This window comes from Mus musculus, chromosome 1 (assembly GCF_000001635.26).
Source record: "Mus musculus strain C57BL/6J chromosome 1, GRCm38.p6 C57BL/6J".
NCBI lineage: Eukaryota > Metazoa > Chordata > Mammalia > Rodentia > Muridae > Mus > Mus musculus.
In genome coordinates, this window is record NC_000067.6 from 142133227 (window position 1) to 142205315 (window position 72089).

The following is a 72089-nucleotide window of genomic DNA, read 5'->3' on the forward strand; positions in this document are numbered from 1 at the left end:
ACAAAGTTTTAATAGCACACTTTTTAACCCCAAGACTGGAAAGATATATGATGATCTACTCTCCCTAGTCCTCTGTCTGTACAATGGGAAGCCCTGTTTAGAGAAGAATGTCAGAAACAGGCTAGAAAAAAATGAAATACATAATCAATAAATAGGACCACATTAAGGGAAAAAATACCACTCAATAAATTGGAATTATTACCAATTACTCAGCCAGATTAATTTCTTCACAGGAATTCAGCAGCCTTCCTCCATGCTGGCAGCTTCGAACAGGTCCACTTATGTGCACTCCATGATTGGATTCATTTAGTTCCCTTGTCCACGGGACCTGGAGGGGTCTCTTCACTGACTTTCCTAAAACAGGAACCAACCCAGAATCTCCTGAACTTTATACAGATTCTGCAGCCAATTCAGTGCTCCTAAACAATCTTAATTGGTAAGGAATGACCCCAGAATACAGGCAGGCATGATGCCGGGGGGGGGGGGGGGGAGAGAAAGGGAAGAAAGAAAGAAAGAGAAAGAGAAAGAGGAAGAGGAAGAGAAAGAGAAAGAGAAGGAGGAGGAGGAGGAGGAGGAGGAGGAGGAGGAGGAGAAGGAGAAGGAGAAGGAGAAGGAGAAGGAGAAAGAGAAAGAGAAAGAGAAAGAGAAAGAGAAAGAGAAAGAGAAAGAGAAAGAGAAAGAGAAAGAGAAAGAGAAAGAGAAAGAGAAGGAGAAGGAGAAGGAGAAGGAAAAGAACAAGAAAAAGAAAAACAAAGGAAAAGAAAAGAAGAGAAAAGAAAGGAAAAGAAAAGAGAAAAGAAAAACGAAAAGAAAAGAGAAAAGAAAAGAAAAGAAAAGGGAAAAGAAAAGAAGAAAAGGAAAGAAAAGAAAAGAAAGGAAAAGAAAAGAAAAAAGAAAAGAAAAGAAAAGAAAAGAAAAGAAAAGAAAAGAATCTATCAATGGATGTATCGGTGGATCAGTGGATTGGTGGAAGATCATGACATTGATACAAACTCATACCTGTTTTCCTCTCTTGCCTTTGTGGCTGCAACTTGATCCAATTCTAAATGCTTTAAATCTGAAGAGACCAGACATTGAAAAGAGGTTGTCCACCAAATGTCTAAATTGCCTCAAAACATCCCACACTATCTTTCCTGTTACAGGAAGGCTTTCATTGGAAAAATAACTGCAAATTCAGATATGACAAATATGAAAAACACCTGACAGTTTTAATCTCTTTGTGGTGCAACACTCATGCCATCAGTAATAGGGAAAATACACAAGTCTACTGGATCACTAACATACCAGAAAAATCTCACCCTAAATTTTCAATAAAAATTGACAATAGAAGTTTTAAGTGAATAATAGACATAGAGTCAGATAAAAACATTCTAAGATGATTATAAGTTCCTCCATAAAGGATTCTTGTGAAGGAGCTTAAATGGTATGAGTAAGTTGTCTTTCTTGAGCATTTACTATTCAAGAATTTTAGAAATGGGAAAAATGGATGTTTCCAGATGGAACAAATGGGACCATTAGACCCCTGTTGGCCAATATGGCCACAAATTTTCTGTACAGGGATATTATAGAAGATTTAAATATGGTCCTTGTTAGAGAAGAGGAAGGAGAATGTCTCCAAAGACATTTTTACCAGAAATATCAAGATCAATAGAACTCCCCAATTCTAAGTTCTGTTGTTGAATACATTACTCCCTGCCCAAAATGGATCACAGAAGAACCTGTATGGGTAGAACAATGATAGAAATTAGCAACTTTACAATAGTCATTTAAGTACCACTTAGATGTGTCACATTCATCCCCCAGGAGACTCTGGAGTACCCTGACTTTTGTAATTAAAAAGAAGACCAGGACCTGGAGGCCCCTACAGGATCTAAGAGCTTTTACTAAAACCATGAAAATTTGGAGCTCAGCACAATGTGGCCGTCCCCTTGTTTCTGCCATACCTGGAAATACCTCACTATTAATCTGAGGTATCAAAGATTGCTTTGTTTCAATACCACTCCATGAACAATTTGGCAATACTTTGCCTTCAAAATACTTAAAGTCAAACCTCAGGAACAGGGAATAGGTTTTGAGTAAAGAGGACTCCCTTAATGTGTGGGTAACAGCCATACAGTTTTTCAGGATATTATAGCCCACATATTAAAACCCCTTATTTAATCTCCATATGTATCATTGCATGACCTATTGTGGCAAGACAATAGACAAGATCAAAACAAAACCTTAGAGAATATGAAACAAGCTATAAAAGCTCTAACAGAAAGAGGCTTTACAATGGCAGAAGATGAGATCCGAAACTTCCCTCCCATCACATTTCTAGAAACAAATCAATCTAAATTTAGTCCACCCTGCTAAACCTGTCATTGACCTCTCCAAATCATTAACACTAAATAACCTTCAAATCTTCTGAGGCAATATTAATTGGCTTAGACCTTGGCTCCTCAAACCAAGCAACTAATTATAGCCTGTATTTGACTTACTTAAGGGTAACAAAGACAATTCCTCTCTTAATTTCCAGATGGCAAGGAGACCCTTCATTCTATTAACAACTCATTCGCTCTATTAAAAACCACATTAGAAACATCTCCCTGACTTACAGGGATCCACAACAGCTAATCCAGGTCCTTATATTCAATTTCCCCCTATGGTTTTTTGAGCCGAATATCAACCTTAGAGTATCCTAGACTCGATCCATATTTCAATAGGTGCAATGCTTTGGCTACTAAACTGAGGTCAACAACTTATCTACCAAGATAAGGACAGAGAGAAAACATACCTTACAAATTATAGGAAAAAAAATTATGTAATTGTTTCACCTTTCTAAGTCCTGGACATTCAATGGATCCTGAGAAACTATGACTCATTCGCTAATAGCCTCATTAATTTCCCAGGACAGAGAGACAACTACTACTCCTAGAAGAAACTGCTGGCAACCATACTGCTCTTTAGATGTCTCACTCTTTGACTATTCTCTCAGCCCCCCATCCCACAGTCCCCCTATAGTTTTTATGGATGGGAGAAAGGCAACTGGGAGCCATCTACACAATATACTGAGGAGACCCTGGCTATGGCTCATATTTTTTCACTTTAACTGATAAGTCTCCCAAATTTAAAGAACTGGTTAAGATAAAGAAAAAAAAGTTAAAGAAATTGTAAGCCAGGTCCTGTTAAATATTTTCATATGAATTGTCTTGATCATGGTGTTTCTTCACAGCAATAAAACCATAACCATCTTCCTAGTCTTGACATTCCAAAAAGAACCATTTAGTCTATGTCTAGACATTCAGTCCAAACTACTCCTCTGTCAACCTTCTACTATGTCAGATTGATGGTAACCCTCTTTTCCCACTGTGCTGGTTTCAATATTCCTAAGTAATGGAAAGAGGCACTATTAGGAGCTGTGGTTTGTTGCAATAGTTGGGCTTTGAGGGCTACTAGTGTTCAAACTCTGTCCAGTGCAGAAGAGACATTCTCTTCCTGGTTGTCTTTGGATCAAGATGTAGAGCTTTGGCTCCTTCAACACCATGTTTGCTGACAATTGCCATGATTTCCTCTAGGATGATAAAGGACTGAACATCTAAAACTATAAGTCACCTCCAGCTATATGTTTTCCTTTATGTTGCCTTGATCATGGTGTCTCTTCATAGCAATGAAACCCTAACAAAGACATAAGTTGATACCAGGGACTCAGTTATTGCTGTGATAGGCCTGACCGTGTTTTCATTTGGAGCATTATGAATTTGGAGATTTTTTTAAAGCAATGGAATGCTATAAATGGGGTTTAATGGGACAGAGTCTTAAAAGTATGGAAGACACTGTTGCTGTGGGTGATTTGAATTCTGAGGACTTCATTCAAGAGGTTTCAGAGGAGAAGAATTTTAGTTTGTTTCCTAGATCATTCCTATGATATTTTGGTGAATAATGTATCTGGCTTTTACCCTTGTCTGAAGAGGCTAAGCTAAAGAGATTTAGATTAATTAAATTGGCAAAGAGACTCTCAAGTCCTAGTTTAGACTTTGGCCTATGCTTCATTATTATGAGGAGTGTTTTGATCAAACATACCTAGCTTAGAAGGAAAATACATAAAAAGCATGGTTTAAGTAATAAAGGGGCATTAGGAATTGAAATGAAGCTAAATCCCATGTTCATGGGTATTTCATGGAATTATAGGAGTAGTGACTTCAGGAGTAGAGCTCACCCAGTTAAGCTTATTATTTTTGCTTGCAGTTTCACAAAGAATATACATCATTTTAGGTGTTATGACCTGGTTATTGTTTCATTTTGGACTTTTAATCTGGAATGAACTACAATCCAGAAATGGAAGTCATATCTGTGGTCCTAATCTTGAGGGTAGAACACACAGATTTTTTTTTTTTTACTTGAATCTTGAGAAATAGTGGCCATGAAAAAGTTAAGTTCACATGGTGGTATATTTCTTTACTCCCAGGAGACAGAGGCAAGGAGATATCTGAGTTCAAGGCCAGGCTGGTCTGCAGAGCAAATTACAGAACAGCCAAGCTTAGGCAGTGAAGGAAGCCATTGTAAAACAGAAAGTTGGTGAATATGTCATAGAATAAGCAGATCATATTCCAGACTCAGCAAGCAGCAGAATCTGCAGCTTTGGCTATTTAGATCTGACTTTAGAATTAAGAGTAGAAGGGATTACTGGCACAATTGATACTGGTTAGCTGCAACTAAGAAATTAGCCATGATTAAGAAGAGATCAGCATCACTGAGGTGGGACCTACTGAGAAGTATTTTCTTAGAGTCTGATGTTCTCCCTGCCAGTTCCAAAGCCTACTACGGTTGTACCTTATGCTAGCAGCTGGACTTGGCAATGTGTAAAAATCACCAAGATTGTACAGGTTTTGAAGGTATGAAGTCATAGTGAACAGCTTAGGCTTGGTACTGTTAGAGGCCTTGAAAATCCATTACAGAAGGTGTAGCTGAAATTACAGTTGGTGACCAGGACTGAAAGGACCATGCAAAGAAGTTAAGGCTTAGTGCTATGAAAGGAGTCTATGCAAGGCTGTTGCTGAATCCTAGTTGCAATAGCAGACCCTGGCATATTAAAGATACCAGTACAATAGGATGGCCACCAAGAAAATCAACAGCAGTAGAGTACAGTCAAGCAGGGCATAGAGTTCTAGAGATTGCAGGCAGAGCTGGAGAAGTGGCCCAAACCCTTTGAAGAAGCCCAGAAGATTATCTGTATATCCCAGACACTGGAACAAGAAGCTGTGAAGTTGATATTTCCTTGAAGATCACAAGATGTTAGAGATGCCAGAACTGTAGGAGACCTGTTGAGGAAAGCTGCTAACAGGGAATGAATCCGAAGAATTGTGTTGCAGTCAACAAAACTGAAAGGAGTTAGACATTAGACATGGATATGCAGAGTTTGAAGTTTGTCCAGCTGGGTTTGGTCTTGTGTTGGTTAAGTATTTCCTTACTATAACTCTTTGGATCGGTAATGTATATCCTGTTATGTTTGACCTATCTGATCTGCTTTTTTATTTTGATTTTATAGGGAATTACAGTTAAGAGATTATATGAATCTCAGAAGAGAATGTTAACTTTGAACATTTAACATTGTTAGGTCTGCCACAGAGTATGGGGACTTTTGTAGTTGTATTAAATGTATTTTTCATTATGTTATGTCTTTATATGCCCCCCCCCCCCCCCATATACTCAAGAGTTTGAATAAGTCTAAGGGGAACAGGGGATGTAATGTGGTGGTTTGAATATCCTTGGCTCATGGTAAGTGACACTATTAGCAGTTGTGGATTTGTTGTAATAGGTGTGGCCTTGTTAGAAGAAATGTGACACTCTTGGCTTTGAGGGCTATTAATGTTCAATCTCCACTCAATTCAGGAGATAAAATCTTTCCCTGGTTGCCTGGGGATCAAGATGTAGAACTCTTGGTTCCTCCAACGCCATGTCTTTCTTCAGGCTGCCATGCTCTTCCTATCATGATCATAAAGGTCTGAACCTCTGAAATTGTAAGTAAGCATCAATGAAATGTTTTTCTTTATACAAGTTGTTTTGGTCATGGTGTCTCATCCTCGCAATGAAACACTAAGTGAGAGACCTACTATTAATAAAAATTACAAAAATAGTTCAAACCAGATGATTTTCCATTCTTATCAGCAATATAAGGGTCACACTCATCAAAACCCTAACCTCTGTTTGATGGTAACACCTTAGCCAATAAGATTGCCACAACTGGGGACTTGACTATGTGAACCCTCCATCAGCTGACCCATATGAAAAGTCTTCAGGGCAAATCCCCTAATACCCAGATAAAGCACATTTGCCTTAATCTTAAAACTTTCAATTTTTGTGCATCCCTAATTCATATCCCTGCTTTACAACAATTGGACACCAACCCCAGAGGCCATGAAGCAATGCCCTCTGGCAGATTGATGTAACCCATATTGAATCATTTGGTAAAAAAGTTTGTGTTTGTTACCACTAGATAACTATTTCCATTCTATCTGGACCAGAGCAAAATGTAATGAATACTCAAAGAAGCTAAGTGACTACATTCTTCTGCTTTTATGGGGCTACCTCTCCAAATAAAAACTAATAATGAATCAGCTTTCAAAAGCCACCAACTCCAAATTTTCTGCAAGACATAGACTGTTGTCTACACTACTGGTATCCCTCAGAATGCTCAAGGCCAGTCTATCATTGAAACACTGTATCAAACAATTAAAAACAATTAATTAAACAAATACAAGGCTCCATACTATCAAACATTCAATTAAACCTGGCATTATTCACATTCAGTGTGCTAAATGTCTATGCTACCCAAGACAAATCTCCCATTGTCTGTCACGAGGATCAGCTACCACATATACCTCCTATTCTGGTCAGGTGGAAGGACCTACTTGACAGGACTCAAGGGGGCCTGAGTCCTGTTATAGCAGCAAGAAGGGGATTTGTTTGTTTCTGGCTATAGTATCAACTTTGCTCTGTCTGGATATCAGCCTCCAATGTCCAGCATGACCTCTCCAGTCAAAAATGATGTCAGGACTAGTAATCACAGAAAAGACAAAGAGGAATCAATGAAGGTAATGCCTTGGTTAATCCCAACTCTCTAACACTATGCTCAGGTGATTTTCTGTCAGGGATATATACCAAGGGAAAAATGAAATAATCAGTACCACAGATTGCTCAATATCACATACTTAAGTCACTGGACATGAAAGAAAGAAGCTAGGGGTGACTTGGAAGCTTCATCTCTAATGTCAAATTTCCACAATGCTGGAACATTTTGTGCAAGATTTTAGAAAGAAAAGTAATCTTAATAACTGTGAATTAAGTGAGAAAGAAAAAGATCTCGTTCATTAAAATATAAAACTCCGATTTAATAGTGGCATAATGTTATAATTTACTCTCAACTCTTTCTAATAGGATTTAAGGACCACTGCATAAGATGACATACCACCTATGACTGGCAGAAAAAAATCTGAGGCCCGTCAGGACTGTCCAGAGTTAACTGGGATCTCCCACATGAATTTCAATTAGGAAATTCTTTATAATCATGATCATAGCCCAGTCTCAGGGAAGCAATTTCTCAGATAGGGTTATCTATTTCTGAATCTTGTGTCAAGTTGACAAAAAGCTTACCAGCACATTAAGAAACTAATTCAACTATTCTGATAAATGGACATAGAATTCTGCTAAGTTACAAGTTCTTAAGTTTATTCCATTTGTTGCATTTCTCAAACTTCACCAGATAAGTTTCTTTTTTTACAGTAGATGCCAATTAATACAAAGATTCATGTTTATTCAGTATGCAGAGGATTTACAGACTGAGGAGAAGGTGGAAAATTTTCAGCAGCTGAAGGCTGCAGAGAACTGAAGCAAATAGTTTTTGCAGGATATGGGTGTGACACAGATGAATTCACAGTGACTGTGGCTTCATACATAAGGCCAGCACCAGATCAAGCCAGTCACAACATCCCAACCAGAATTGTGAAGGGGCTTGGGAAGTATTTCCCCTAGCTGAGAAGCATGTAGTATTGCTGGGAGAGAGAGAATGAATTATCTTCAGGGATACTGCCCCTGAGAATCTACTCATAGTTCAATAGATGGCCCCACACCTATGTCCATACAGGCAGCACCAAGTGGCATCACTGCCATCTAGTCACCTGAGACATGGAGGGAAAAGTTTATGAGGAGTGTAGGAGATGAATTGGAAGGGAGAGAATAGGAGCATATGTTATAAAAACATATTATAAGCATGTATGAAATTCTCAATAAAATGACTGCTTATCAGATGTAGGACTTGCAAATCTTTTTCTTATTCATAAGCCTCTTATTTCACTTTCCTCATAACTATTTTTGCCATGCAGTCACTTTCCAGTTTGTACTCATTCCACTGTATGCTTTGCTTCATTGTCCAAACACTTACTGCTTTATTAATAAACTCATCACTGAATGTAATGGTTCCACACCTATGTATATACAGCCAGCACTTAATGGACTCATGAAGACCTTCCATCATCCTCTCTTGTAAGATCCTTATTCCTTTATCTTTTGTATTTAATCCTCAAATCCATTTTAAATTGATTTTTGAGATTAGAATAACATATGGGTCTGAATTGATAATTCTGCTCACTAATATCCCATTTATCCAAAGGCAGTGTACAAATATCCAACAGATATGTAAAAATATGCTTAGATATCAAAGATGTGGAAGTCAAAAACAAAATTACTCTTTCATATTACTTAGGATATCTAAAATCAAATATCAGAGGTATATGTATTTATGTATATGTATATGTATATAATATATTCATACTTCATATGCCTATATATAAATAGTGCACAGGTTAACAATATATATTCATACATACAGATATCTTCATTTAAAAATGTAGATTTCTAAGAATATACATTTTATTTCCATTTCAAATATTTCAATATTAGTGAAATGACAGCAAGGTTAGGAACTGCTTTTTTTCTATTCTCATATGTTTCTCAGCATATATTTCTCTATAACTGTCCAAACACCCTGACTCACTCAGGTTTAAAATATTTTTGAAATTAATTTTATTCCATTCCAGTGTCTATCATCAGCTAAGATTTTCTGACTGGAGATATGTAACACAGCTGTGAGAGTTTGATTGGCAGGAGCAAGGGAGTCAGGGCATATTTGGCTGGAGGCTAATCGTTCCACCTTGACTTTCACTTGCCCCCTGCCTGACGTGTGCTCTAGAGTGACATTTGCCTTTCCTCTTGGCATGCAACATTCAGAGCACTTATATTACTGGCTAACTGAAGGCTTGTAAACAATACTTCAGAGTACCACAAAATACTTTAAATTCCTTTAATGACTTAGTATTAAAAAAAAAAACAAAAAACAAACAAACAAAAAAAACAGACCTCCCTTCAATTTAATGTTTTTGTCTAATACATGAAGACTTTATTCATGACAACAAACTTAGATTCTATCTCTTCATTACATAGTTTTGAGAATCATGTCATGTTTTGATAATTTTTAATATTTTGAAATTTTTTATCTGTTTTCTTGAATAAAAGTTTGATATAAAATTACATGTTCTTATAATTTTGTTCATTTAAATATTTTTAAATTTTATTATATTTTATTTATTTATATATGTACATACTCATGTATAAATGCTTGTGTATGTCTGTGGTCCAGGCATATGCCAAGATGTATATATATATATCACATGACCAATTGCTGGAACAGCTCTCTACAGCAAAAAGATAGAATTAGAGATAAAATTCAGATCCTCAAACTCACCAGTGTGAGACCTCACCCACTGAACAATCTTAAAAGCTCTGATTATTTTCTTTTATTGAAAATAGGTGTTTTTTATATAATATATCTAGATTAACATTTCTTCAATTCCTCCCCACCATTCTTTCAATCTGGATCTAACTCCTTTCTGTCTCTTGCTGGAGAGGTGGGGTGGGAGAGTGTGGATAAGTGGGGTAGCACTCTCATACAGACAAAGGGTAGGGGGATGGAAGGTGTAGGATGGGGGTGTTGGTGGAGAGTGATATCATTTGAGATGTAAAGGAATGGAATGATTATTAAAAATGAAAACAAAGAGGCATCTAAGAAATAAAATATAATCAGGCGAAATGAAAGCAAGCAAATTAGAATAGGACAAAGCAAATGGAAGGAAAAAAAGCCCAACAAAAGGCACAAAAACATATACAGTTCTTTTTTTTTTTTTCCCAAGGTCTTACTATGTAGACTTGTTTGTCCAGAACTCACTATGCACAACTGAATGGTCTTAAAGTCAAAGATCCTCTTGACTTTGCCTCTTCAGTGTTGACACAAAAGATGTTGGGCACCACACCTTACTAAACTTGAATATTTGTATTTCCCTAAATTAAGATTTTTTTAATCTCTTATTTTTAATCCCCTGTTTTTTGCTAGACTCTAGCAAGCCAATGATTTTCTTTCATTCAAAAAAATGCACTAGTTTTGATACTGTGTCAGACTCTGTGATGCATCCTCCCTCAATTCTAACTGGTATGATGTGGAATCTCAGTCTTGTTTTGAATTTCATTTTTCCTGATGAGTCAGGATGTTGAACATTTCTTTTTGTGCTTCCATACCATTTGAGTTTCTTCATTTGAGAATTCTTTGTTTAGCTCTGTACCCCATTTTCATAGAGTTGTTTGATTGCCTACAGTCTAATTTTTTGAGTTCTTTGTATATATTGGATATTAGCCTATTAGCACATATAGGATTGGTAAAGATCTTTTCCCAATCTGTTGGTTGCCATTTTCTCCTATTGACAATGTGTATTGTCTTACAGAAGATTTACAAGTTTTTGAGGTCCAATTTGTAAATTCTTGATGTTAGAGCTTATTGGTGCTCTGTTTAGAAACATTTCCCCTGTGCCCATGTATTTGAGGCTCTTCCCCACTCTCTCTTCGATATGTTTCAGTGTATCTGGTTTATGTGAAGGTCCTTGATTCATTTGGACTTGAGCTTAGGCAAATAAATATAACTAGAAAATATCATCCTGAGTGAGGTAACCCAACTACAAAAGAACACCCATGGTATATACTCACTGATAATTGGACATCAGCCCAAAAGCTCCAATTCACACCACATGAAGCTCAAGAAGAAAGAAGACCCATCATGGATACTTTAGTTCTTCTTAGAAGGGGCATCAAAATACCCATGGGAGGAAATACAGAGACAAATTTTGGAGCAGAAACTAAAGGAAAGGCCGTCCAGTGACTGTCCCACCTGGAGATCCATCTCATATACAGTTACCAAACCCATACATTATTGTGGATGCCAAAAGGTGCTTGCTGACAGGAGCCTGATATAGCTGTCTCCTGAGAGGTTCTGGCAGTGCCTGGCAATTAGGGAAATGGATGTTCATAGCCATCCATTGGACTGAGTCCGGGGTCCTCAATGGAGGAGCTAGAGAAGACCGAAGGAGCTGAACGGGTTTGCAGCTCAATAGGAGGAGGAACAATATGAACCAACCAGACCCCTGCCCCATGAGCTCCCAGGGACTAGACCACCAACCCAAGAGTATAAAAGGAGGGACTCATGGCTCCAGCTGCATATGTAGCAGATGATAAGCTTGTGGGATATCAATGAGAGAAGAGGTCCTTGATTTTGTAAAGGCTTGATGCTCCAGTGTAGGGAAATGCCAGAACAGGGAAGAGGGAGTGGGTGGGTGAGTGAGCAGAGGAAGGAGGGATGGGATAGTGAGGTTTTCAGAGGGGGAAAGGAGATAAAATTTGAAATGTAAATAACGAAAATATCTAATAAAAAAACACAGAAGTGGATGCTCACAGTCAACTATTGGATGGATCACAGGACCCCCAATGGAGGAGCTAGAGAAAGTATCCAAGGAGGTAAAGAGATCTGCAACCCTATCGGTGGAACAACATTATGAACTAACCAGTACCCCAGAGCTCTTGACTCTAGCTGCATATGTATCAAAAGATGACCTAGTCAGCCATCACTGGAAAGAGAGGCCCATTGGTCAGGCAAACTTTATATGCCCCAGTACAGGGGAACGCCAGGGCCAAAAAATGGGAATGGGTGGGTACAGGAGTTGGGGGGGAGGGGGTGGGGAACTTTTGGGATAGCATTGGAAATGTAATTGAAGAAAATATGTTATAAAAGAAAAAGAAAAAAAAAGAGCATTCATAAAAAAGTAAATATTTCATTATTTATATGTGAGTACTAGACAAGCTTAAAACTAGAATATAAAAAAAGTAGTTAGCCTCATGCCTGTAACATCCCAGGAAGCTTCCAGAGCATTTTCCTGGGTTTTATGTTGCATCAGTGAATGAAACAAAAGGTTTGATATTTTTACCTTAGATTTTATTGTACTGTAAAAGCATGCCACAGTGTTGGATTACTGAAACAACTCAACAATACTATCATTTACCCAGTATATTTAAAATCTAACATAACTTTTACTTTTTATTAATTAATTTTTTTGCAGTCCATATTTTATCCTCCCCCATTCAGCCTCTGACTCTTCCACATCCCATACCTTGTGTGAATTTTTTTCTGAGAAGAGATCAGAAAGTGTTTACTCATCCTACATATATCATTAGCAACAGACCAAAATAACCACTCTACCAAATTGAATTTGGAAAACTAATAAATGTATTAGGCTTAATTACAGAGCATGGATGATGGATTACAATCAGGAACATGTGTGACCCAAAAGCAACTTCTTTATTGGAAAGTTTCACCTCACCATAGACAGATAATTCCTTTTCATTCAATAAAAGGAGGTTCTACTTGACTTAACCTACCATAGCCTGCATACTACAGCATGTCCTTGGACCACATGTATTGGGGGCAAATTTGAGTACAGTTATCAGAGAGGTATAAAAGGCATGGCTAAAGTATTAAGTGAATGTTTAGTGACACTTTCCACAACTTCTTCTTGTGGGGGACCAACAATAGTTCTGATTCTAGGGCCCCTTGAAAGTAGTCATGTTTGTGATATAATCTAATGGCTTGCTGTATTGCAACATTGTCTCACACCACCTCAGTTCTTTCTTATACAGTCTAAGAATCTTGCAGTAATTAGGGCATCAGTGTCTGAGGAGTCTATCATCCCACCTCTAAGTTTAATTACCAATGCTAGTTTTTTAAGTAATAGTACTCAGTAAGTCTGCTAAGGCGATAATGCTTTTATACTTTATCATCTTACCTTCCCAGTATGGGTTGTTCTACATCATAAAGACTGGCTACATTAAAATCAACTGAGGTGCATAGTGTTCTTGAATCCAAACTGTGGTTTAACAAATAAATCTTTTGTGTGTATGATCTTATGAGTGAGGTTTAACAAGTGTTCCAATACATTTGTAGTTATATCAAATGATTAAATATATCACTTTATCAAATTAAAGAAATGTTAACAAAATTTCTTTGGATGATGAACTTAGGAGGTCTTAGGACATAGTCTGACTTGAATGATCTATTATAAACAGATAGCACAAAATGAAAGTCTAGTGCAACCATATTTCTGGATAAATCTAAAAAGTAAGTAATGAAGAATGATCAAGTGATTCAGACAACAGGAGCATAAATACAATCTCCATGTGTTACTTATTTAAATGTTTAGTGAATAAAGTTTAAACTATATGCTAATCAAGAAAAGGAGAAGAAACAATACAAAAACAAAATGGTTTCTGCTAAAGAATCTGGTTACAGAAATATAATATGAATATACAACATTGATCCCAGTTTAAAATAAACCCATTTTATGAGAAATACTATTCTTAATGTTTATAATGTGAAATTTAGATAGTATATGTAGAACCTTAGATTAAGTTATGTGTGACATAAATAATTATCTTAAATTCATAGAAAATAAAAGCAGAAAATTAGGAAAATGATATTTCTTTTTCTCCCTTTGTTTTTGCTTGAACGTGTTTGGATACAGTAATGATACTTAATGAACTATCATTAATCACCCACTGTCACACACTACTAATAAAGTAAAGTTCATTGGAAGAATTAACAAGTGAAAATTAGAATTTTCCTGAAATTCCAGATACTTTGAAATGACAGACAAGTTCATAATGATTATAAAAGTGATGCTAAAATGGGATAACATATATGGAAGATAGTATTTTTTGTATTTTTTATATATGTGTTTGGATCTCTAACGTTCTCATTTTACTAGATTCTCTGTATCAGCTTTAGAATTTACAACAACTTTGATTAAGAGTTTTTGTGACAAGACTTAATATTACCTGCTGAATTATTATACACGTGAATCATACTCTGCTGAGTACCTGAAATTTAGTAGATGCTAACTAAAGTTCTCTCTCTCTCTCTCTCTCTCTCTCTCTCTCTCTCTCTCTCTCTCTCCTCATGTGATTATAAAATAAACAATCAGAAGGTCTATGCCTTAGAGACCATTCCTAAAATGATTTTAATGTCATTTTAAAAATAAATTTAATCATCCATATGTTGGCTCTATGATCCCTTAGGGGACCATTGGTTGAGTACACGAAATATTACTTGCCAAGCAAGTAATATTGTAATTCTAGTTATGTAAAAGCATATTTTCTTATGAAATTACTATTTACAAAACCATTGAACTGAAAATATTAATACAAAAAGTTTTTGAAGTTAACTATTTTAGTACTATAGATTCTGTCTGTGAAGCATTATAGTTGAGTTTTGATGGGGGTTGCATTGAATTGTAGATTGATTTTGGTAAGATGGACTATTTACTATGTAAATCCTATGAATCCATGAGCATGGTAGATGGTTCCATCTTCTGAAGTTTTCTTTGAATTTTTTCAGGGATTTGTTGTTATTGTCATACAGATCTTTCACTTGCTTGGTAAGGGTTATACCAAGATATTTTATAGTATTTGTGATGATTGTGAAGACCATTGTTTCCCAAATTTCTTTCTCAGCCTGTATATCACTTGTGTAAAGGAAGGCTACTGATTAGATCGAGTTAATTTTATATCTTGCCACTTTGCTGATGCTCTTGATCAGCTTTAGTAGTTCTCTGGTAGAGTTCTGGTAGTATTCTGTGGCAGTTTTATCAAAACTGTTTTACAGACACAAGATGCAAGTGAAGGCAGATTAGAACAGATTGCCAGAGATAGTTGGAGCCATTCAGAACAATTCAGTAAAAAGCCAAGAGAATCTAGATTGAATCATCCAGAATATCTGAGTAGAAACAGCCAGTCCAAGTTCAGAATGAAATAGCTCCAGTTTCATTTCCAGTTTTGTTCATTTGGATATTGTCTCTGTGCCCACTGGTTAGTGTGGCTAAGAGTTTATCTATCTTGTTGATTTTCTTAAATAACTAGCTCCTTGTTTTGTTGATTCTTTGTATAGTTCTTTCTGTTTCTCTTTGGTTGATTTTAGCCCATAGTTTGATTATTTTCTGCTTTCTACTCCCCTTACGTATATTTGTTTTTATTTTGTTCTAGAGCTTTCAGGTATTCTGTTAAGCTGATAGTGTATGCTCTCTCTAGTTCCTTTTTGGAGGCACCCAGAACTGAGTTTTCTTCTCAGCACTGTTTTCATTGTGTCCCATAAGTTTGGGTATGTTGAGGCTTCATTTTCATTAAATTCAAAAAAAGTCTTTAATTTCTTTCTTTATTTCTTCCTTGAGTGAGTCATCATCAAGTAGAACATTGTTCAGTTTCTACCTGTATGTGGGCTTTTTACTGTTTTTTTTTTGTAGTGAAGACAAGCCTTAGTGATCAGATAAGATGCATGGAATTATTTCAATCTTCTTGTATCTCTGGAGGCCTGTTTTGTGACCAATTGTATGGTCAGTTTGGGAGATGGTACAATAAGGTGCTAGAAGAAGGCATATTCTTTTGTTTTACTATAAAATGTTCTATGGATATTTGGTCTAAACCCATTTGATCTATAACACTTGATATTTTCAATGTGTCTCTGTTTAGTTTGTGTTTCCATTGGTGAGAGTGGGGTGTTATAGTCTCCCACTATTATTGTGTGAGGTGCAATGTGTGCTTTGAATTTAGTAAAGTTTCTTCTATGAATTGGATATCTTTGCATTTGGAGCATAGATGTTCAGAACTGAGATTTCTTCCTGATAGTTTTTTTTTCCTTTGATGAGTATGAAGAATCCCTCCTTATCCTTTTTGATAACTTTTGGTTGAAACTAGATTTTACTTGATATTTGAATGTCTATTCCAGCTTGTTTCTCGGGACGATTTCTTGGAGAATTCTTTTCCAGCCCTTTACTCTGAGGTATTGTCTGTCTTTGACACTGAGGTGGGTTTCCTGTATGCAGCAAAACACTGGGTCTTGTTTAAGTATCCAGTCTCTTATTGATATGCCTTTTTATTGGGGAATTGAGTCCATGCTGGTTAAACTGGCAGTCAGCATGTAGAAGAATGCAAAATTTCCATTCTTATCTCCTTGTATGAAGGTCAAGCCCAAGTGGATCAAAGACCTCCTCTTAAAACCAGATACACTGAAATTAATAAAAGAGAAAGTTGGGAAGAGCCTTCAGCACATTGGCACAAGGGACAATTTCCTGAACAGCGCACCAATACCTTATGCTTTAAGATCAAGAATTGACAAATAGGACCTCTTAAAATTGCAAAGCTTCTGTAAGACAAAGGACATTGTCAATAGGACAAAACAGCAACCAAAAGATTGGGAAAAGATCTTTACCAACCCTACATATGATAAAGGGCTAATATCCAATATATACAAAGAACTCAAGAAGTTAGACTCCAGAGAACCAAATAACCGTATTAAAAATGGGGTACCAAGGTAAACAACTCTCAACTGAGGAATATCGAATGGCTGAGAAGCATCTGAAGAAATGCTCAACATCCTTAGTCATCAGGAAAAGGCAAGTCAAGACAACCCTGAGATTCTCCCTCATACCAGTCAGAATGGCTAGATAAAACACTCAGATGACAGCAGATACTGGCAAGGATGTTAGAGAAAGAGGAACACTTCTTCATTGCTGGTGGGAATGCAAGCTGGTTCAACCAGTCTGGAAATCAGTTTTGCAGTTCCTCAGAATAGTGGACATATTATTATCTGAGGACCCAGCTATACTACTCCAGGGCATATACCCAAAAGATGCTCCAACTTATAAAAAGGAAACATGCTCCACTATGTTCATAAGAGCCTTATTTTTAATAGACAGAAGCTATATAGAACCCACTTGCCCTTCAACAGAGGAATGGGTACAGAAAATACGGTACATTTACACAACGGTATACTACTCATTTATTAAAAACAATGAATTCATAAAATTTCTAGGCAAATGGATGGAACTCAAATATCATCCTGAGTGAGGTAACCCAATCATAAAAGAACACACATGGTATATGCTCCTTGACAAGTATATATTAGCCCCAAAGCTTAGAATACCCAAGAAACAATTCACAGACCATATGAAGCTCAAGAAGAAGGAAGACCAAAGTGTGGATACTTCGGTCCTTCTTACAAGGGGTAACAAAATATTCATGGGAGCAAATACAGAGACAAAATGTTGAGCAGAGACTGAAGGAAAGGCTATGCAGAGGCTGCCCCACCCAGGAATCCATTCCATATAGAATTCCCAAACCCAGACACTCTTGTGGACACCAAGAAGTACAAGATGACAGGAGTCTGATATAGCTGTCTCCTGAGAGACTCTGCCAGAGCCTAACATATACAAAGGTGGATGCTCATGGACATCCATGGGACTAAGCTTGTAGTCCCCAATGAAGAAATTAGGAAAAGGACTGAAGGAGCTGAAGGGGTTTGCAGCCCCATAGGAAGAATAACAATATGAACCAACCAGACACCCCCACTCCAAGCTCTCAGGGACCAAATCACCAACCAAAGACTATACATGAAGTTATCCCTGGTTTTAACCACATATGGAGCAGCTGATAGCCTTGTCTGGCATCCATTAGAGGAGAAGCCCTTGGTCCTGTAAAGGTTTGATGCCCCAATATAGGGGACTGTCAGGGCAGGGAAGCAGGAGTGGGTGGATAGGTGGGGGAACACACTCATAGAAGCAAGAGGATAGGGAATTTTCAGTGGGGAAACCAGTAAAGGGCATAACATTTGAAATGTAAGTAAAAAAATATCTAATTAAAAAAAAAAGGAATCTTAACAAAGGAAAAAAGACATTAAGGAATAATGATTATTGCTTCCTGTTATTTTTGATGTTATTTTTATGTTTGTGTGGCTATCTTCTTTTGGGTTTGTTGAAATATTTCTTTCTTGCTTTTCCTAGGGTGTTACTTTCCTCCTTGTGTTAGTGTTTTCCATTTATTATCCTTTCTAGGGCTCAATTTGTGGAAAGATATTGTGAGAATTTGTTTTTGTCATGGTGTATCTTGGTTTCTCCATTATTATTGTAATTCAGAGTTTTGCTGGGTATAAGAGCCTGGGCAGGCATTGTCTTCTTTTAGGGACTGTATGACTGCTGCCCAGGATCTTCTAGCTTAAATAGCCTCTAATGAGAAATCTGGTGTAATTCTGATAGCTCTGTCTTTGTATGTTACTTAACCTTTCCCCCATACTGCTTTTAATATTCTTTGTTTGTTTGTTTGTTTGCTTGTTTTGTGCAGATTGGTGTTTTGAATATTATGTGACAAGAGGAATTTCTTTTCTGGTGCAACCTATTTGGAGTTATGTAGGCCTCTTTTATGTTAATGGGCATCTCTTTATTAGAGTTAGGGATGTTTCCTTTTATAATTTTGTTGAAGATATTTACTGGCCCTTTAAATTGGGAATCTTCATTCTTTTATACCTATGATCCTTAGGTTTCATTTTCTAATTGTGTCCTGGATTTTCCGAATGTTTTAGGTTAGGAGCTTTTTTTTTGTATTTTGCATTATCTTTGACTGTTGTGTCAATGTTTCCTATGGTATCTCTGCACCTGAGATTATCTCTTGAATTCTGTTGATGATGCATCTGTCTATGACTCCTGGTCTCTTTCTTAGGTTTTCTATCTCTATGCTTGTGTCCCTATGTGATTTCTTTATTGTTTCTATTTCCATTTATAGATCTTGTATGGTTTTGTTCAATTCCTCTATCTGTTTGATTGTGTTTTCCTATAATTCCCTAAGGAATTTTTTGTTTCTTTTTTAATGGCTTCAAGCTGTTTATGTGTGTTCTCCTGTATTTCTTTTAGGGGGTTATTTATGTTCTTTCTAAAGTCCACTAGCATCATCGTGAGATGTAATTTTAAATCAGAGTCTTGCTTTTCTAGTGTTTTGTGGTATCCAGGACTCTTTGTGGTGGGAGAACTGGCTTCTGATGATGCCAAATAGCCTTGCTTTCTGTTGCTTATGTTTTTGCCCTTATCTCTTTTAATCTGATTATCTCTGGTGTTAGCTGGTCTTGCTGTCTCTGTGACTTGTCCCTCCTGCAAGCCTGTGTGTCAGTACTCCTGGGAGACCAATTCTCTATGTGAAGAGAGGTGCTATGGCACAGGGTCTGCTTTGGGGTGCAGATGGAAACTGGAAGGATCCTGTTCTAAGCTGTTCCTTGGTTCCTCTTTCCTGATGGCTCTGGGTGTGTTCCTCTTGGGCCAGGAATTTGAGCAGAAGTGCTGGTCTTACCTGTGCTCACCGGTGTGTTGGCACTCCTTGGAGACTAGCTCTCTCCTGCTGGTATGTGGGTATGGAGAGTTGTGGCACAGGATCAGCTCCAGGTGCAGAATGAACCTGGAAGGATCCTGTCCCTGGCTGCAAGTAGATTCCTCTGTCCTGAGGGCACTGGCCTGGTCCCTAGGAGCAGAAGTGGTGAGCATACCTGTGCTCACAGGTGTGTCTGCATTCCTGGGAGACCAGCTCTCTATGGAGGGCTGTGTCACAGGATCAGCTCTGGGATCAGATGGAAACTGGAAAAATCCTGTCCCAGGCTGCTCCTTGGTTCCTGTGTCCTGAATGCTTTGGGCAGGTCACTTGGAGCACAATTGGTGATCTTATTTGTGCTCACAGGCTTGTCAGAACTCATTGGTGACTGGCTCTCTCCCAGGTGATATTTGGGTATGGAGCTCTGTGGCATAGGATCAGATCTGGATGCTGTGGCACAGGATCTGAAAATCTTTCTTTAAAGAGTCTATTATGCTGGGCAGTGGTGGCACACACCTTTAATCCCAGCACTTGGGAGGCAGAGGCAGGTGGATTTCTCAGTTCGAGAACAGCCTGGTCTACAGAGTGAGTTCCAGGACAGCCAGGGCTACACAGAGAAACCCTGTCTCAAAAAAAAAAAAAAAAAAAAAAAAAAAAGTCTATTATGTGTTGGTAAACAAATAGTGAACAGGAAGCTTTTCCTCCAATGATTGAGTGATTTTATGGTGAGATCTTCAGTTTACTTGGACTTCAACTTGCTGCAGGGTGATAATTATATATCTAATTGTATGTGAGGCAATCCAGTTTGACCAATACCAGTTGTTGAAGATGACACCTGTAGCAGTTTTTATTTTATTATTTGTGACATTTTTATTTATACTTGGTTTTTGTGATTTCATATTGAAGCTAAAGATTATCCTTTCAAGATCTCTGAAAAATTATGTTGAAATTTTAGTGGGAATTGAATTGTAATTTCAGTTATATTTGGTAGGGTGGCCATTATGCTTAATTAGTATTACTGATTTGTGAGCATGAGTCATCTTTCACTATCTTTCAAATGCTTTCATCAGTGCCTTGCTATTTTAAACATATAAGTCTTTCACATTTTCAGTTTTAGATGCCTTAAAACACATTTTATATTATTTGAGGGTATTGCAGAAAGTTTTATGTTTTATAGTTCTTTTTCATATTAATTGCTATTTGTGTACATAAAAACTTCTGATTTTTGTTTTACTAATTTTATAAGGAGCTATTTTGCTGAGATTGTTTGTGAGCTGTATAATTTTCCTGGTGGAATTTTATATATACTTATGTGTCATTTATATGTACTCTCATATCCTTTGCAAATAAAAGTATTTAGCTGTTTCCTTTCCTAACTATAGCCCTTTGATCTTCAGGTATATTATTGTTCTATCTAATTCTTCAAATATTATAATGAGTAATTATAAAGAATGTGAGCCACTGTGTCTTGTTCCTGATTTTATTGCAATTGTTTTGAATTTCTCTCAATTTATGTTACTGGTGTCTATGTGGTTTTTATAGACTTCTTTACTATATTTAGTTATTTCCATTGTATCTCTTATCTCTCCAAGACTTTTTATCATAAGTGATTTTGGATTTTTCTAAGGTCTTTTATGCATGTAATGTGATGATCTGTGGCTTTTTTCTTTCTATTTTTATATCATAAATTGCTTTCATTAATTTATATACATTGAGCCATCCCTGTAACTATAGAATCAAGGTAACTTGATCATGGGACATGATTTTTTTTTATATCCTCAATTCAGTAAACTAGTATTTTATTGACATTTTCTCTACTATGTTATTGCGGAAAATTGATTCACAATTTCTTTTGTTTGTTAGGTCTTTATTTGGTTTAGCCAAACCACATAACCTATTAGGCTTACTGTGTATTGGGCAATATCTCATTTGTTTCTATTTTGTTTGATAATTTGAGGAGTATTGGATTTAACTCTTTTTTTTTCAAAGTCTATTGAAATTCTGACCCTGGTCTTTTTATGTTGGAGGAATTCTAATGACTATTTCCATTTCACTAAGGGATACAGGTCTGTTCAATTTCCTTATCTGAACTTGATTTCACTTTGGTAAGTGGTATGAACTGAGAAAATTATCCATTTTATTTTTAGATTTCCCAGTTTCTTGGAGTCATGTTTTTAAAGTATATGGTTATGATTATGCTTTTCTTGGTGTTTGTTGTTATGTTCTAAACCACACTGGAATTACATCTGACCTTTCTATTACATTTTCTTCCAAGACAGTTTCTGTATCCACATCTGATTCTTCCTTCTTTATTACAAAACATTATGTTTCTCTACAAAAAGAAAATCAATACCCAATGAAAAAAATCTTAAATTGGACTTAAAAGATTGGTTTACAGACCATGATGTGGGTAGTCCTACAATGAAAGACTTCAAGGAGCAGCAGCTGAGGATGCGTAGTTTCGCAGTTTATGAATCCTAATGCCACAGCAATCCCATGATGATCCTAAGAATTGGGAATTTCCCAGAGACCCATGGCTCTCTTCGGTGTATAAAGGAAGACTAAAGAATCTTTATTGTGATATGTATGAAGAATGGCAGAAGCAGAAAAAGTAATTACTGAAGCAAGACAGTGGATGAGAGAAGATACCTGGTAGACAACCTCACAGAGAGACTTGGAAACAGGCAGACAATTAAACTAAAACTTGCTGTCTGGGTTTGATTTACATCTGGGCACAGCAGGAAAACATAACTCACATTCAGGGTAGGACTTCCTACTTCAAGAAATTAAGTAAAATTCCTTACATCACCTTTTGAAGATGAATCTAATCTAGGTCTCCCCACCCCCCATGGTATCCCTAGAGGCTGGTTTCTCATTTGATAGCATATCACCACCAAGAGTGACCATCATACAGCTTTCTAAATGATAGGTCCTGAGTCACAGTGATTGAAATTTCCAGCTTAAAAAAAGACAACCGCAAAATATTTCTAAAACTCTAGCATATGTAACTAAATACTAATTCCAACTCAAATATTCATTGACTCCTTTTTTGTGACAATGCTTTTCCATGTCGTATCATTAAACTTCACTGCTGCTTTGGTTTTGAATGGAAGAATTCAGTGAGGCATACAATTGAACAGAGTCTGAAACACCATTGCTCAGATTATAGACTTGTATGCTGTTAATCATAGTTCTCACTTTAAAACAACTTTTTGCACTTACAGAAATGTATGAAGTTACCTATGGAAAACAAAAAATTTCATTCTTCCCATAAACTCTAGGAATGTAAACATTAATATCAAAACATTATGTATCTATGGATTGTATTGTATTATAATATTTGATTTTAAAATTGCAGTAGAAGAGTAGTCAAATTGGCTCAATTGGTAAAAGTCTTTGCCAATCTCTACAGAAGAACACATTTTGCCCTCTGACCTCTACATGTTCCACCATCCAATAAATAATTAAAAACATAACTGAAGAAAAATAATTGTTGAGACTGCTGGTCTTCCTATTAGGTTACCCCCAAATCCATGAGGTCTCTCAGATGCTGAGTAACCATCAGCCAGCACACAGGAGCTTGTCTGAGGCCCGAGGCACATATACAGCAGAGGATTGCCTGGTCTGGCTTCACTGGGAGAAGAGGCATCTAACCCTCAAAGAGACTTGAGGCCTCAAGGATTGGGTAGACCTGGCAGGGGTAGGAGTTTGGGTGGGGACATCCTCTTGGAGACTTGGGGAAAGTGAATAGGATGAGAAACTGTGGAAAGGCAGACCAGGAGGGGAGATAGCTACTGGACTGTAAAAACATCTCCAATTTTGCTGTACATACTCAAATGAAGCATTGTTTTCAGTACTGCCAATTATGAAATCAAAAGTAGTCAACTCAGTAAATTGTTAAAGATGCCTTGTATTAAATTATCAGATATTCAAAACATATTTAATTCACTTAAAAATGAAAAGAACATTCATTATATTAGTGCATACATTTTCATATTTAATAAGAGGTAAATTATATATAAGAACTAATTATTTTTAACTCTGTGGATTTGTTTCACATCTTGTAAAACAGCCCCACTAATCTCCCTCTATCCTCATTCCTCCCCCCAAATAACACACACACACACACACACACACACACACACACACACACACACACACACACAAGAAGCATAGAAAAATCATCTCATCATGGAAGCTGTAGTATATCACAGTGTGTCCCACAATATATACTTCTGCCCAGTCAATTTTACTTGTAAATGGTCATTCCAATGAGTCATTGTTCTCATTTGAGGTCTCTGTCTTCTGTGATTGATCTGGCTTCTGTGATTGGATCTGCACCAAGACTTCTCCTTTTACCCTGTTGTTATCCTGTGGCATGAAGATCAAGCTTTGCTTCTCTCATGCCCTTGGGCTGGCTCACTCTCACTGGAGCCTCCATAGGTTTTGCTACCCCATCAAGTTATGGGATCCACTTTCCCAAGTACTGTAGCTTGTGAGGGGCTGGGAATACACTCCTACTCTCCCACTCTTCCACTCTTAGAGGTATCTCACCTTTGCTTTTGCAGTCAGGGCAAACACGAGCTCTGCAGGTGGGAAGAGTGGAGAACATTCCTTGCACCCATCCCAACTCACAGACTGACCAGCCAAGCAGAGAGACCAGTTCTCCTTTGCCCTTGCCCGCAGGCCTGGCTCCCCTGCATTCTCTCCATTAGGTTGAGCTCTACTGTGCTACCTGGGCAACTTGTAGGGCCTGTTCTCCTGCATGCAACAGATTAGATTGGATTTTATTTTATTTTTATGAGTCTTATGCATACAATAGCATTGGCAAACACACCAAGCATTAAGCTTGTATAAACAAAGGACTGTTCTGTTCTTGACTGATCTCTAAGAACACCACCAAAAAGGTATCTTTTGCCCACTGCCTATAAATTCCTAATCTCTTCCATGATTGCCTTTATAAATCCTTTCTCCTGGGGTGATAGCGTTCCTCAATTAGCTCCACTTTGGAGAGGACTCATTACACTACAAAAAGTTATTATAGATCAATGGTCACATGTTTATGCCACACTGAAAGGCACTTGCATTTTGTTAGAATTGAGTCCTAGTCTGACAGCCTCTCCCACACTCAAAGTTGCCTACAAAGTAAGGCTGCTAACTTAGATGAGTTTGTATGAACTTCTTTAGAATTTTGTTTTCTTTCTCTATGGAGACTAACATAATATATTTGTCCTTGATCTGTCCATTTGCATGTGTATTTTCAAGAAGACATTTAAAGACATTTTTATGTGTGAAGATAAAAACAATAATGATCTTCACTAATCTTGCACACCCATATCCTCTGTGAATTTCTCATAATGTGCAATTTGACTGCAGACACATGTCAAGACATTCTGTGATACTGTCTTGATGTCCTGCCCTTTATCCTTCTTGCCTCTAGTATTAACAATGACTATCATTTATAGAAGGGTTTTTACACATTAATGTACTTAATCTCCACAACAAACTAATTAGTAATTACTACTAACATGCATCTATTTTTATTCAATATTAATCATCCTTTATTTTCGTCATACTTGCTTCTGCAATTCACAAACATTTCTAATCCTTCCCTGACAAATAGAAAATGTTGTATTAGTAAGTGTTCTGTGTTATACAGAAGTTTAAGAGCTCAATGAGAACCCATTTAATAGCTAATAATGTCTATGGTACTGGTATTTTGTTCACAAAATCATCTTGTTCCTGTGAGTTCAAGTCTGTTTTGTACTCTTCAGTCATATTCAAGGTGTATGGTCTGATGTTGATGTGGTTGATCCATTTGGAATTGAATTTTGTGCAGAACGATCAATCCATATGTATTTTTACTCTTCTATAAGCAGCCATCAAATTTGAACAATTTGTTGAAATGTTGTCTATTCTCTAGAGAATATGATTCATTTGTTGTTTCTTGTTTAAAATCAGGCATTTGTAGGCGTGTGGAATTATTTCTGGGTTCTTCAATTATACTTCATTTATCAACTTTTCTAATTAATAATATAAATCGCACAATATCCTGGCAAAGATGGTTAGCATTTATTGATTTTTGTTGGGGGTACAATGGACATAGAGCCACTATGGAAAGAATTATAAGGATTGCTCAAAATCCTGAAAATCCATCTGCCCCAAGGTCTTGATTACATATAGATATTTTACTGTGGAAAGTGTTCTCTATCTTAATACAGAGAGATTTGCTCCTCCATGCTAATTGCTGCTCTTTTCAAAATAACAAGAAACTCCAACAGTATAAATCTCTATCAAATGATTATAGGATACTGAGTATGTGATAAAATATCATTTAAAAATAAAATTACTAAGTTTGCAGGTAAATACATAGAGCTAGAAATAATCATCCTTAGTGAGGTAATCTAGACACAAATAGACAAATATTTAAATATGGATATATGTGGATGCTAACATCTAAGCTTTCTATATGTATATTTTACTTTTTTTCTCTATAAATACACTATAAGTAAGTATGGATATTTGGTAGCTGTTAAGGTACAGGGAGTTAAGTATCTTCTAAAGTATGGTAAATAATGTTTACTATGATAAGTGAATTAAGTAGAAACTAAATTAAGAAAATTAAATGGAAAGAAAGATGAGAATGTAGAATAAAGGACAGAATATTAAATAGGAAAACAAACTCTAAAGTCTTTTTGAAGTTCCACTTGGACAGTACTATTGTAGAATATATACAGTTATGAAAGGAATTTAAATAGACTCACCATATAAGGAGAGAAACAATTCTCCAAATAGACATTACATCATCAAGTAAAACTTCTAATTTCAGGAACATTATAGTTTGTTGAGTCAATGAGAGCCCAGCTCCTCAGCCTCAGAGTGCATTTCCAAGGCTAGTGACTACAGTTCATTACCTTATGACAATGCCTTATTATTGAAGACACAACTTAGTTATGTCATTGATTTACCATTAATGACTAGCATTCATGGTGCTGGGATGATTAACACAGGCAGGAGAAAAAACATGATAAAAATATGTTGTATGGAAAAATTTAAATGAAGAATAAATTTATTAAAAATGAGTGAAAAACAAATATTCATTTCACGTGTATTTTAAATTTTTTACAGAATCCTTTATGCCATACCTTTATAAAGTAATTAGTTTTATTTTTAAGTGGTAAATTGTCATCATTTAGTATTGATGTAAAATATCAGATGGAATAGAATATATTTCTTAGAATTATGTTTTGGCTTGACTAAATATGTCTGCTTTGCTTTTTTCTTCCCCTAATGAAATCTATTCTAAATTTAAATTAAATTCCAGGGAGTTAAAGTCAAGATTTTAAAATCTTTAGATATACACCAGAGGATTCACTGAATACAATTTTCTATTTTTTTGTAATGAGAGATTAGTCATTTTTTGTGAGACAGGTTTTCAGCAATAACAATATGGACATTATTTATTTAAGTAGGAGCATCAGTCACACTAATGTGCTGTGCTAGTCAGAAATGACAGAAATAATAAACTCACTAAACTTGCTCTGATTTACTACTGACAAGAAGTTTCCAATATCCGATAATAGGAGCCTGAGAACTCTCATGTGCCAAGCAGGAAAGTTGGGAAATGAATAAAAATTTGTAATGCTAAGAAGAGAGTGGGAGAGTTGTAGGTCATTTATCATTGTAATACTTTCCTTTACACTAAGAGACAAAGGTTCTGTTCACCAAAAAATGTGTTGAGTTTCTAAAAGCTGTATCATCCTTTCCTATTATGATGTTTTTGAAATACAGGAAATGCATGTAGATGCAAGTGACAGAGTTATGATTTTCTACAAGGCAGTCCTGTAATTTCCACACTGAATTTTCTCTTCTCATGTAGAGTGGTGCAGTGGAATTTTTATTTAAATGTCAACAAATATGTAGCCTCAATCTGATAATATCAAACCACAGAAAACCAGATGAACAACCATGACATAATGTTGCCTATATTGCTGGTAAGGTGATAAAGTACACATCACTTACTCATTTAATTTTGCCTTTATCAGTCCTATTTCATGTATATACATTTAATTTTAATATTTTAGCTCATATTTCTGTTTTCACTGGATTAGATTTTCTGATATATTTTATATTTCAAAAACTAACAATCAAATATAAATTTTATTTTCAAAATATTAATTTCTTGCTCATTTAAAATTTTTATTTTGTATTATATAGTCATTGTACATATTTCTATGCTTTGTAAGGATATTTTCATACAAGTGTACTGTATAATGTGCATTGACAATGTTATCCTAACTCCTCCCGCTTACCTTACTTTCACTTCCACTTCCCACTAATCCTCTTTCAGATTATAATCTTCTACACACACACACACATTTCTCTTTTATATTATATAATATAAATTATGCAATCTGATATATATATGAATCAAAATTGAGAGGAAATAAATGATATTTTCTCTATGATTCTAGCTTAATTTGCTCAAATGACAATCTCCATTTGCATCCATTTTCCAGCAAGTCATGTAAATTTACTAGTAAAATGAAATAACCCATTATACATATATGTCATGCTTTCTTTATTCACTCCTCCATTTTTGGACAAAGTACTCATTTCCACAGATTAGTTGCTCTGAATATTCCATTCAAAAACTTTGATTGTGCCAATTTCTCATTGATAAAGCCCATTTGGAGTTCTTTGGGCCGGCACCCAAGACTAATACAGCCAGTTCATATGGTAAATGTACTTTTAATATTTCAGGAAAAGATTATGTAAATTTACATAATGGCTGAACTAATTTACATTCCCACCATGGGAATATAATTATTCACTTTTTTCTGAATTCTCCTTAGCAGTAGTTGTTATTTATTTTCATACACACACACACACACACACACACACACACACACACACACACACACATAAATATATATAATTTATTTTATTGAATATTTTATGTGTTTACATTTCAAATATTATCCCCTTTTCCAGTTTCCTCAATCCCCCCGAGACTCCCTATCCTATCCCTCTTACCCCTACTTCTATGAGGGTGTTCCCTCTCCCACCCACCCAGTTCTACCTCACCACCCTGGCATCCCCCTACACTAGGATATAGAGCCTTCACAGGACCAAGGTCCTTTCCTCCTATTGATGCCCAACAAGGCCATCTTCTGCTACATATGCAACTGGAGCCATGGGGAGCTGCATGTGTGCTCTTTGTTTGATGGTTAGTCCCTATTATTTATTTTCTTAATGGGCACTTTTCTGCTTGGCCTGAGACAGAATCTAATCTACATACCTCTCTATGTTAAGTCATGGATGTTCATAACTCTTTCCTGTAGCTGGCAATTTAGACTTCTTGTGATGTTATTAACTTAACTGAGTCTTTAAACTAATTAGCCATATAGCACAGCTAATACACACAATAATACACTGAAAAAAATCTGCATGATGTTTACTTTTAATTTAAGTTCTCATCTAATAGCTGGAAGGAATGATAAGGGTAACTTTAGGATGCCTTTGCTTGGGAGGCATCGCATACTTTATATGATATATTTGATTAAATGTTTTTCCTACTTATTTATTGTGGGGGGAAAATGTACAGGCCATAGTTTTCATGAGGAAATAACAGGGCAATGTGCAGGAATCCATCCTCTCTTCTGACCATGTGATTCTTGAAGAAAAAACACAGATTTTCAAGTTTGCCAGCATGTCCCTCTACTCAGTAAACCATTATCCAGTGTTCTTAGTTCTCAGTGACTATTACTTGGAACTGGAATGTCCTCAGAGGCACATGCTTTAAAGTCTTGTTCCAGAAACATGGTCACTGTTAGGACATGGTAGAAATTTTAGGGTTGCATAATAATTGGAGGAAGTTAGTTTGTGGGGTGAACCTTCAAGGTGTACTTTGGGATTCAGGTTTTTCTTTCTCTTGTATTTTCTTTTCTGTTTGCTACCCTGGTCACATGCTTATACTTTTTTTCAGAATATTGCAGCCCAAACAGTTATTGACTAAAACTCAGAACTATTATCTACTACATACCTTTCTTTTTAGATAACTGTTCTCAAAAGTTTTGGACCAACAATAGAAAGCTGAAAATAAAATTATAAGATACAGTCGATACTTTTTTTCTTAAATTGGTCATTTGTTGAAAAATGACTGAAATATTTAATTCCCTATTTCAAGGAAAGTTACTTTGTAATTTAAATCTTAAATAAGAATCTAGTTATTAATTTCTTTTTATTAATTTTTAAATTGTAATTAGAGTTGTTCAATATAATATGTCCTGATTATGGTTTCCCATCACCCAGGTCCTCTGAGATCCACCTTATTTCCACACCCACCCAAATCCATATCCTTTCTTTCTCACTCTCATTAGAATAGTTATCTAAAAATTAATAATAAATATTAATAATTAATGATGTAAATGTGATAAAATAAAAACAAGCAAACCAAAATATAACAAAACAAACATAAGAAAACACACCAAAGAAACAGTTCAACACATATATATGCAGAGACACACTTTAGCATACACAGAAATCACATAAAAACACCTATCTGGAAATGCCAATACACAAACAAAGGTCTGTATGGGAAACAAATTATTGAAACTCCAATAATTCCAGTAACTTTGTTTAACTTTTGCCATCTAGAGCAAGGCATGTGGCCTGGACTTAAGAATGGTTTGTTTACCCAGTGAGACTCTGTTGTAGAAAAATAAGTATTCATTTGAAGACAAGTATCAATTGAAGATAGCTTCTGAGTTACGGATATGGCCATATGTTCATAGATCTAGGGACCTATCAAACTCAGACATGTGGTGATCCTTACTTTGTTGGAGTGATTAGAATGTGGGATCATTTGGGAAAGGAAAGAAAGAGTGGGAAGAGGAAGGGGATACACAAAGTAGTAGCTGAGGTTAAGGGTCATTTGAGAGGCTGAGTGTTAACCTCATACAGTTGAAGCTTACTAAAATATATACATAGATGAAGGTGTTCTAAATGGAATTATCAAAGTGGGAAAAAAGAGTACCAATTGGACAGTTATTATTACCAAATGAACTCTCCTGTTCTATCAATGGCTTACATTTAGTATACTTGTTGGCCAAAGATGGTCCATGGGAACACCCAAACCAGCCCTACTATTACCAAGGCTATGTTTCTCTTCGCACACTGATGGAAGACATCTACAAACTCACAGAACATAGAAAAGTAGAGCTGGGCCTTAGCTATAGCTTTTTCCCTTACTGACTAGCATACCTATTAAAATAATAGTATTTTGCATCTTACCAAAGGAGCAATGTAAGTACCAATCCACTTACAAACTCTTAAGTGTACAATGGAGAGCTAGCTGATAAGACTTACTAGTGCTATTGTGACACAAAGCTTATGGGAGTAACCAACCAATACCTTATTGGAACTAAGTTACGCTCCATGAGATTTAACCCCTCCCTAACACTGAACCTGAGATGAAATAAGCAAGGAAGATAGGTGTAAATTAATCAGTATTGTTCTGCTAAAGGAATATAGTAATAAAATGATTTCTAATGATATTCTGCTCTGTACCTAGCTCAGAGTCTCATTCAACCATCAAAAATATTAAATTCATATATGGTGAAGAATGAAATAAGATTAGACTTTAAGATAAGACCAAAATTTATTCATATCACCAATTCACATTCTACCTAGGTCTTCCATGATTCTATCTAATTCCCCTTGTTTTTCTTTTATTGCTTTCTATTGGGACTCCTTTAGATGTTGAACAAAAAGAAAAGTTGTCCAAATATACTGAGTGCACACTCCAGTATAAAGTTCTGCAGTATTGTCACTAAATCAAAACATTGAAATGACATCTAGTAGAATTAATAGTAAAATTCAGTATCTATATTTCACTTCTTCACATGCATTACAATAGAGAAATATTGAGACTGTTTTGTTAAATAAAACATGACTAGGTCACCAGAAACTGCCAGTCTCACCTTCTTCCCTTGATGTTCACTTCTCTTCCTTCCCTCTTCCTCTCTTCTTTTCTTCACTCCTTTCTCCTATCATATCCAAATTGGTTATGTTCAGTTAACAAGTGACTGAAATCTTGGATGAAATCTCATTTAAAGTTTGATGTTTATTAAATTAGATAATTTATGACTAGCCCTCAACACTTTCTCTTTCTATTCCCTCATCTCATCTCCTGTCTCTTTTCATATCATTCTCTCTCTATCTCCTTCCCTATTTAAAGCAAGAAAATCAGTAGAAAAATACAAGTACTATAAATATGTATTTGAAATTTGTTTATGTACTTAAATATTCCTTTATTGCAGTAAGAATGACTTTTGACTAACCTTATATTAATTCCTACTTAATTAAGTGGAACTTAATTTTTAAGGTGAGGAGTGAACATGCACTTGAGAGGTGAAGGCACAAGGATTAGAACTTCAAGGTTATTTAGTCTATGGCTACATAGTACTAAATTTAAAGCAAAATAATATCAAATTGTAACATGAAAATTTAAATGACAATTGTAAGATAAGTATGATTGAATTAAGAGAAATATATAAATGTGTGTATATATATATATGCTCTGTCATATAATCAAAATACATCATGATGATGAAGATGAAGTTGAAGATGATGACAATGATGAAGATGATGATGATGATGATAGTGTTTCTAGAATGTTGACTTTGAAGTAATATAGTTCATATTTTTCTTATGCATTTTTTCTCTTTTGTTCCATGGAATTATAGATGACATTTCTAAACACTGTTAAAATATCTTCTAAATTCTACTACATTTCTGGTAATATATTAGATTATTATCTGGTAAATTAAGGTTTACTGTTGAACAGTTAACTAACCTGCCTTGTACGTAGGCAAAAATGATGAGAATAAAAGGAAAACGTATGTGACTTTTCAAAGGAAGAAGTGTTATGGGGCCATGAAAATGAGTTAATGAGTAAAAATGTTTGTGTCCTGAGGACCTAAGTCTGAATGCCTAATGCCTATGTAAAAAGTCAGGTTTGACTGTGGAGATAGGAGGGAAACTATTCGGTTGCTCAGAGTCTACACTATATAGAAAATATAGGGCAATTGCTTTCACAGTTCATGTATTAATTTTAATTATGAAAGAACTGATATATTAAGATCTGTAAAAGTTAAGAAGCTTCCTCCATATAAATCCTGGTAATTCAATTTAATTTTCTGCTGTGATCTGTTCTTAATGCCTGAAGGTATAAAGAGTGGTGAGAATTACTTAGCCTATTTGTGATTGGCATTTCAATTTGCAATACACAATATGAAAAGTAACACTGCAAATGGGGATTCTGAAGAGATACTTCAGAGGTACAGCTCACAAAGGGATAATATATTCCAAATATACCAGTTAGAGCCTGTGAACATATATTAATTATGGGAAATTCAATATTATAACATAAATATCCTTTATAGACTTGAAATCCATAAGAAAACCTCACTGTATAAAGGAGATAATTTCTTTCACTTCCTTTTATAAAGAAAATGAAGTCTTTGAATAATAATGGGATGATCTTTAAAAACAACTTTATTTCATTGAAACAAAACTTTAGAATATAATTTAAATGAATTGTCCTCCTACCATTCATAAACTACTTATACTGAACACAGACTTATACTGAACACACAGAGCTTATGATGTCAGCAGAGATTAAATTATAGCCTTGTGTTAAGCTGGAAACCAGTTATTAAGAATAATCTGACATCACTGCAAGAAACCTTTTTTATAATGTTGGATAATTGTAGTTCATTATGAAAATGGAACAAACTGTGACAGTCCCATTATAGATGAAAAAAAAAAAAAACCAAGATGGGGGAGTCCAGATGATTTTACAGAGTAACATATTTGAATAGGAAAATTCCAATGATCTTGTCAAAAATTCTACAGTAAAATCACAACACTGAGTCAAAAATAAAGTTTAGAGTTTGACCCATTTCTATAGCTATAAACATCCAAAGTTAGAGTATACTCTAACAAAACTGAATTTTTTTAAATCTATAGGAAGCAATATGTTAAATTTCAGTAATTTTAAATTTTATTCAATGATCCCAAAGGAAGCATAAGCCAGTTGCTATCAAGCTTGACTGAATTTACATCCTGTTCTTTCAAATGGCTTAAGATATTTATGGGATTTTTAATGTGAAATAAGTTTGACATAAATCTTTGTACTTAAGTGATGAAGTTTGACTCACAGCAGCCTCCTTACCTAGTGAACTGCCCTTGACATGTAAATAAATTGAAACCCAAGAATAATTCCCTGTAACTAAGCAACCAAATCTTGACCAACTGCAACAATTGAGCTTCAGCCAGTGAGAGGCTGCAATTGCACAGACCACATACATAAATATAAGCTTAGCATCTCATTAGTCCATTCCCATATAATGCAACTGCTAGCAAGACCCAATCAGAACTTTACTTGTCATTCCCTTCTCCCTGGCTATAAGTAAAAATTATGTGGTGGGATGAAGCATTCTGAACCAATTTTTTTATACAATGCTGCCTTGCTGGAGAAACTATATCTAGTGAAGCAATTTGGTTAAATTCAACTACCATTGGCTTTAGCAGATACATGCCCTTTTGCTAGTCTAGAAATTATCAATATAACAGTGTCATCATTGTAAAAAAAAGATACTACATTGGCCTAATAAATGGAAAGGATATCATAAAAGGTATTTATAAAAATATCAATATTATATATATACATTTATAAAAAGATCAATATTTTGAAATCAAATTACGTCATATGTCTCTTAATTAGGTTATTATGCTAAGATCTACCACATATAATTAAATCTAAATTTTATGATCATATCATAAAATGAACATAAAAATTTCACGATATATTTAAATTCAACATTCAATTATTTAGTTACATGTTACATTTTTCTTTAAATATTATTTTCTTCATGTTTTATATAGTAATAACACAAATACAGAACAATAGTACGTGTTAATGGCTTGGGAAGTGGTATTATCTTAAAAGTAGATGTAGGTCCAAGCATTGCAGTGAGAGATGCAGGAGGAGTTCTGCAAGTGTGAAACCAACCAGAACCTCACAGCTGGTTTCAAGGCAACCTAGGAAGCTTAATTAGCAAGACAACAACATCAAAGGCAAAGAATGACACTCTGCTCCTTGGGGAAGCTTCATGATATAGTATTAAGTGAAACATACAGTCAGTAAGTATGGTTTCTTTTGATTTTACTTTATACAATATTAAACATGACTGTATTAGCAAAGAGATTTATTAAATCATGTTTTCACATTGTATGCATGTATAAAAGACCAGGTCACAATAAATATTTTAAGTAATTATATAAAAGCATTTCTTCAATAAATTACTATAGAAAGATAATAGAGAAGCAGATACACAACTGAAAGTTTGCTAAAAGGTGGTGATTAGGGTCCATGGTAGAAGTAAAACTTCTTGTTTCACCAGAGCTTGTTAAGCCAAATGCTAACAAGCCCCAATAAACCATTTGCCTGATTAGACTGAAAAGATTAATGTCTGCTAATCAATATTGTAGTAAATTTAGAGAATTTGTTTTTTGACCAATTATGAGATGAAGGTAAGAAACATTTGTAATACTTTAATGATGTACATGTGGATTAAATAAATGAATCCTACAAAATCTTGACGGTACAGAAGAAACTAGAGCCTCTCTACTCTGTGCCAAATTTAAAGAGATAGTTTAAGTATGTGTATCACTAATAGGTTATGCTAGAAAGAAATCATATCAAAAGAAGATATTGTCTGTCACTATAGGAGAAGCAAAACCATAAGAAATTAGGAAAATAATCAGATATTATTTCACATTATCTTTGTAATTCTTAAAGTCTGTCACAGTGAATTACCCTATGAGGAAACAGTATCTTCCGTGTTGCCCCACTGATGAATTTTACTATGAAAAGCATTTTGACATATACTTAATGTCTGTTTAATGATCTGTACTTTCTTTGCTTTAGAGATTGCATTCCATAACAGGTTCCATAATCCTGAGCTTGTTGAAAAACTTTGCAAAGCACACCTGGGCCTAAACACACATACAAACTTGTAAATGTACATAACACAAGTTTCTAGAAACATCACTTTCCCACATTCGAGTTCTGAAATTTACAAACTAGGTAAAAACTGGACAGGATTCATTAACATACCTGCCATGGCTGTTTAGCTGGATCCTGTCCATGTTAGATTTCTTAAAACAAAGATGTTCCCTCGTCCACATGGGATACCTATGGATGTTCATAGCCATAAGCCAAAAGAACAATAGAAATAATGACCTCAGAGAAATTTCCCTTAATGTTAATTTGGGGACTAAATTCCAACCAATCAAAAACATTTCGATCCTTCAAGTAGAGTAAAAGCTAGTGTTTAGTGTATTTCTTTGTTTTCAATTAAAGATGGAGAGATTTCCAAGGAAGTTTAATGTTTCCATATTTACTGAATGAAAAATGCAGAAACAGATTTTTTTCTATTTTCATCATACTCAAAGTATATTATTATCAAAGAGTATGTATCCTAGTCTATTCTTTATCTTTGTGCCACAAAATGTTTCTATATCAATCACCAACTCTCAGTAACAAGTCTACTCTTCTTATTTTCACTGTTAGTAACCATCTGTAGACTCAGCTAAGTAGTATGCTGATACTTCACTTAAGGTCCATACAATGCTTTTGCTGGTGCCAGGCTACCATGTACTGATCAATAGAAGCAAAATGTAGTGAATAAATCACAAAAAGCAATAAACAATTCACACTGTGTTATATATCAGTGGCTAGTAATGTTTTATACATTGTTTAAATAGCAGTGAACAACTGAAAAAATGTTCCACAAAAATATCAGTTGTACTAGTTATTATCTGGATGGTTGCCTGTTTGTAAATGTCAGTGCATGTGGTTGCATTTACAGCTGTCTATGCATAATTTTGAAAATTAAAGGGTGATGTGTGCCACTCTCCACTTTTTAATTTGACTTAAGATCTCTCAATGAACCTAAAGTTCATCTATTCTGGAAGACTAGTTAAGCCACCAAGCAACATGGCTAGTTTCTGTTTTCTATCTCATAGATTATAAACACAAATCAACATGGTAGCATTTTTAAGTAGATGCTAGTTTCTGAACTCTAGGCTGTATGCTTGCCAGGTAAACACTTTAGTAATTAAGACAACTCCTCAGTCTCTCAGCAATTACTAACTAAAAAAATAAAGTCAAGTGTTAAAGGAAGTTAATCTTCTATGAAAAATGTATGAGAAAACTGAATTGAAGAACTTGTGCTAACTGAGATTACTAAAATATGAAGGCAAGGATAGCAAATGTAAACCTATTGGTTTACTAAAGAAAAAATATGTTTTAATGAAATTTACTTTATGAAATATCTTTCATTTTTTATTAGTTTTTATATTATAGTGAGAAAAATCATGATATTTCATTTTTATTTTATACTTTCAGGCGTTAAAAAATTGGATTATGTATTTTACATGTTTCTGTCTTTGGCTAGAATACTCTGTCTTTAATCTAAAGTCAATGTCACCTACAGTTTTTCTACTAGTCCCTTATACTATGGTTACTTCCTTTATCCTCATAAACCCAAACTAAGCCATGTCTTTGAAACTATTCATTTTAGCTATTCCATACTACAATTTACATTAATCTACACAAATTTATCATAGGTGTGATTACTTTTCATTTTAGTGTCACTTGGAGATTTGCAAAATCATTCTTGTCAACTTTTATGTACTGTTCTAAGAAAATACAACTCTGTGGTTCGCTTATAGGTGAAATTAAATCATCATATCCTTTTTTTCTTTGACCAAATGTTTTGATTTGGGGTCCCTGGAAGTGCATTCAGAGTCAAGAATTTAGTTTATCTGCAAAGTACACACAAAGAGCACGAGGATAATTTAGGAAGCCAATAAATAGTATATAAAGTCAGAGGGCATCCATAGCTGAGGAGTGAAGTTCAATCCTAATAAGATCTAATCGGTCCACACGGACTCATAGAAACTATAACTCAACAAAGTGACACTAATTGAATCTGTGCAAAAACAGAAAGAAATTTAAAAGGAACCAAGAACTTTTAAGAGGTCGTTCAAATTAGTATTTTTAGTAAACTTTGGATTCTACTGGAGCACCTTTATTAAGATCATAGACAAATGGCATTAGGCCAGTGAAATTTTCAAAGCAGGATTGGGAGGGAGAATGGGGTAAGGAGTGCAGATAAGACAGAAGTTAAATCTGTGCTGCTGAACAGAGCTAGATATTATTCACTATGGTAAACTTTAGTTTCTTCAGACAAGGCAGAGCACTTAGAAATAATGGAAAATAGTTTAACATGCTTCTGAATTACCTCCCTTAAGAGACCAGTGAATTTAATTTGTAGGTCACCCCAGAGAGTCATTTTTCCAAACAGTAATGAATAGCAGTAGTGTCTATACAGTGTATCAATATGTGCCTAACCTCCAGGCAGCCATCCTCACAGACTCCATACTTACACAGGCTTAAGGGATAAAATCCAGATACAACTGAAAGTCTGCAAGTTCATTAAGTGTCAGTGATATACTGACAGAGCCTATGGGATGATCATACTCACACACTTGTGAGTATGATCATCCCATAGCACACTGACAGGAACTCTGGAAATCGTTAGGTCCAAACTGAAAACATGTGTATAAGCTGATATGCTGTTTTGGAAAATTGTTCAAAACATAGTTCATTTTTACCTTTGTCCTAGGGATAAAAAAAAATCTATAGCGATATGAACAAAAATATGAGACTTTCACAGGAGCACTATTGTCAACAACAAAAGTTAAAACAATCATAAAATCCATTAAAATATTTTAAAGTAGTCAATTTCAGAACACTATACTTTAATATAAGTATATTTCTTCATTATTAAAAATATTTCTGCATTTTTAAAAACAATATTAAAATGAAAACTGCAAGACAAAATAATGTGCAGAATGATTTAATTTCTTTAGTGTTCAAAGAAATGCAATACTTATGATCAGCAACAGCCCTCAGAATGGTGATGTAAGAGGGGAACGGGATATGTCTGGAGAACCTCGCCTTTCTGGATCTGGCTGTGCCCATTAGTGGAATTGCATCATGCTCCACCATTATATTTTGTGTTTTACCTATAGAAATGCTGATGGAGGTTTAAACACTGAGCACATAGCACTGATTCATCTCCATTCTTTATTTAAATAGGTCTAATTAATCACAGATACATAAATTCTATAACTTTAACATGTGTTTCTATACTCGACCTATCACTGGTAGGTTAAATCAAGGAGAAATACATCTTGTCTCTGACAAAAAGCATTTTTTCTGAAATCTATTCACACCCCAAAATTAACAGCAAGACACAGGACACTGTTTCTTATCTACACATTTTCTAATCTATTCTCAACAGTACTACAGTTTTGTTATTTTCATTTAATATTAATTTGGATTAATTCTCTTAAATCCTGTTTTTTCTGAATTAAAAAAAAAGCACTAGTCAAACATTAATGTTAAAGTTTATCACTTCTTAGATATCCTTCAACCTAAGTGGCCTAATGCTTGTATAATGCCTTGCAATGGAATAATTACCTCTATTACTGAAGTTATAAGTGAGTAAGGTTACAGTAAATGGTTAATAACTTCCAATATTCATTCTCTCCATCCTTATTTGAATACGACTCTGATTTTTGAGTAAACACTCTGCTTTCAGAGAAAGTGTCTTGCATATTAGTAAATCTTCTTTGTGATGAGAACAGCCTACACAGTCAGATTTTGACAAATGCAAAAAGATTGGATAATGGGAAGAGAACATTCCATACAGTCAGATAATGACACATGCAAAAGGATTGGGTAAGACTCTGAAAAATAAACTTCTGCTCTTATGGCTTCTGTTATTAAATAGCAGCCAGACTAAAAATATGGGAAATGTTTATTAGGATATGTAGTGCATTATTTTTAAATTACCAAAATTTAATAGGACTCCCAAAATTATTTTATATTTTAAAGTCATTTTTGTAGTTTAAGATCATATAAGACTCTCTTTATTAATAACTCTATGTATGAAATAATGTTTTTAATTATGACATTCACACACACATACATACTGTCATATACACATACACCCATTGTAGTGTTAGTCAGGATTCTCTAATGAATAGAACTTATAGAATTAATGTTTGTCAATATATGTGTACTATATTATAGTATATAGTAATATATACTGAATACAATATATATATTAGATGGTTTACTAGAATGGTTGGATATTACGTTGTGGTTCTGCTAATCCAAAAATGGCTGCTTATAAATGAAAGATCCAAGAATACAATAGTTGTTCAATATACAAGGCTGCACATTTTCGTTGGTATTCAAAATTCTGAAATTACATAGTACCAGAGAAGAAATGGACTTGCTCGTAAACACAAGAGCTACCAGGCAAAGAGACCTTTTTGCATGTCCTTTTATAGGCTGCCAGCAGAAGGTATGGACCAGATTAAGTATTGATCTTCCCAATCCAAAATATCTGTATTCAAAGTGGTCTTCCAACATCAAATAGACCCCCCACCAGAACTCCCAGGGACTAATTATCAACCAAAGCAACCCATGGCTCAAGCTACATATGTAGCATAGGATGGCCTTGTCAAACATCAATGAGAGGAGAGGCCCTTTTTCCTGTGAAGGCTCACTTACACTGTGATGCCCCAGTTTAAGGGATTTCCAGGGTGGGAAGGCAGGAGTGGGTGAATGTGTGTGGGAGCACCCTCATAGAAGCAGGGGGAAGGGGAAGGGATAAGGGGTTATACAGTGGGGAAACCGGGAAAGTAGAAAACATTTGAAATGTGAATAAGTAAAACATCCAATAAAGGAAAAAAAAAGCAAAAATAGTGTGGGTAGATATTATAACATTTAATTGTATATACTCATGACATCATGACATTCTCATAAGTAGAGAAAAATATCTCCTTCCTGATTTCATTGCACAGGAGAGGAGATTAGGGAAAGAGGAAGGGAGAGAGGAAGACGGGGAGGAGAGAAAAAAATCTGATTCTCTATTCAGATTTATTAAAACTATAAACTACATGATAGAGCAAGAAATGTTAATTCATGTTTCATTTTGGTATGCTTAGACATGTGTCAGATATTAAAAAACAAAGAAACCTATATATTTGTTTCTGGGTTGAGTTTATAGGGAATTTTATAATTGAGGCTTATCAGAAGAATAAGAATAAACTTATGTTACTGTGTCTCACACAATCTTTTTCTGAAGAATCAGATATAGTTTATTAACATATTTTAAGTAGTTTATAAAATGTGCAGTGGTAGCTGGGTGTGGTGGTGAACACCTTTATTCCCAGCACTCAGGAGGCAGAGGCAGGCAGATTTCTGAGTTCAAGGCCAGCCTGGTCTACAAAGTGAGTTCCAGGACAGCCGGGGCTATACATAGAAACCCTGTTTCGAACTCCACCCTCCAAAAATGCAGTAATTATTATGCTGTACTCCAAATTATGAAGGATAAACTTCAGAGGTTGAACCTATGTAATAAAGAATCACCATTCAATTAACTTCTGCCCTACATTGGTTTGATCTCCATTATTTTCCAGTTCTGAAGTCTTAGTGATGAGTTCTGAACCTTTGCTTTTTTTGATTTCTATAAAATATAGTTTTAGCAATAAATTTTTATAAGTTGATTTTTTTGGTAGTTCATGCTTCCAATACGTAATGCCAAATGACTATCTGTGGCTGTGCAGTGTAACTCTTCTATCTCCCTAAATTCAATCATCCAAAACTGTGTTCTCTTTGATCCTTTAGTAATGTAGCTGTATTTTTTTCTATGAGATAAATTTTCTCCTTATGTTATATTGTGAGTGTGAAGATTTAAAGCCTTTCTAAAATGAGGAATGAATTGAAATTGGATTTTCTCACACCAAAGAATTTCTGCGTCATACCTTTGCATGAGTGTTAGAAGCCACCCTTGAGGAACAGCTCAGGCTTTGTTGTGTAAGTAGAGCTTGCCAGTAATTGTGTATGAGTTGTGCTGCATGCATTATCTTAATAAAGGTGTTGCTGATCATGGAGATACAGATGACAACTTTGAGGCGATGCTTTTCTAAATTCATGCACTACTAAGAAATCCAGCTAGTTCACTGAACCTCAGGATTTTTATCTAGTTTAACAACTCTAACACTGGTCTATTTTACTTCCCAGAAATTTATCTCCCTCGGTTTTAATGAAAATAATAGATGAGAAAAATTGAAATAGTGATAAAATCTGGCAATACACTCTCATGACTATATATTTAATTTGGCAAAACTATGCCAAATAATTTACAATCCTATAAAATCTAAAGATAAGTGTTAAATTAAATTTTGACTGCTAAAAGATAGACCTGTTATATTCTGTGTATTATATACTTGAGTACAGACTTGTTTTAAAATTTTACTCTTGCTTCATACAAAACATAGCAACCTTAGCCTCTCTTCCTCCACTCCACCCAGTTCTCCCTCACCTCTTTACTCTCTCAGATCCATAGCTCCTCATTTTCCATTCAGAATAGCAGGCTTCCCAGGGATAACATCCAAACTTGTCCTATTAAGTTGCAGTAAGGCTAGCCAAAATCAAGGTTGGACTAGGCAACCCAGTAGGAGGAAAAGGACCAAGAGCAGGCAAGAAGCAGAGACAACCCCTATCTCACTATTAGGAATTCTACAACACCAGCAAGATACACAACCACATCATGTATGCTAAGGACTTACAAACTACCTGTACTGGCTCTATGATTGTTGCTTCAGTCTCTGTGAGCACCTATAATGTCTAGTTGCCATCTAAAGTGTCTCTGATGAGGATGGGGCTGGGCACTGAACACAGATACCAGATATCATTGGTAGCAGAATATTGTTAAAAATAATTTCATTGGCAATTTTTGTATGTTTTGTTTTGTTTGTCAGTTGTGTTTGGTTCTGTCCTAGGTCTCTGAGCTATTCAGCCTCAAGTTCCTGACCATCCAGGCACTGTCAGATATTGATTCCCTCTTGTGGCTTGGGTCTCAAGTAAGACCAGTCTTTAGTTGACCACTATCAGCAGCTCTGAGCTCCAGTTGGTCAGTACATCATGAAGACAGGACAGGTGCAGGTCGAAGGTTCTATGGCTGAGTTGATATCCTGCTCTCACTAGTAAAATGGACATAGTACAAAAAGCAATCTACAAATGTAATATAAGCACCATCAATACTCTAACACATTTTTTTCAGACCTTGAGAGGACAATACTCAATATCACATGGAGCATAAACTTTAAATATTAATTCAGATCTCTAAAAGTATTGTGTATCTCTATTCATAGCCTTGGAAACATAAATATAATTATCTTTTATGAAATGCATTGTAATTAAATTACAGAATTCAGATATTACAAATTATGATATCATACGATTCTGGGAACTTTTAGGAAAGTGTATGTTTCAGTCAGAAATCATCAATTTCACCAAGCTCTGAGCCATACAAGCTACAATAATCACTAGGCTGACAAGATATGTCATTAGTAAAACAGCAGTATATGTGATGTGAATAATCAACCCCTTCTAATTGGATTTAAAGGTGTCTTCAAGAGAATGAACCCATAACAGCCACTGTTATCAGGGCCAAGAAGCTGATTTTATAAAGGTCATAAGTTGTAGAAGGGAGCACATTATTATGATTCTACTAAATTGACACAGTATAAAACTGACTTCTAATGACACATATAACCAGAGATCATTTCAACTCCTTCCTCTTCAGATAAACTTCTTCAAGTAGGTGGCAATAAACACAGAAAAGTTGATTTAGTAAACTTAGGAAATTTATGAGTTTTCAACTATAAATTGGAATATACATCTCATGCACACATATACCAAGCCTCAAAAATCTTTGTGTGAAAAGTAGAGAAAAATTGTAAGAGTGAGAAGTGGTGAATAAAATTCAGGAAACAGGATATTCTTGACACAATTATATATATTTCTTAAGGGATTAGTGGATTCCAGCATGTGCGTGAGTGTAATTACTAAAGTTTACTGCTGACATGCCCATGTATATATGTATATATGTGTATATATGTATATATGTATATATTCACATACTCACAGCAATTATGACACCATGCCTAAGTCCTTCATTCTCAATCCAGTGGTTAGGGATTAGCATACAAGATGAAGGTGGGCCTACATTTTAACCCAAAGCTGTGGACATGTTAATATGTGATAACTGCCAGGAGAGTTCATTTCATTGGACAGAATTAGAATTATTAATTCATTTTCTTGGATGGTGTATCTCCTGATAAGTATGGTGATTACATTCCTGGGAAGGTCTCATTTCAAGAGTAGCTAGACAATAAAAATAGAATTTGATGGGTTTAGTAACAATAGGAGAGCAGGGCAGTGGTGGCGCACGCCTTTGATCCTAGCACTTGGGAAGCAGAGGCAGGTAGATTTCCAACCTCGAGGCCAGCCTGATTTACAAAGTGAGTTCCAGGACAGCCAGGGCTATACAGAGAAACCCTGTCTCAACAAAACTAAAAAAAAGAGGAAAAAGAAAAGAGCAATAGGAGAAAATGTTGAAGCAATAGAGAGGAGAGTGGAGAGGATGACTCTGGAAAGAATTAAGGAAGAGACAAATATGATCAAAACAATATGACATTTACAAAGTAATAAAATTAATAATAAAATGCAATATCTAAGATACAACTTAATTTTCTTAACATAATGATTTCATTCAAGGCACTGTAATTCACTTAAATCAAACCTATTAATTTATTAAAGTGCAATATCATCTAGTATGAAATAAACATAATACTGAATTTCCAGATAATGAGCACAACGACCTCACAAAAAGTACAATTTAGAGCCCACCTTAAATCTTTACATCAATACCAATTCATACTGTTGCTGACATTACAGTGTACAATTGGAATTAACCTTCACAATACTGAAGTGACACACAGTCTCCTGTGACAAACGCTCTTGAGGCCCTGCATGCTTCTGTCTGAGGTGCTCTGATGTACCATTTCTTACAGCTACTTCTGTTTGATTTCAAGGACAAGGAAACATTTTCAAGAGCAGAAATTTCTTAAGGGATTAGTGGATTCCAGCATGTGCGTGAGTGTAATTACTAAAGTTTACTGCTGACATGCCCATCAACCATACTGAGCACTCTACTTCAAATAGAGTAGACTTTTAAAGCTCTCTTAGTGGTAGATATAGATGGACTCTGTTCTAAAAAATCCAGCCAGCAGGGGAGCAGAAGAACTCTGCTTTACACATTGGTCACTTAGTTTTTTTTTTTCTGAGCTTAGTCTGAAGCACCCAGGTGAATAAAGCAGAATATGAATCAAAGATAATATTTCCAAACAGTATAAAAGTTAGCGAACTTATTCCTGTTAATGACCCGATAGCAAAATTATAGTCTCATGGTCACATGTAAAAGGAAGGGAAGGTATGAAACATATTCCATAGCTAACCAGCTGTTATGAAACAGAAATACATTTCATTAAAGAAAATAATACTGCCTTTTGTTTAAAAGAAAAATGTGCAGAACATATTTAATATTATTTTAGTTGCCTTTTTTTCCTTTTAAGAAATTTTATTAATTAGATATTTTCTTTATTTCCATTTCAAATGTTATTCCCTTTCCTGTTCCTCCCTCTGGAAACCCCCTAAACCCTTTCCTCTCTCCCTGCTCACCAACCCACCCACTCCTGCTTCCTGGACCTGACATTCCCCTATACTGGGGCATAGAACCTTTACAGGACCAAGGGCCTCTCCTCCCATTGTTGACCAACTAGGCCATCCTCAGCTACATATGCAGCTAGAGTCATGAGTCCTACCATGTGTACTCTTTGGTTGGTGGTTTAGTCCCAGGGAGCCCTGGGGGAACTGGTTAGTTCATATTGTTGTTCCTCCTAGGGGGTTGCAGTACCCCTCAGATTTTCCCTAGCTCCTTCATTGTCAGCTTGGTCCAGACAAGTGTCACCTGAAAAAAGGGGGCCAGAGGTGAGTGATTGTATTATCAGCATATTTGTTGGGTTTTGCATTAAATGTTGATTAATATAGGATGGCCTATCCCGTGGTGTGGGATGATTGTGGGCTATATAAAACTAGTTAGTCATGGGTTTCAAGTGGGAAAGATACCTTCAGGTTTTCTGCTGTCTTTCTCTGACTTCTTTGGATAGAAATTATTCTTCCTGATAGAGCAAGCAGGCCAGTCTTCAGGTTCCCATCCTAGATTTTGCATTAGGTTTTCCTTAATGATGAGCTATATCATGGAAACGTAAACTAAATAAACCATTTGTGTTTTTAAGTTTCTTTTTGATCATCTAGCTAGAAAAGAAACAGGAATACCTACATTACAACTACAATGAGAATATTTGATAGCTACAAAACATAATAAAGTACATTGAGGATAATTGATAATAATAGCTATCCAATTATTGGTTACAAGATACATATAAACATTATCTATCACTGTATAGTATTAAAGAGTATGAACCTATGAATAAAATTATCAAGCACTTAAAACTAAAAAGCTAGCAGTGTAACACTGACATATTTCCCTTCTCTGTTTATGTTAGTTTTATGCCATGTGAACACATTATATATTCAATCAATTAAAAATTACAGAAAAGATATGGAATAAAATTGAGCAAAGAAAGTTAAGCAAATATACTTAGGGGAGAAAATTAAGTAATAATAGAAACTGAACATTAGATTATGTTACATAAATTAAAATCATATGGTGATTATGTCTGTCTATAAGCTGAATGGATTTTAATAAAATATTTGAGGTAGTATATAAAAGTGTTATTACATCTAGGAAAATATCTAAATCAGATTAAACATAAATATAAATATCAGATCAAAAATAGGTGAGTATGACAGAACAGTATAATGATCAAAAACACAGTGCATTTTCTTTGAAACTATAAATCATGATAAATTTCATTCCATGAAGTCTGAGAGAGAGAGAGAGAGAGAGAGAGAGACAGACAGACAGACAGACAGACAGACAGACAGAGGAAAAAAACAAATTCAAGATATTAGAGAAAAATAGCATTAAAATCAATACCTCTGGAATCCAAAATATAAGTAGAAAACAAATTGAATTCACATGATGAGAAAACTCTATATAGATCAACATGAAGGAGAAAGATTGATGCACTATCAAAATGTCCCCAACACAGAAATTCTGCCCTAGATATTTACTACAGAATTCTACCATACCTTTAAATAACTAAGAGCAGTTTCTCAATGTGGTCTACAAAACAGAGAATAGAAAGATCTTCTGAAATCTCTCTTCAAAGCTCAGTTACCCTTCCAAATCAGAACAAACAAAAATAAATATACAATATTTTTAATAAACATGAATGCAATAATCCTTAATGAAATATTTGCAATTGGATACATCAACACATAAAAAAGGACCTGTATGAAAATCAAGTAAATTCATTTTTACAATTGTCAGGATCACTCAAAATACACAAGCCAAAAGTCTAATACAGCACATAACATCATGAATTAAAATTATATAATCATCCTTTTAGATTGTTATAGATGAGAAAAAATGACAAAATTCAACAACAATCTTATATATATATATATATATATATATATATATATCATCCTACAATCAAGATACTATTGAATAAAGAATTTTTTAAAGGAGTTTATCTGCAAACAGAAGCAAGAGAAAATTTCTATCATCACGAGACCTAGTCAATATACTAATTGAGATTTTAGTCAGAAAAAATAAGCAATGACAACAATAAAAATAAAATAGCTACACGCAGAAAAAGTAAAATTCAAATGATAATTTTTTTGTAGAAGCTATGATTTAGCCCTAGAAAAATTAAAATCTCAAAAGTATCTTAGAAATGCAAAATAAATTGAGCAAAAATGAGATCCAAAATCAAGAGCTGGGGAGACACAAAATTGAAATTAAACTGTAAATGATTTTTTTGTACCAGTTTAATGTTTTTTAAAAATTAGATCCATATCTCCAAAGGAAATCTACAGTTTAATAGCAATCACATTGTGAATATGAGTGATATATTCCATAGAAATGGAATATCAACCCCAAATTTTAATCATGTAAAAGCCCCACAGGGTTTGGCAAACCTGAACAAAATGTAAGTTTGGGATTATCCAGGCATAAGTTTAAATTTACCATAAGCCATGTTTTCAGAAGTGGCGGAGACAATATTGCATAAAAACGGAAATCAAACCAATTGAGAAGGGCAGAGGACCTGTCAATTAACCCCACACTGGTAGTCATCTCATCCTCTATGAAATTCTCAAAATATATCTCACAGATAAGATCAAATTTTTTAAAGAAATTGTTCCAAATGAGAAGATCATATAGAAAAGATGAAAGCTACACCATTTTCTCACAATCTGCAGAAAAATAAAGAGAACAGATTAATGATCTAGAAAAGGATTTTATACTTTAAATTGTCATAGAGAAACAATAAGAACAATACTTAAAAGTCTCAAATTTGACTTTGTTAGGTTAAAAAGTTTCTCCATAACAAATGTAAAAACAATATTGCAGACACACCTAAAGAAGGGAGAAAATGAGCCTGGAGAATAGATAGTATTACTTACAAGAGTATGATGTTCAGGTTGTTAAGCATATGCCTATGTGTGGTATAATTGAGTCTAGATTTACTTTTAATTTATTTGAAAATACTCCATACTAATTTCTAGAGTGGCTGTAACAATTGCTGTGTAATCAACAGGACTGTAATTTCCACTTTTCTCACAACCTTACTAGAGTTTATTGTTAGTTTGTTTTTATCTTAGCCATTCTGAACGGGTTTAGACGAAGTTTCAATTTTTTTTTATAATTTTCATTTCTCCAATTGCTAAAGATGATAATTTTTTGAGTTACTTCTTAGCCAAATCTCCAAAGTGGGAGTGATTGCGAGTCCCACACCGTGTGTTGGGACACTTTTCTTTTTTCTGTGTTGCTTCACTCAGCTTGATAATAGAGTCTGTTCCAATTCTTATTGTATACTGTTAAGATATATTCAGTTGATATCTCTCAGAGGCCTGCTCTTTTCTTAAAGGAAATGGAGGAGCAGTGGATTTGGATAAGAAGCTAGATGTTGAAGAGTCTGTGAGGAGTGAATAAAAGGAAGACCACAGTTAAGATTTACAATATAAAGGAAGAAAAAGTAATTTTAAAAGTACAAAATTCTGTCTTTATATCTCTAGGAAACGGTTTAATTAACATAGATGTTTCCTTTACTTTTTTTTTTTTTTAGTTTCTTGCATATTCTAGATGTTAATATGTGGTCAGATATTTGGTGGTAAAGGTTTTATATGTCTCTCTCTTTCTTCCTGTATGTATCTCTTTCTGTCTCTCCCTCTCCATTTCTGTCTCTGTCTCCCTCTCTGCACCCACCTCTCTCTGTGTCTCTCTCTCCATCTCTCTCTCTTTCTCTCTCTATCTTTCTCTGTCTATCTCTCTTTCTCTCTCTCCCTCTCTCTCTCCCTTTCTCCCTCCCTCTTTCTCTCCCTCTCCCTCTTCATCTTATTATTCATTTGATTGATTGTATTAATTTTTTTTAACTAAAGAAGAGTTTTAATTTTGGGATGTCTGAATCATCATTGTTTTGTCTTCCTGAGCAAATTTAGCTCTGTTCAGGTAGTACTTTCCTTGAAGGATTCCTTCTTGAAAAGTACTTACCTATGTGTTTCCCTAATAGATATTGATTTGGGTTTCAAAATGATTATATTACAGATAACATTATATATATATATATATATATATATATATATATATATATATATATATATATGTAATATGTTATATTACATATATATAATATGTATATATTACAGTAGATAGATAGATAGATAGATAGATAGATAGATATAAAGATATTTTATAGAACACTTGTACAAAATTTTGAATGAAGTTATGCCAGTCAAGCCAACAGTGTTATGCACAAACCCCCAGTACCAGGTTCTAAGTCTTCCTTTGAATGGTGGGTGAGCATAGTTTAATGATTCTCTAAATATGATAGATTATTTATTTAAGTCTTAGTTGTTTCTCACAAGTTGATAGTGGGCCTCTTTTGATAAAGGTACCATGCACTTAGTACTGAGGATTTGATAAAGGTACCATGCACTTAGTACTGAGGATTTGGTTTATTCAAGCTAATCTGACATGAACATTGCTGTTGCCTAGCTTCCTTTGTTCCATAAAATATTAGGCAAGAGGCCAATATAGAAAAACAAACAGTACTACCCATGTGCAGACTTATGATTTATGGAGTTGCACACATGTTAATGGTAACAAATATCTCTCAAATATTAATCTAAACAATTAATACAATTAATCTAGTACTTCTCTGTAAGATCCCTGGTATTGGAAACCTTCCCAGGAGCTTCCCAGGGTTAAGATGTCATGAGATTTAGAAAATAATCCATTACCAGCATTGTGATAGAGAAGCTTAATTCCTTACTGCATTACAAATATTATCCTTATAATTAAAGTTAAGTATAGCTACAACCTCTCATTAAAGAAGCCTCCTTTTGAAGAAAATTGAGACCAAGAGAGATAACCACACCTGAAAACAATACATAGATCAAAATATTTTGGGGAGGCCAACCAGAACAGATATGTCTATACCACAGGACCTCCATCTTTGGCTTTGGAATAGGGCCAGGCAAAAAGGTTTTTATTACCAGAATATGGAAAATCTACAATACAGTTTTTCCTATATATGGTTACATAAACACCATCACAGTAATATCTATATCAATTGACATACTAACATGGAAAGGGGGAATGTTCAGAGAGTCTTACACAGATGCAAAAGCATACAACCAATTAATAAGTTCTGGGCGAAGAAAAAGCCTTTATCAAAAAGGCAACTCCTTATTAGCTGTCTCATGCAGAGTGATCTGTCCTGAAACCACATACCGACAACCAAAACTCACTCAGCTGGTTCTATTTACATATTTATTCACACACACAAGCACACACTCCCAGACATACACACACATAAACATAATAATCAAACAAAACAAAATCTACTTGAGAGTAGGGGGGGGACATAAAATAGGAAGGAAGAAAGGTACCAAACTGGGAGGGGCTTTCAGGAGGAAAGTGAGTAGGAAACATAATATAATTTTGTTTTGATTAAAATTTCCTTTTAAAAAATATATAAAATTTAAACCGGAAAGAAAAGTTCAGTTGTTGTACAATACTGAGAACTGGATTTCAGTTTCCAGAATCTGTGTCATATGTCTCAGAATACATATCTATAGCAGTAACTCTAGTACCAAAGTATCTGATGTCTTTTATGGCCTCTACTTGTTCCTGCAATCACATGTGTGTATACTCAGAATCACACAAAGAGAGAAGTATATGCACACAGAAATAAATTAAAATACTTTCAAATAAAAGCACAAGATATTTTCAAGGTATACATCTTATAGAGCATTAATATTCAGAAATTCAGAGTTCTTGAACTTCTTGAAGAAGAATATAGAAATACAGAATAAAGACATATAGTGCCAATGTTTAGATGAAAAGGGTTAATATATTTAATCATTGGGAAAATGCAAATAAAATTTTCATTATAATTTTATCTTGGTCAAGTCAGAACAGCTAACATCTAAACATTCCTGAGAGACTATGAAGAAAATTGAACACTTGGGAATTGCTGATATTGCTTATTATGGCATCATTAATTATATTAAAGGTAGACATCCACTATATATGCCAATCAATTGGTGACTATATAAAACCATGGCCCATAGATAATGTAGATTTCCTTAGCCATAAGTGAAAACACATACCGAGTCTGGTGGGTTTGTCCTACCTTATCAGCTACCTGGGAGGTTAAATGTTAGAGAATCACACAGTCAAGGGGTGTCTATTTCACAGAACATATTAGTCTACAAAACTTAACAACATTCTGTTTTGAAATGGCAGGTAAAAATGTTGATGATACAACTCGGTGTTCCTTTATCCAGGATGCATAAGACCCTAACCATAATGTCTACACCTGCACTGGAAATAGGGTGTGAAATTTACAATAAACATACACAGGTATTGAATATTGTGTCTCATTTTAAGATTAAATTTACAATCTAAGGAGAAAAATAGAACACAGATTACTAACTATGTTAAAAAATGTGAGTGGATCACACATTTGGGAAGATATAATAGATGAAGAAAATTCACAAAGGAGGAAAAATATGATCAAAGCATAGCATAGTTATATAGAGAACTACCAATAACAAACCCATTGTTTCATTTGATTACCTTGAAGTAGTATGAGGGAGAATTTATACATATGCAATAGAAACACCACATTCTCAATTTTCCTTTGTAGAATGAAGGCAAAGAGTAGAGACTGCAACTATGCCCAAGACAGTATGAATAAGTACTAGTGTTCCTCAACACGGAAATAATTATATCAAGTATATAAAGAGCTGGAAGCTATGAGTTTGAGATTTTTCCATCCTGGAATTGATAGATCATTATGGAAATAGAAAGATAAATAATCTTGACTTAATAATAATGCCTTGAGGGGTATTTCAGACTGCAAAATATTATGCCATGAATACACAATTTAAGAGGTAAACTATTTTCAGTGATAATAGACACTTATTTATGAGAAAGTGAAATGAACTTTTCTACATAGTGTTTTAAACAAATTCAAATTTCAACAGTAAAATAAATGCCAACCTATTTGGGTAAAAATTTAAGAAGATTAAGAGCTTTTCACATTAAAACTTTGAAATATTGGTAAAGTATTTAGAATAAGGAAAATAAATTGTAATAGAGTCTACTAATATGCTGAAGAGCTAATGCCTCCCCTGCCCTGGTTTCTCTTAATGCCCTGTTTTCTCTTAATGGTGGACTAAAAGATATAAGACCCTTTCCTCCCAAGTGCTTCTGATTAGTGTTTTTTTTTTTAATATTTTTTATTACGTATTTTCCTCAATTACATTTCCAATGCTATCCCAAAAGTCCCCCATACCCTCCCCCCAACTCCACTACCCACCTATTCCCACATTTTGGCCCTGGCGTTCCCCTGTACTGGGGCATATAAAGTTTACATGTCCAATGGGCCTCTCTTTACAGTGATGGCTGACTAGGCCATCTTTTGATACATATGCAGCTAGAGTCAAGAGCTCTGGGGTACTGGTTAGTTCATAATGTTGTTGCACCTACAGGGTTGCAGATCTCTTTAGCTCCTTGGATACTTTCTCTAGCTCCTTCATTAGGGGCCCTGTGATCCATCCAATAGCTGACTGTGAGCATCCACATATGTGTTTGCTAGGCCCCGGCCTAGTCTCACAAGAGTCAGCTATTATCAGGGTCCTTTCAGCAAACTCTTGCTAGTGTATGCAATGGTGTCATTGTTTGGAGGCTGATTATGGGATGGATCCCGGGATATGGCACTCTCTAGATGGTCCATCCTTTTTACTCAGCTCCATACTTTGTCTCTGTAACTCTTTCCATGGGTGATTGTTCCCAATTCTAAGAAGGGGCAAAGTGTCCACACTTTGGTCTTCGTTCTTCTTCAGTTTCATGTGTTTTGCAAATTGTATCTTATTTCTTGGATATACTAAGTTTCTGGGCTAATATCCACTTATCAGTGAGTACATATTGTGTGAGTTCTTTTCTGATCTCACTCAGGATGATGCCCTGCAGGTCCAACCATTAGTGTTTTTAAAACAACAGAAAATGCACTGTATGGCAGTACACAAGCCTAAATAGTATGAATCAATCAGAAGACATATATTCTTGTTGAAAATAAGGAACATATAATAATAATACACATGCACACACACATATCACATTTATTCTCATTATTAAATGGTACATATTTCACATACCATTCACTGCTTTTGTATGACTGACAGCCACACAGGTTTCTTTATACTTGGCATCTATCTGTATGTGAAAATATGTATTCAACAAGAACTACTTATCACTTGTAATTTCTCAGATCAGTTGAAGTCTATGGAACCACTCTCCTGCATATGTGTTCTATCACTGTCCCGAAATATCATGTAGCACATAGATACGTGTGGATGTTCACTACTGAAAAAATTACTAACAAAATACCTTTTCAATTGATTTCTAGTAACAGCAAAATATTTTGTTTACTCATCCCTGCATTTTGACTGTAATTCTTTTTTAAAAATGTCAGTGATGGAGAATGTTTTAATTTGTAGTTGGATAGACACAATTGATTGTGAAACAAAAGTCTTGGAAATGACTTGAAAATTAACAAATTACCAGATAATATTTCTTCGTGTAAAAATAATATGTTTGTATTCTAACTCCTCTCTTCATGTCACATAAACATTAATATTGATAATAAATGTCAAATGTATTCTTTTATTCATATCTATTTTTATTATGTATTTTTTCTTAATTTTAAAGACAAGATGGTTTAATGTCTCATTATAAAAGAAAACTGTCTTAAATTTGTATATTTGGTGATTATATAGTAATGTTTAACTATATAGTGAATTTTAGAAAAAAATCAGTCATCGTTGGCAAAATGTAATGAAGGGGGAAATGTGGTTCAGTCATTCTTCAAATTTATCATTTTTTAGAATATTCGGTCATTATATATTCAACATTGCAATATAGTCATTCAAGAATATTCTACGTTGATCTTTTCAGTAAGGTAATTACGTGGTTATTAATATTTTCATTACTTGATGCCATTAACTATACCTGATTCTTACCAAATAATTGAAACTTCTTATAATATTTTTTCATAGAATTATGACATACTTTATTTCTTTCAATATTTTTTAAAAATTTGCATGTAAATTAAACCTTAAATATCTAAAAAAGAGACTTAGAACTCGCAAAAGGTAACAGAAAAGCCTTAGAATGCTTTTGTGTGTGAGTTTGTATGCTTTCCAAGTTTTGTTTGAGTTGCCAGGAACATCAAACATGTTTTTTTGTGGAATTTGGCAAGAAGAACCATGCCGTAGTCTTTATTGTTGGAATGAAAAAGAAAAGAGGAGTTATTTGTTTGTTTGTTGTTGTTTTGTTTTAAGAATATTATTTTATCTACAGTTATAAATTTTAATTTTTAAAATGGAAATTCTCAGAAAAAAATTATCTTTATATTTACATCAGGAAATTTTTATATTACAGTAACTATAGTATTATTTTCTAAACTACATTTTTTTTTTGTAGAGGAACTTTCGGTTACTACTGGAGTTTTCTTTTCTTTCATATTAATATAGTTTTGGTTATTCTTTTGAAATATTACAGGGCAGCCAATTTACAAATAAAATAGATCTGTATAACTATAGTTCTGGAATCCCAAAACAAAGGCATCAGGATGCTCTGTGCTAATGTCACAGAGGACAAGAAGAAAATGGAAGCACATAGGCGAGAAAAGGTGTGCACAAGAGAGGACAAGGCAAAGGCACGACCTTATGACATAGCAGCCCACATTTATTCACAATCAGCCTGGCCTCTAAAGAATGAATTTTTTCATCCACTAGAAATAATAACTCTTTTTCCTCCCTCCAAACACTCCCACACAGCCCTCCCTAATTTGCTTCTTGAAGTTACCTGAACACCCCAAAACCATCTGCAGGGGAATTTCATCATGCATGCTGAACCTTAATATCTTTAAATCAGTACTTAGTACACCATATTTCAAAACCACACTTTAAAAAATGGAGATATAATAAACAAAGTAGTTTCATATTGAAGTTAATAATTCTATGAATAATAATACAATTAGAATTATGAATAATATTGTATTATTATCAATGTGTTCTACTGGTTATGAACAGATTTAGGGAACACAAAGGATTACAAATAAATTGTGTTCAGTATATCTAATCACATGAAGTATTTAATTAAAAATCCCTGAAAAGAATTTTATAGTTTAAGACTATAAAATTAATCACTCAATCACTTTTGCCTGTCTCTAGTGAATTTCAAAGTAAAATATATATGAGACAAAGATCTGTGATCCTGGAATGTTAAAATGTGTCTCATATTCTTTTATTAAAGATAAAATAAATTGCATATTGGAACTGTGAAGAAGGTCAAAAGCATACGGTTTGAAGGGCTAAAACTAATTTTAACACATAGTGATATTATCACCAACTGGATAGTCAAGTTCATACTTCACACACACATTTAAATTTTCATTTCACTTAAGCTTTCATATCAGCGTATCACCTTTAGTAAGAATGGTCAAAGCCATTAATTTGGCTAGCCCACGTAGAACCTTTCGCATAGAACTTACCAAGAAAAATTTGTACTAATAAACTGTTAGAGAAGTAAATGAATAATATGGTGCAATTAGAGATAATATAGACATGTCTTATCATTATAAAGAAATTTTATAGTGTGTTTCATTTCATAAAATGGACAAATAATCTATGCATTAGCAATTTATTAGCCATGTATCTATTTCTTTAACTCTCCTATTACTCAATACCTACTGTCATTTAACCAAATGTTCCTGCTTAAGAAGGTCTTGATGATTACTCACTGGCCTTTGAGAATTGCCTTCTTTTGAAAGAGTATCTTCCTTCACCAAACAGTGTGTACCTTTCTATGGGAAACATGAATTCAATAGCTGATGTATTAGAGTAAAAGTATTGGCTTCCTTTTACTCATTGTAGAAAACTGTAGTTTATCTCCACTTCAGGATCCTTGGAAGGATAAGTAAGCTTTTGCTAGAAATTCCACACAGTTCTCAAATAGTTAAACTGAGACTTATATACTCAACTGTAAACACTCAAAGATTTAAATTAAAGCATATGGTCTCAGTCACCTTGTTCATGTGTTCAATTAAGCATATCTATGTGCCTAAGGCAACACCACCTGTTTCTCTGTTTATTTCTGTGTTGCTATTTCTCTCTCTGTAGGTCATGTATAATGACCTAATATATATGTATATATATATATATATATATATATATATATATAAAATTTAATATAATGTAATGTATATAAATTAATATAATATAATGTAATATATAAATTAATATAATGTAATATATAATACATTTTTATATATACATATATACATATACATTTATATAGTATGTGTATGGCTGAGAATTTCCTCTCTGTATTTGTTAGGTTTTTATTGTTATTTGTTTTGGTTTTTTTGTTTCTTTGTTTGTTTTGTTTTTGTGACCCTGCAGTGCTCATCTAAAAAGAAGCAACTCTTATATTTTTGGTTGTGAGCCTAGCTTTTAATGGATGAGCCATCTCTCCAGCCCTGGAATCTCAGAGTACATATATATATTTCTCTATGGTTAAGGATATTGAACACTTTAAAAATATTTATCAACTATTTATATTTCTCATTTTGGCAACTCTGTCTCATTTTTAACTGTTTGTTTCTTATGCAGATTAAAATATTCCGTTGTTTGCATAGTCTAGATATTAATATCATGTCCAATATATAGCTGGCAAAAAGTCTCTCCCATGCCATACACTTGGCCTTAATGTGGTTAACTGTTTTCTAGCACATACAGAAGCTTTTTGATTTCATTAGTTCTCACTCCCTTGTCTGAGGTAATGAAGGCATGTTCAGAAAGGCATTGCTCTACCTCTATTTTGAAGACTCTTCTCTGCGAATTTCAGAGTTTCAGCTCTCACATTAAGTTCTTTGATCCATTTGAGGTTAACTGTCATGATCTGGTTCTGATCACGTACATGTTGGTATTCAGTTTTCCCAGCAAAATTGTCCAAAGGCTTTTTTAAAATCCAGGGATCATGTCATCTTTAAAAAAAAAAATACACAGTGGGATAGGATTATGTCTGTATGAACTAGAAATTTTAGTCTAGTCCATACTGGCTTTAGTAATAAAGCTTTGTAGTGTAAAGTGAAATCAGGCATGATGAGATCTTCATTATCATCTTCATCGTAATCATTACTGTTATTTTGCTCAGGATACACTGGCCATTTTTTCAGACTTTCACATTTTTTTCTTTTTTTTTTTATAGATATTTTCTTCATTTAGATTTAAAAAGCTATCCTGAAAGTCCCCTATACCTACCCCCCCCCCCTGCCCTGCTCCCCAACCCACCCACTACTGCTTCCTGGCCCTGGCATTCCCCTGTACTGGGGCATATAATCCTTGTCTTTCTCTAAAAAAGGAGAAGGAGGAGGAGAAGAAGGAGGAGAAAGAGAAGGTGGAGGAAAAGGGGGAGAAGGGGGAGAAGGAGGAGAAGGGAAAGAAGGGGAAGAAGGGGGGAAGGAGGGGAAGGAGGAGGAGGAGGGGTGGAAGAGAAGGACAAGGAGGAGAAGGAGGAGGAGGAGGAGGAGGAGGAGGAGGAGGAGGAGGAGGAGGAGGAGGAGGAGGAGGAGGAGGAGGAGGAGGAGAAACTCATGCTCCCATGAGATAGGCTTTTATTTTAGCTCCTGGCTCATTTTCTTCAATGATGATTGGTATGGAAGAGACAGCCCACTATGGGTGGTACCATTTCTCCTCTTATGGTCTTGGGTTTTTTGTTTTTGTTTTTGTTTTTTTGTTTTTTTTTGTTGTTGTTGTTGTTTTTACATTTAAAAATATATTTAAACATCAAACAAGAAAGTTACAGTATAACTATTCGGTATTCTAAGCTTAGTTTTTATATGCATGTAATGTGAGACAATTGATACCTGTAGGTCTGCATGTATTTGTGGGTTTATTAAAAAAAAATCATTGCCAAATCATGAATCCTATTAAAACACAAATCAGTTTTTCATTTAAACTGAGAATAAAAGAAGGACAATTGCTGTCATCATAGTTATTTATAAGTGTTCTAAAATATAAGAGTGGAAACGAGGGAAATTATTATTTACAAATTACATGATTATATCATCTAAAAATCTTTTTTATTAGATATTTTCTTCATTTACATTTTAAATGCTATCCCCTTTCCTAGTTTCCTCTCAGAAAATCCCCTATACCCTCCCCCCCGGCCCTGCTCCCTACCCATCCACTCCTGCTTCCTGGCCCTGGCATTCCCCTCTAATTGAACTAGCTATAGGGAACAAGATAGCAAGCAATACTCCGTTGTTATAACCACTATTTCAGTTCTTGTGTCCAGTTTCCTGTCTTTTGTTCCTTCCCTGACTTCACTTAATTCTGGATATATACATATACATATATGTGTGTGTGTGTGTGTGTGTGTGTGTGTGTGTGTGTGTGTGTGTATAAATGATCTTTTTCTTTAGGTTTTATAACAGATATAGAAAAAAACAAGCATACATTCCCTGATAAAAATCAGACTGACATAGAGGCATTTTAATGTTTTGAATAATTTTCATCTGACTTGAAATTGTGTTTTTTGTTTCTACCATACCCTGTCGTAATCAGATTCCTCTTTTTCATGTACCCATGAGTAGTGACAGAGTGATTATCAGGCACACTTCTCAAAATTAGATGAATTTTATTTTTGCAACTTTATTATTATAACATTTCTCTGAGCATTCAAAATAGTGTCTGGCTTAAGTATTAAAATGATGGCAGGTTTTTATTATTGTAACAAAAAGACATTTGTTTTAAGAATATAAAATATTTGAAAATTATAATACACAGTTTTGACAAACAATTGTTTTCATGAGTATGCAAAGTTACTTCAGAAGATATGTCAGATTTTCTGTAATAAATGTAGGTATTGTTCCTTTCTTAGTTGTAAATCCATCTTTTTGAACTTATTAACTATATAATATACATAAACACATATTACTTACTGGATGCATTTATATAGGGACTTAATGGTTTTTACACCTTGCTAGGAATATAAAAATGAATAAGATACAGCATCTATACTTCCCATATTCCTTACTGGTAAAATTCAACTCATGGTCTATTGACATTGACTAGAGATTTTCTGCCTTCCACTTTCTTCCCTACCCATCAATGGACTAGCCAGCTTAAAGTAAGGTGTAGAACTTTGATTCATTGATTGATTGATTAATTGATTTTTCAAACCTTCAGAAATTTTTATTGGTTATTTTCTTTATTTACACTTCAAATGTTATCCCCTTTCCCAGTTTCCTCCCCAGAAATGTCCAATCCCATCGCCCCTCCCCCTGCTTCTCTGAGGGTATTCAAACACCAACCCACCCACACCTGCCTCCCTGCCCTCGAATTTCCCTACACTGGGGCATCCAATGAACCTTCACAGGACCAAGGTCCTCTCCTCCCATTGATGCCTGACAAGTCCATCCTCTGCTACATATGTGGCTATAGCCATTTGTCCCTCCATGTGTACGCCTTGGTTGGTGGCTTAGTCCCTAGGAGCTCTGGGAGTATGGTCATTTGATCTTGATGTTCTACCTATGGGGTTGCAAACCCTTTCAGCTCCTCCAGTCCTTTCTCTTACTCCACCACTGTGGACCCCGGGCTCAATCCCATGGTTGGCTGCAAGCATTCACCTCTGTATTTGTCAGGCTCTGGCACAGTCTCTCAGGATACAGATATATCAGGCTCCTTTCAGCAAGAACTTCTTGGTATCCACAGTAGTGTCTGGGTTTGGTGACTGTAGATGGATGGGATGGATTCCCAGAAGGGGTAGTCTCTGGATGGCTTTTCCTTCAGTCTCTGCTCTACACTTTGTCTCGATATTTGCTCCTGGGAGTATTTTGTTACCCCTTCTAAAAAGGACCAAATCACCCACACTTTGGTCTTCCTGTTTCTTGAGCTTCATTTGGTCTGTGAATTGTATCTTGGATATTCTGAGCTTTTGGGCTAATAGCCACTTATCAGTGTGTGCATACTATGGGTGGTCCTTTGTGATTGGGTTACCTCACTCAGGATGACATTTTATAGTTCCATCCATTTGCCTAAGAATTTCATGAATTCATTATTTTTAATAGCTGAGTAGTACTCCACTGTGTAAAAGTTGTCTATCTGAATGTACACCTACATGCAAGAAGAGGGCACTAGATCACATTATAGATGGCTGTGAGCTTATATATGTGGTTGCTGGGAATTGACCACAGGACATCTGGAAGAGCAACTGGTACCCCTAATAGCAGGGCCATCTCTCCAATACCCAGTATAGAATAATTTTAAGCATAAATATACTAAATATGATTATGTGATTTTAAAATTAAGAATATAATGAAAATACAATTACCCTGATGACACCATAGATTATAGGTTTAAGTATGCATTATCCATATTTAAATATTATTATCCATTTAAAAAATGTTTTGTCTCTCTCTCCCCTCATTTACTAATCTTATTCTAAAATAAAGTTTATTGGATTGGGACTGGAATTTACTCTGAGTAACAGGAAAATGGCAGTTGAAACACACTAAAGTAATTCTAGTAAGACCAGAAGAAGTCATAGCATGCTTCCCAAAGTGAAATTTTGGTTATAATGAGGTGAGGTTATGCCCAAGGAGAAAAACCCTTGGGAATTATGTTGATAGTAAAGAATAGACAAGCCAGTTCTGTACATAAGGAATTATATATCTCAAATTTAGATATCTTCGCTCAAAGCCTTGTGGCTTTAAAGTAACTGGAACAAACTGTTTGGAACCCTGTCTGTGTCATATCCAATTCACCCCCAATATTTTATGGTTTGTGTCAGTCATCAGCCTGATAAGTTTCCTCCACCTCCTAAGGTATCACAAAAAAAAAAAAAAAAAAAAGAAGAAGACATGCAAAATTCATTCACTGTAAAGGTTTTAAAAAGGACACTGGAGGGAAGAAAAGTCAGAGTTGTGACATTAAGGTGCTATAAATTGATAAGTTGAGAACTGATTTATCAGGCATTACCTCAAGTATAAATGGAGGCCAGAAAGTGCTTCCCAGAAATGAAAATTATGGGGACCGTAAAAAAAAAAAAAAAATTTGTTATTCTCAGGCTAGAGAATTTCGGCATGGAAAATAAATGATCTTTTGTAACATTTACTTAATTCTTATTGGTGTGTTTGTCAGAATCCAGACCAAGAACTTCCTGTTCTATTCTAGTGCTCATACTGAGTCTGAATCATAGAAGACATGGGCAAAAGGCATCTGAGATAGATCAGCATCTGGGATAAAATTCAGCATTTATTAATATTTATAAAGCAGTGAATGTACTCCTTTTCTCCTCCCTCCCTTTTATACCCATATTCATCTTTTCTTCCTATTGATCTTCCCCCTTGCTTCCTCTTCCATCCTTTTCTTTATCAAGTCCACATTTTTATTCTTTTTTTTTTTTTTAATTTGACAGGGTTTCTCTGTATAGCTCTGGCTGTCCTGGAACTCACTTTGTAGACCAGGCTGGCCTCGATCTCAGAAATCCACCTGCCTCTGCCCCTCGAGTGCTGGGATTAAAGGCATGTACCACCACACCCGGATCCCTCATTTTTATTCTTGTGCATTCAAACCTCCACAAACCACATACTTGACCCTTGGATATTTCAGTTTGCTAGTTGATGTTGCTGAATTTTAGTTGATTGTTTTCTACTTTAGGTAGCTAACGGAGATTTATACCAATTTTAGATAAATGTTAACAGAATACTCTTGTATTTCTAATTAAGAACCAAGAGAACATCAAATTTTGAACTGTGGGTTATAATCCTCAGGTATCTTTCTACTTTGAGTTGGATATCATAACAATTGTTAAAGTCTTACTTTGTCACATAGATGTGCAAAAGTTACTATAAGTTAATATAGCTGTCACCACAATCATTGGGGATTATTACACATAGAAGTTAAGGGAAAATATATCTCAGATATATCTGGAATGTTGTTTCTTTCATAAACAGAATTGATCTAATTAATTTTAGACAAAACATGACAAGATAAATGCTTTACAAAGTCCCTTAACATAAGAGGCAGTATGCATTATACCTTGATAACACTTTATCTGGATGATGTATACACATTAATGACAAGCATAGGATAAGACCATACAGATAAATTATACATCAGGAAATTTAATGAAGCAATGTTGCATATTGCTTTTCTGTAGAGGTCAGTCTCCTAATATTGAGCAATATCAAAGGCACTTATAAATCCCTCTTATCACCAAGCAATAAACTATGACCTATCACACTTCACCAAACACTCAATTAAGTATTACCCTAGCCCTTTGTGAAGGAAATGAAATGATTGTTAATACAGAACAACAAAAATTAGGTCAGAAGGGAGAAATTGAAAAGGCAAACCTGCAGTATAATCCAGAATTAAAGTCTAGTTGGAATGTATAATATGGACCTGTGCTTTACAGTTCATTTTACTACTGACCTATGCAGAAAGAAGAGTCAACATCAAATGCTATCCATCTCTAAGTGGGTTCATATAGTAAATTTAAACTCCAATAAAAATCAGTTTATGTACTCTAATGAAACCTGACCCATTGACATTACAACTCTGTGTGTTTATAATACATGTTAGCATCTACTTTCTCTACAATAATAGGTACAAAATTTACACATATAAATTAATTCCTTAATTTTTAAATAATGCATTCTTATTGTTAAGTTAGAATTTTTCTTTGAATATCTAAATTCCAGGATAGCTCTCTGTGTAAGAAGATTGACTGCAAGAGTGGATTAAAAGCTTTCTGAGAAATCCTCCGCTCATTTATATTAGAGACAGAGAATTTGATTTTCCTTCCAACGGAAATTGCTGCTTTATCCAGTTTGTGTTTCTAAAGGGCATCTTAAAAATGCCATTGACTTTAGGCCATACAAATGTTATGTAGCACATACTGCTGAATTTTACAGCCAACTTCCACATAATTTCAAGTAAAATTTGACATCAAATCATGAGGAAAAACATTACAACAAAATTTATTTGCAAATCTTAAAGTGTAGTCCATGATCCCTTCTACAAATCTCTATATATTATTTCTCATTTTTTCTTAAATACTCCTACATCAAGGTTGCGAATAACTTCATGTTCCTTAGTCTGTCATCCACAAATTGTCACCATTAAAATATATTCACAATGTTAAGTCAATAGACTGTCTTGATATTTATGACATTATCAAACACAGATCCTCTCAAAATCCTTAAATGCCAGAAAGAAAATAGAGTCATAATTGCTTGGTATAGGTTTTAGTCAGTTAATTTGACATAAGGAAAACTTGTAAGTAAATTGAAGATAGTAAGTATCTATGTAGTATGACTAAATATAAGATGCAATTTAATGCACTTTTGAAAATTACTTGGGTTTTTACAATACAATATACTATGTGATCCTGCTTTGTTTCCTTAGCTTTGTTTTTAAATTGAAGTGGGTTAGGGGGAGCTGGATAGTAAAGAACTACTAAGCCTGGGTAAAAGAACAAACATGGGGAACATCCTTATGCTTCTTATCAAATATCTTATCTGTCAGAAAATTTAGCTGCACTCTGGGGTAACCACAGACCTAGATATTAATCCTGAAACTGCTAAGTTGGAAACAACTTAGATTGACTGATGTTGTCTCATCCTTTCTCAGTTTTGTGGGATAATTCTATGCCACATTGAAGAATCTCAGTGAATTTCTGTAATATTAACTGGTTACCTACTGTCTTCATTTATACACCCTGAAAAAAATCAACTATGCAACAGCAATCTGGAGATGCTATATTGGGCTAACAAGGAATAAGGCACACTTTGAAGTCAAAAAGTATATCTCATTAAAGGGATAATCCTTCTGCCTGTCATTTAAACATGTCTTCAAGTATAACAGATTTCCAGAAGGTCACCTTAGGTCTAGGTGATTGGAAGGCCCATTTAGATTAGTTATCAAAGAAAAGGACAATGATATTGATTTGATCTCATAAACGTGGGGAGTTTAGATTGTCATGCCTCCATGCAGGACCAGAGGTTTTACTCAGATCCTATTTTTTGACCAAAAGTCACAAAGCAGTACAGAAAACAAAGAATTTAAGACAAATTAAAAAAATGAGTTCCTACAATAACCACCTTTTATTACAAGGAAAACAGTTTGCCTTCAGTGGACTCCACCTATCCTGCCAACCCATCTTCATTCAGATAATAGCTCAAAGCATCAGTACACATGTGAGGTTTTCTTTCTTCTGTAACATAGCATTTAAGTCTTCCTAAAATGTAAGTGTGCCTGTGTCCTTGTCTTCAATTTAGTGTGTTGCCAGAGAAAATGAGATAAGGTCCATTGCGCATCAGGATAGAAGTGTACCTCAATATTCTCTAAGCCAGATAATGTCTGGCTATCTCTCTAGCTGAATGATTTACTGCAGTGAAAATCTTGTTGGAAAATAGGAAAACAATAATAACAACAAACAAACAAACAAATGAAAGCAAACATGAAGGAAAAGATCCAGGAATCTTTGTGAGAGGAGAAAAAAATAGAAATACTAATTCCCATTAACATGATCTTTTTAAAAAGTGGGTTTTTTTCTGCACCGTTATGTATTTCTATTTTTTTTTCTTGTTCTGACAAAGTAGGTAATGCTCTGACGAAAACACAAAGGAACTTAGAAGTGTCGAGTATCTTTCAAGTGCCAATTCATTTTATCTGCAATTCTACTGCATCAATCTGATAGTGAAGAGACAGTGTAGAAAAGCATAACAGAAAGGATGAAATGATAACTGCTATAGTAAATGATGGAGCCATTTCAGTGCACACTGCAGTGTGAAGCTGTTTGATATGCAAATCTCCGTTTCTCGGCTCTGCATGCTTCCATCATGTTTCTCTACTTGTGTTTTATTTTGAATGTTTATTAACTCATCTCTACTTTACTAAATCTTTCCTCCTCTGCACTCCATATGCTATGTGTGCAGTAAAAAACTCATTGTATTAAAGCATGCTTTCAGCATTTTGCTTTATTTTAAATACTTTTAAGTTATTCAGAAGAATCAAGATGGTAATGAACACTTTATTTTTGTTGTCTCGATAATGAAATTAATAGTTATTCTGTGAAATAAACTCACTACTTCAAGTTGAACAGATCTCTATTAATTTGGATGACAAACTGAGCTAATTTGATGACCAAGATAGCATTACTACTTTGTTGATTCAAAAATTATATAGTTAGAAAAGCTTCCTCCGGACCAAAAAAAAAAAAATGTGCTAAGAATAATTCCTAAGATTCAAGTGATCTCTTAAATAATTGATCTTAGTCTTAATTCAGCTTTTTAATGTTGTGTAACAGAAGGAAGATGGGGTAGGGGGATCCATTAAGTTTATTGTATTTTCTGAACTGGCTTTTGAAAACGAAGATTTTCTACTTTACCACAGTGTTTTTTCAATCCCTCAAATCTCTTAAGTGAAACCAATATGGAGAGATTTTTTTTAAACAAGACTTTCTCTAACTTCTCCCATTTCTATTCATAATAAGATAAACATTCACAGTCAAGCAAACTTCCAATCTGAAAAGATTATCTCATTTTTTGAGCCTTTTCATTTTTGAACCAAAAATAAATCATAACAAACCTTTAAAATGTCTAAGTACCAAGTATCAGGTAGCTTGTTTATCCTTGTGTCTCCTAAGCATCCCTGTTGACCCATTTGTTACTGTGTCCGTACTTTAGGTGCAAGCATGTGTGATAGAGATCCACAAATAGTTTACTAGAAGATTTCCTTTTGCTGAATAAATAGTAACTCTTACCAGTTAAAAGAAACCTTGACAATTATAGAACAAATAATCTTGTCTTCCATTATCAAGGTACCTGAAGTCTCTTGAAGAATCCACCAAGCAAACATCAAAAAGTTTCCAAAGTCTCCAAGTTAAGAACGGTGTAGATTCAAATCATGATACCAATTTACATGGTATCTGGGATTATCAACATTTTTTCATTTATTGATGTTGGAAAGTAATTTAATCTCACAATCTCACCCTTTAAATACATTTCAGCTGTTAATTTAACTTTGCAAAAGAAATGAAAGTATATTTCCATTCACCTCATGCACTAAAACTTTTACAAAATGAAACATCTTATGTGCTACCTTAAACTGATTTACTTAATGTGTCCCAGAGCTCAACAGATGTATTTGTAGCATTCCCCCCTCAAACCCCACTGTCTTGATTTTATCCTTTGTAAAATTACTGCAATTCTACCTAAAGTCCTGTAGTGTCTTATAGGGATTTACCTCTCTTGTCAGTTGTGAAGGAAAGTTCCTAGAAACAAGGCATATTTTCCATTGAAACTTCTGCAAGTCCTATTAGAATAGAACTTGGATGACTCGAGACACAGGGATATTTTGTGTCCAGAGAAAAATTAAAGTTTGTCTCTGTACTCCTAATTCATTATTCCTTTTTCACTTGTTTCTTTGCTTACATTCATGTGATTATTACGAATTTGAAAGACATTAACATATCACACCACAAAGTTCCACTATCCAAAAAGCTAAGCCATTAGATAGTGTCTGAGCATATAAAAATTCCCCCTGTTTTGCTGCAACCCACCTATCTATTGATTCTAGGCATGGGTTTCGATTTATATAACCTTTCTTCTGATTATATTAAAAGTTCATAAAGTTCCTACTCCAATGAAATGTGGAATTTGGCAAAAATTAAATCTGTGTTCCTGGGCAATCGTCACTCATATTTGCTTGGAGAATAAACAAGTTCTTTTGTCCCTTGAAGAAAACATTATTCCATTCATTCACATAAATATGGTGTGTCATACTTGTTAGACAGTAACTGCAATACACAGCTATTTCAAGACTTCTGAAAATTTTTTCAGGAAACAGTGATTGGAATTTAGAGAAGAGTCCATGTGCTGCGTGTGAAACTAATTCCACCCTCCTGTGCTCTTTGCATTCTATTTGTTTCTATGTGTGGTGAAAGTACACAGAAAAGAATTTTTGTGTGAAATTAGACACAATATGGGTTAAGGAATATGAAGATTAATCATAATTCCAGAATTTCTGACACTGATAAAACTCAATGTAAATAACCATTATTTTTAACCATTTTTTTTTTACTTTGTGGTTAAGTTAAAATTACATAATTTTCTTCCTTCCAAACCTTGATATATATTAATTTTATCTCTTTCAGGTTCATAGAATCTTTTTTCATCAATTGTTATTATAGGCATATATGCATATCTACATATATAGAGAGAGCCTGTTCAATCTGTATGTTACTTGTCCATATATTTTCAGGGAGAATCACTTCTTATTAGAGAACCAATCGATGTACTCTTTCCTGGGGGAGACTTTATTTCACCTGTTCTCAGCATTTCTAATTTACCTTCAGTCTTTTGTTTAGGTTAAGGCTACATGGTCTTTTCCAGCTCTATTTCGGCATGCCAATTGCTGTCATGCAGTCAGGTTAGTGAGACTCTATGAGTATATCTTACACTATTACTAGTAGACACAGTTTCACAGAAATCTTTTGGCTTTTAGAATCTTTGTGCCTGCTATTCTGCAAAGTTTCCTGAGCCTTAAGTAAGATAGTTATGTTGTAAGTGTATCTATTGGGACTAGCTACCATAAGTGTGCATTTTGATTGATTTTGGTTTTTGATAAAGGCCCCCTATTGTTGTAATGAGAAGTTTCCTTATCAGGGTCAAAGATCATACTTACGTGAATTTTAGGATAAATAATTAGAATGTAGGAATAGATTATATTCTTTGAGTCCAGTGATTGTTGCTTTTTCTGTATGGATCCTTACTTATTTCTGCCTCTGATGATCAATCATTTTACTATGGATGAAAGAATATATGGTCCTCATTATCGTGGGTAGATCATACTTACTTTCAATTTAGTTTAAGTTTTTGGGTTCTGGTGGTTTTAAAATAAAAAAAAAAAGACTTTGTAGCTTATATTTGATTTTCCCTTGTTTTAGACATGGTCTCTCTGTGTATCCTGAATGGTCTTGTTGCTCTTTTCCTAATTCTTATTATATGAATGAGAACATACATTATAATAAAAAGGAAATAGTAATAATTGTATTGTCCTCAGGGTCTAATAATATTTAAATTAAAATCGACATTATTATAGCACAGAACAGACATGAAGAAGAGATTCTTTACTCATTAATAAAGCCTTCTCCAACTGTCATAGGTATCTCTAGTACACAGATAAAAGAAAATAACATCCAAAACTTCCCAGAGAAATCTGAGACATAATTACTTACAGGGTATTAAGTAGGAACTGATACAGTAAAACCGAAGGTTTATTATTTATTGGAAAATACTGCAAACAAGCAAAGAAAATGTTAATTTTGCAGTTGAGCAAAGATGACAAGATAAGCTAAGGAGAGAGAAGATGACACACTGGAACTAAGCACAAACAGGGCTTTACAAATTTCATTCCACATTACCTTTCCTAGGTGCTTGTCTAATATTGTATCATGCTTTAACATCTGCCACTGTGTAATCTGTGCCCTTGCTCATTAAATGAGATATTGCTCCAACTTCTAATTCTATGGTTACTTCCTTTTATAATCCTACCATTTTGTTATATCTTACTCAATAACTTTTGTTTTTATTTCTTCATACATCTTTATTACTTAGCAATAATAGGGTGGGTGGTTTAAGGATTCATAAAATGAAAATAATATCTACAGAAATTATAGTACTACTTTTAAAGGAAAGAGTAGCAGTCATGAACTCAAGACAAACCAATTTTTTCCTTCACTTCTAAAATAATGTTTTTTTTTAATTTAAAAATGTCTCTGTTATATTGTTATTTTTTATGAAAGCTTTAAGTTACTGTGATTATGTCTGTATATAATTGCGTTATTTCTACCTAACTCCTCTTCACTTGATGTCCTCTTATAAGCAAGCTTGTATGTCAGTATTTTTTATACAGTTTTGTGGCTACTTAATGTCTTTTTGTAATTGTATAGCCATAATTATGTTGCATACAGGGCTGATAAGGCACATTTAAAATGAAATTAATCGAATAAAAAGATTTTCTTAGAAAAACAAATGGCTGCATCTTTATTATTGCCTTGGTAAAAGAGCACTGTAAGTAAAGTTATCAAGTCAAAGCCAAACAATAGGAAAGTATTAACATTTGCATTGTTCATGCAGACATTACAGCAGTTACTTATATGAAGCAACGTGTATTTTCTCATCATATTCTAACTATTTTTGTCATTACCATTTTTTCCTGGGGGAGGATATTTGAAGATATAACTAAGCAGAGCTCCAAGCAAGCTGAGCATGTTCTTTCAATTAGCTGTGTCTCATCCACCTTGTAATCATTATTTAATATTTCACTGAGTTAGAAATTATATTTTTATTGTCTTCCTATTTCGAAGAGTAGGTTGAAAATTAAATGCATAACTCATCTTTGCTTAAAATTTGTGTTGAAGTTCTTTCATTAGCCTCACTATTACTGTGACAACTTTTATGGGACATCATGCTTCATTGAAAAGTAACTAGGGTAAGGAATTGGGGCAGTGGAGGAGCAAATTTAGAAACAGATAAAAATCATAAAAACTACTTTAAAAACAATATGAAAACCTACTACTATGGAAAATTCATACAATATCTACATGTGCACATTACCATAACACACAGAAAATATTCCATCTAGAAAGAAATGATAAACAAGAAAATCCCCAATCTTAGGAAAGCCTTGACCAAGAGGTTCTCATAAACTTTTCTTGCCCCTCAGGATTAGAGGTTATTGTCAATATTTTCAACTATCCAGAACATGATGGTCAGACACTATCATTTAAGATTCTAAATATTTGACACATTATACATGGAGAAATCAAGTTGGCACTCGGCTGTAATGTTATTCCCACTGGCTAGTATTCATGATGCTGGAAGATGGAAGATGCATGTATACTACTAGGGGATTAAATTAACCAGCCTTCAGTATTCTGCAGATATAAAATCTGTAAGGTGTTACAATGGTTGGTCTGACAAGATATTGGTGTTATAGTTTTAAGAATGTGTGTGAGTCAGCAACAACTTTATGATTAGATTCATAGCCTGCTCTAGAAGATTGCACACATTTCTGTGACTTTCAATAGGGCCAAGAACTTGTGGGTAAATAGGTCCTAGACTCTGAGGGGAAATAAAATGCTACTACTTTGCTAACTGAACATATAATTAAAATGATCTCTAATGACTTGTTATCAGTGCAGACACTTCTCAACTCTCATCAGAGAAGCTTCTCCTTGCAGTATCTGATCATTAACCCATAGATCTACATACAAGTGGTTAAAACAAAGAAAATAAAAGATGTCAGTTATCAAACCTAAATGAGATGATCATTTCATACTCTTCCCAACAAAGTACAGGAATATTTGAAGCATAAGGGATGAAAGGATTGCAAGAAAAAGAGGAAGCAGAAAATATCAAATAAACATGCTTTACAGACATAATGGATCAGGCACACATATTAACTCACAGTAATTGTGAAATTACAAGACCTGTTCAGGTTCTAGCCCCATAACTTCCTGACATAAAGAGGCAGATATTTACATTTCAAATGATATCCTCCTTCCTGGTTTCCCACCCACAAGCATTCCATCCCATCGCCCCCCCCCCTCCCTGCTCCATTTTGCCTCTATGAGGGTGCTTGTCCATATACTCACCCACTCCTGCTTCACCGCTCTAGCATCCCCTTAAGCTGGAGCATCAAGTCTCTACAGGACCAAGGACCTCCCTCTAATTGATATCAGATAAGGTCATCCTCTGCCACATATGTATCTGGAGCCATAGATCATTCCATGTATACTCTTTGGTTGGTGGTTTAGTCTCTGGGAGCTCTGGGTTGTCCACATAGTTGATATTATTCTTCCTATGGGATTGCAGTCCCCTTCTGCTCCTTTCGTCCTTTCCTAGCTTTTCCATTGGAGTCCCCAGGCTCAGTCTGATAGTTGGCTGTGGGTATCTGCATCTGTATTGGTCAGGTGCTCATAGAACCTCTCAGGGAACAGTCATATCGGGCTCCTGTCAACAAATGCTTCTTGGCATCAGCAATATTGTCGAGTATTGATGTTTGCAGACAGAATGAATCCCTAGGTGGGGCGTTCTCTGGATTTCCTTTTCTTCGGCCTCGGTTCCATTTTTGTCCCTGTCTTTCCTTTGGCCAAGAATGTTCCTACATTTCTGAGTTAACAGTTTTTCAATGTGTGTTTGGCCCCATCCCTCAACTGAGTTCATGCCTATCTAATGGAGGTGGCCTCTATAGGTTCTATCTCCTTTTGTTGGGTATTTCAACCTAAAGTTATCCGTGTTGGGTCCTGGGAGCCTCCCAATTCCCTGGCATTTTTCCTTTATCTAAGATGCCATAAAATGGTATAATCCAGAATTAGATTAAGTCTTCTGACATGAAGTTATCTGTACTTATATTAGTATTTATAGATCAGATATTCCAAAATCCCTCACAAATGTGCCCTCCCTCACTTGGGATTTTAATTAATTTCAGAAGTAGTCAAGCTGATAAAAAAGAATAACCATAACAGACTCTAGCTATTTATTGTTTTCATGACCTTGGTTTTAAAACACAGATTATCCATGTTATAAATGAAGGTATTCTAATAGAGTGAAAAATTTGTAGGTTTTTGTCATCCAAAAGGAGATTTTATGTACTACAAAGA